Consider the following 65,264-nt stretch of genomic DNA (forward strand, 5'->3'; position numbering starts at 1 on the left):
AGGCGGCGGATTTCCCGTGCTGTGATGCTGCTCTGCATCCTGCCAGGCACAGCAGGACGCCCAGCCTCAAAATCTGAGGCATCAGGAGAGGAAAAAACCCCGGGTGCAGTTCCAGGTGAAGCCCGGTGTGTGGGGACGCACCAGGGGCTCAGGGGTGACTCGCCGCCCCCAACGGATGGATTTAGTCCCTGCAGTTTGTCCTGGCTATTTATTTTCCATCGGCTGCGTTGCTTAAACTCCGACTGAGTGTCTGGTCACCTTGAGGAGCTCTGCTCAGCGTCTGCCTTCCTCAGTGAGAGCGAGGGGAAAGCCGAGTTATCGGTTCTCTTACTCACTTCCCACAGTTTCCTCCAGGCTGGCACGTCCCCCAATGCCAAGACAAAGCCCTGCTTACCCATTTTCCCACCACCCCAGAGCTGCAGGTGCCCTCCATCCCTGCACTGGATTTGGGGCAAGTGGGAGGGCTTTTGGTGAGGAGCTGTCGTGGGTGAAAACCCAGGGTCGCAAGGAGGTGTCACAGCCTTACAGCCACACTTGCCAGCCCACTGGCACCAAACGGATCGGAGAGATGTGACTGGAGAGGCCCCGTTTTTGGCTGTCCCTTGTGAGATGCGCAGCTTCCCAAAGGGGGTCGGAGGGACCCCTCCGTCCGTCAGGGGTCTCTTGGGCAGCGCTCCCCGGCACCGCCGCAGTCCCGCATCGCCACCGACCGGCCCTGCGCGAGCACATTCCCGAGCGGGGACCATTCCCGCGATCCTCGTGCCATCTAGTGGGACCTGCACCAACGACACGGCCGAGCGTGGCCGCCGGTCCGCGGCTCTGCCGGCCCAGGGGGGTCGGGGTGGCAGCGGGGGGCGGCGGGACCCCGGCCAGAGCCACCCGGCTCCCCCAGCAGTGGAGGAGACCCTCATCGGCAATTAAATTGCTCTTCTAATGAGAAGCAGCGGTCAGTGCTGGTCACCGACAGAGGGACCGTGGGCGGGGGGTGGGGGCAGCCGCAGTCCCCAGAGGACCCAGGAGGTGGAAGGAAGCTGCTTCAGGGGAATTTTAGTTTGGGCATTAGGAAAAGGCTCTTCACGGAGAAGGCGGTCAGGCACAGGAACAGGCTCCCAGGCTCCCCAGGGAAGTGGCATCAAACCTGCCAGAGTTAAGGATCACCTGGACGATGCTCTTAGTCACATGGTTTGGTTTCAGATTGTCCTGCAAGGAGCAGGGAGTTGGACCCGATGATCCTTATGGACCCCTTCCAACTCAAAATAGCCTGTGATTCTGTGATACCACATTTGATGCTACTGCAGAGCCAGAGTCCTCCATGCCACCACCAGACACCACAGCACAGCTCCCCAGTGATGCCAGCTGGCCCAGCTGAAGGAATAAAGGTCTTTTTTTTTTCCCCTAAAATGGTTAGGTTTGTCCCAAAAGGCTTCTTCTTGTGCTCATGGGGATGCTGGGTCCAACTGTAGGGATATGCAGAAGTGCAGGGAGTAGAGACAACTCCGCCACACCAGTGCCCATCATGGGGCAGCACTACCACCCTGTGCTTGCCCAGCGCCTGCAGCCACTCATGCAACAAGTCTCTAGGTCTCAGTTCATGATGGGGGCAACTATGTGACCCATCCCAAAGATGGGAGCCCTCTGGGGACAGATTAAAGGGAGGTTGCTGGGCACGGCCAAGCACCCTGGGTCAGGCTGGAAACCCAGAGCTGGAGGAGAAGGGTGTCAGGAGAATGGTCCACGGGCCACAGAGGTGGGCCACTGGCCACATCCTTAAGTGACACGGCCCATGCCAAGGAGGTTGGATTTTTGCAAGGGTAAACTCCAGAAATCCCAGGATGCTGCAATGCATCCCTGAGCCTGCTGGTGTCACCAAGACACGAACGTCCGAGCAAACAGCAAAGACAGTTGGAAAAAACTTCGCCGGTTTTAGTGCTGGGAGCGGATTAAAGCCCCAGCCACGCACCCGCAGCTCTGGCCAAACCGCCTGCAAAATCGCTTCACCGTCTGCAAGTGAAGGCGCCGGTTTCCCCTGGCACAAAACGCTGGGATAGGGGCGTGGGAGAGCAAAGCATCCCCCGCCTCCAGCTTTTTGGGATTGTTTCCAGCAGAAAAATTCCAGGCTTGGAAAGAACACGCACAGGCATTTAAATTTTTCCTTTCATTTGATTTGGTTTCCCCTGCTCTACTTGATCCTTGGGTAGAAAAAGGTGTTGGCGCCCCACGGCATCAATTCCACGTCCCGTGGGACACAAATCCTCTTGGCCGCTAGTATTTCCCAATTTGCGGAAAACCATCTAGCAAAGAGAGGAATGCGGGGGGGAAATGGTGTTTTGGGGCTTTCTGCTTGTGGAGCAGGAGGGAGCCAGCACCGCTGCGTGTGAGGGTGGGTGGGCAGTCATGAGTGGCCACCGGGGACCCGCTCACCCGTGGGGACACTCGAGTGGCTATGTCTTGTCCCCCGCCGCGTCCACACCCAGGCACCCACCGTCTGGTGCAGCCCAGAAACACACACGGGCAAGGCCCCCGCGGGCAAACAACCAGCTGCACGCGTGTGCGAGCGCCCACCGCAGACACGCGTGCGGCCCCCCGAGCGCAGCCCCCCCGCCAGTGCCACGGGGCAGGACACGCAGCGCGGCCCGGGACCGGCCCCCGGGCGCGGGCGGGGGGCGGGAGCGGCGCCGGGAGGAGGAGGAGGAGGGGGAGGAGGAGGAGGAGACTCAGCCGCAGCGCCCCGGCCCGCGCGGGCCGCCCGCACCGCCCGCACCGCCCGCACCGCCGCGGGGCCGACACCGGTGGGTGAGGGACCGGACCGGACCGGGCCAGGCCGGGCGGCACCGGGCGGGCGGGCGGGCGGCAGCACCGGCGGCACCGGGAAACTTGCGGGAAACTTTGGCGGGGAGGGGCCGGGCCGGGCAGCGCCGGGGCCGGGCGGGGCCGCACCGAGCCGGGCGGGGCCGGGCCGAGCGATGCCGGGCGGTCCCGGCCGTCCCGAGCCGGACCGGGAGGAATTCCCGAGTACCGGAGGAATGCGGCGGCTCCCGCCGCCCGGGCCGCGGCGGATGAGTGACACAGCCCGCGGCCAGTGGGGAGGTGCGGGGGGCGGGCGGTCCCGCCCCCGCCGGGACCCCGCGGGGAGGATGCGGGGGTGGGGGAGGTGTCTGCGATCCGCGCGTGCCGGTGATCCACGCGTGGTTACCGTGGCTGTTCCAGGAACCACGAATCTGGATCCGTGCACACTCCCCGCGGGTGCTCCAGGGGTTTCCGTGATCCACGCGTGCTCCCCGTGGGTGTTTCATGAGTGTCTGTGATTCACGCGTGCTCCCAGTGGGTGTTTTAGGGGTGCCCGGGGTCCATGCGTGCTCCTCGTGGGTGTTGCAGGGTTGCCCGGGATCCACGCGTGCTCCCCCGTGGGCGCTGCATGGTTGCCGGTGCTCCACATGTACTCCCGTGGGTGTTGCGTGGGTTCCTGTGCTCCGTCTGTGCTCCCGTGGGCGCTGCTGGTGCCGGGTCCTGCCAGTGCCCAGGATTCCTCTGGGAGCAGCCCAGAGAGCACAGGCCTGGGCTTGCCTCTGACTTTTAGCAAAACTTCACCATTTCAGCAAATATCATTAGAGAAATTAATTTTTTTCTTCGGTGCAAAGCCCAGAACTGTCATCAGCTTCTGCTCCCGCTGCTCCTGCACCGGCTCTCCCAGCCCGACCGGATTTGGTGGCAGGTCTGGGCTGCACCGTCCCAAAAACCTGCCGGAGCTGCGGGCAGCCGCGGCTGGACCCTGTACTTATCCCATTACGGCGCGCGGCAGCCTCCCATTGAGGTTTCCTGGGGCGGTTTGCCTGCCTGGCCGCGCCGGGATGTGAGGTCCTTGCCGGGATGTGAGGTCTGTGCCGGGATGGAGACGCTCCGGCCCTTTGTTGAGGCATCACTGGCGAGCACATTCAGTGGCCTCGGCACACACGTCCTGCTGTCACGCCAGCTCAGGCTGTCCTTCCGGAGTTGTTCCTGCCTCGCTGGCCCTGGATCCAGGCTGTAAGCCCTGCTGGAGCTGTTGGGGTGCAGCTGAGTCCCCCCGCCCCAGCACCAGGGACGGTCTTGGAGGCTTGCAGATGATGTCATCTGATGACCTCATGCAGATGACATCACCCAAATAACACGTAGATGTCTCCCCTCCGGTGTGCTGGCAGAGGTGCCATGTGCCTGGCTGTGCCGGCTGTGGTGCCAAGTTGGCACTAGGTGCCAGTGGCTGCAGTGGGCTGCAGTGCTCACTGGGGACCTCACTGGGGACCTGGCTGGGGCCATCACTTGGCTGCTTGCTGGGGACATCACCGGGGACCTGGGTGGGGTCATTACCAGGGACCCAGCTGGGGACATTGATCTCACCAAGGTCCACGCCGGGGATCTCGTCACTCAGAGCGCCATCCCCCAAACCCAGGGACTGTGCCCTGCCCCCACTTCCCTCCAGCTACCTACTGCAGCCCCTCAGTCCCCCTGATCCCCCCTGTCTCCCACAGGTCCCTGGGCGCAGACGCTGCTGATGGTGATGGCCATGCCCTAGGAAAGCCCCACCATGAGCCAAAGCGGGGCCTCACGCCTGGCCGGCTCCCCGCCGCTGCCGGGGGGCTCACTGCTGGCCCTGCTGGCCCCCGAGCCCTCCCCGTCCCCCCCCAGCGGGACTCCCTCCCCAGGGCCCCCACCGGCACTGCTGGAAGGGGACTGGGAAGGGCGGGAAGAGCTGCGGCTGCGGGAGCTGGAGGAGGCGCGGGCGCGGGCGGCCCAGATGGAGAAGACGATGCGCTGGTGGTCGGACTGCACGGCCAACTGGCGCGAGAAGTGGAGCAAGGTGAGAGCCGAGCGCAACCGGGCGCGCGAGGAGGTGCGGCAGCTGCGGCATCGCCTGGAGGCCCTCACCAAGGAGCTGGCCAGCCTGCGCCGAGACCGGGACCGGGACCGCGACCGGCCGGACGAGCGCCCGCCACGACCACAGCCCAGTGCCAGCAACCCACCCTCCACCGACGGGGCCGAGGGGGACACCGGCCCTGAGCACGAGCCTGTGCGGGATGTGGGGGCTGAGGTGCCCCAAAAAGGCAAGGTGAGGGTGGCAGGCTGCCCTGGCCGGACAGGGGAGCTCCTCCTCATCCCCATCACCTACCCATGTGCACCCCCAAATCACCTCTGCCTGCCCTGCAAAAGGTGGGCAGTATGGGGGGGACCCTTCTTGGATTAGCATGGGGTGTGTCAGACATCTCAGAGCAGCACAGAGAGGGGAATGGAGGGAGGGATGCTCCTGGTTATGGGGTGAGAGCTGAGTGCTGTAGGTGCTGGGAAGCCAGGGCTGCCCCCTCACCCTGTTCCCTGTGTTGGGCCACCCACGGCGCCACAGGAGCTGGAGCTGATGGAAAACATCTTGACGAGTAAGCAGGATGAGAGCTGGGAGCAGCGGGGCCCCCGGGCCTCCTTCAGCCGCCAGGAGCGGAGCCGCCTGCTCTGGGAGGATGTCAGCGTCATGGAGGAGGATGCCACCAAAGTCACCGCCCTGAAGCTGAGGCTGGATGAGTCCCAAAAAGTGCTGCTCAAGGAGCGGGAGTGAGTGCTTGGGGCATCATCCTTGCATGCTGCCAGCCAATCCCAGCCCGGTCCCCACTGGGATGGGATGTCCCATGGGGTCCTGCTGGCTGTCACCAGCATTGCCTCTCCTCAGGGACAAGCTGGCACTCAGCAAGAACATCGAGAAGCTGGAGGGCGAGCTCAGCCAGTGGAAGATCAAGTACGAGGAGCTCAACAAGAACAAGCAGGAGGTGATGAAGCAGGTAAGCAAGGTGCCTGGGGAGCAAGGGTGCCTGGGGGGTGACCTGTCCCCAGGGGGGTGGCACATCCTCATGGTTGCACATGGTGGCCCACAGCCACCTTCCCAACTGCAGGGTGCTCATTAAAGCTCTTCATTAGTGCTATTGAGCCAGGGGATCCATCCGCAGAGATTGGGTTGGGTGGGTGCAGGCAGGGCTCAGGTGGTGGAAGGGGGTGCTCACTGCCCACCTGGGATGCTGTGTCCCCCCCACAGCTCAACATCCTGAAGGAGATCCACCAGGATGAGCTGGGGCGCATCTCCGAGGACCTGGAGGATGAGCTGGGCGCTCGCTCCAGCATGGACAAGAAACTGGCCGAGCTGCGTGCGGAGGTGAGGCCAAACCCCGACACGGGGGGCAGAGGAGTGGCGAGGGGTGTCCCTGCCACCCCCCGGCCACCCCATGTCCCTGTCCCAGATGGAGCGGCTGCAGGCAGAGAACGCTGCCGAGTGGGGCCGTCGGGAGCGGCTGGAGACGGAGAAGCTCAACCTGGAGCGGGAGAACAAGAAGCTGCGGGCACAGATCGAGGACCTGGAGGAGGTGCTGGCTCGCAAGCGGCGCCAGACGGCCAGTGCCCTGGACACCGACCTCAAAACCATCCAGGCCGAGCTCTTCGAGAAGAATAAGGTGCCATGGGCGTGGTCCTGACCCCCACTACTGTGTCCCTGGGTGACCCTGTCACAGGGCTCAGCATCCCCAAGAACTCCCTCAAGCCCAGATTCTGCCACCACCACCCTTCACCTAAGGAATGGTGGTGACCCCATCCCTGCTCCATCAGCTCCTGGGTCATGGGGTGGGGCAACGGGAGAGGTCCCTGGGGAGGGAGAAGGGGGCACTCAGTGGTGGGGGTGGCTCTCCCCTGCTCAGCCCCATGCCCACCACAGGAGCTGGCTGACCTGAAGCACGTCCACACCAAGCTGAAGAAGCAGTACCAGGAGAAGATGGCAGAGCTGGCCCACGCCAACCGCCGCGTGGAGCAGCACGAGGCAGAGGTGAAGAAGCTGCGCCTGAGGGTGGAGGAGCTGAAGAAGGAGCTGGCCCAAGCTGAGGATGAGGTGGGGAAGCTCGTGCTGGTGGAGGGGATTGAGATGGGCAGTTCTGCTCCCTTCATGCCTTCGTGGCTGCTGACAGCACCCTCCCATCCCATCCCATCCCATCCCACAGCTGGATGAGGCCCACAACCAGACGCGGAAGCTGCAGCGGTCGCTGGATGAGCAGACGGAGCAGAGCGAGAGCTTCCAAGTGCAGCTGGAGCATCTGCAGTCCCGGTGAGCAGCGGCTGGGTGGGTTGCTGAGGGCACCAGCAAGGACTCGTGGGTGGGGTGATGTTCTCCTTACCACCATCCCTCAACCAGCATCCGCCTGGTTGAACCCCGGGCTAAGCATGGCCAAAGTGACATCCTCGGAAGGGACACAGCCATCCTCAGAGCAGCCTTCCCCCCACTGCAAGCTGGGTGGCACTCACCTCCCAGTTAAACCAGCACAAGGCTGCCCAGAGACCAGTACAGCCCGGTTTCATGCTGCTTAGGGTTGCACCCACCAGTATCCAGGGTCAGGGCAGGCTCCAAGCATCCCACACCAGTTTCGGGAGGTGGGAGCTGATGTTTATTGCCCTTAAAAACTTTCCCTGGCCCTGCTTTGCCTCTCCAGCAGTAATGAGCTGAAATGGCCATGGGATCGATGCCGTGGTTCCGGGAGGCACCGAGGAGGGGTGTTTATAATCATCCTTTATTTTATTGGGACATCTGCATTAAATCATGGAGGAATAATGGAGGCTTCATCACCCCCCCCTGCAGCCTTGCCATGTACTCGTCCCTAAATAATTCATGCTTTCCAGTAAAGTGCAGCGGACGGTTTGGATCTCACTGGATCCTGGGCCTTTGGATTTCAAATTTGCTTCATAAATTTTCCTTTGATGAATTTTCATGCGAGGGCGAGCGAGGAGCTAAAACCACCGCGGGCTCCCGGGAATGGGGACTTCCTGGGGTATTTGGGGGATCCTCGTTTTAGGGGGATGGCTCCTCCCAGCTCAGCACTCCTGTGTGGGTCTGAGCAGCACAGTGGTGTGCAGCCCTGGAGGGGTTTAGGCTGTGCCGTGCTTGTGCCGAGCACCATCCGCTGACTCCTGGAGGGTCAGCCCCAGGCGGGGGGAGCTGATCCTGCACCCAGAGTTTGGTGGGAGGCCCCCCGGGGTGCAGCCATGCTGTAGGGGTGCAGTGGGATGGGCTCAGCTCGGCTGTCCCTCGGCAGGCTGCGGCGGCAGCAGAGCACTCCGCTCTTCGGCAAGATGCGCAGCGCCCGCTTCGGCCCTGACGACGCCGGGGACGGCACCAGTGACCCCGACGAGGACGAGGACCTGCAGATCCAGGTGCCCTAGAGCCCAGGGCCGGTGCCACCACCGCGGGGACGTCCCACATCCGTCCTCTGCGCTCAAGTGAATGCGTCACCACGGGGCCCAGCCATGAGGCGACCCTCGTATAGATGGGAAAGCTGAGGCATGGAGCAGTGGGGAGGAACTTGCTTAGGGATGCTCCAAACCCGCTGCCTCTTGGACAGTATTGGATGCCCCTTCGGCCACCAGCAGCTCCTGGAACACAGATGTGGCCACCAAAGCCAGCGTCACTGAGCAGCCCAGGAGGAGGAGGCTCAGGCAGAGAGAGGCACCGAGCCCAGCAGCCATAATGTCCTCCTGCCCACTTTTTTTTATATATATTATATATATGTATGTATTTGTATATGATTTTTTATTATAAATACGGAGCCCAGAGGGGCCCAGGCTCTGGTGGTGGAGTGAGGTGCTGTGTCTGTCCCCACATGGGAGCAAGGTTTGGGAGGGGACACATCAAGAAGGATGGGTGTTTCTCCACCAGCCACAGCCCACCACTGCCATCCCTGTCCCCATGCCTGGGAACCAGCCCAGAGCGTGGGTAAAGCCCGTCCCTGGGCCTGTGCAGCAAAGGGTGCTCACCCATGGGTGCAGGGGAGCTCACCTGTGGGCTCAGGGGTGTTCACCTGTGGATGCAGAGGTGCTGACCCGTGGGTGCAGGGGTGCTTACTCTGGGGAGGTGCAGAGGAGCTGACCCAGGGGTGCAGGGATGTTCCCATGTGGGTGTTGACCACCCCAGCCCAGCCCAGCCCCCACAGCCCACCCCCACAGCTCAGGGCCTTTGGGGGCTTTGGAGGAGCTCAGACACAACCTTATTAAAAATTAATATTTCGGTGAGCTAATCCCCTCGCTCTGCCTTTTAATTGATTGGCTAAAAGCGCGGCTCTTTGCTGCTCACGGGGTTTTTTTAGTGCCCTTTTATTTCTAGCAATCATTCATATTTTTATGGCCCAACAAGTGAGGCCCGGGGGGGGATGGGGAGAAGGGGAGGGGCAGTTTTAGTGGGGAGGCCCCGGAGAAGAGTTTGTGGGGCACAGAGGGCAGGGACAGGGATGAGAAGACGGGGATGATGAGCTCGGCAAGAGGCCGCTGCCGCCGCCGCCCATCAGTCGCCGCAGGGTGTTCACTCTGAAGCCTAATGATGGAAACCTCTTTGCGGGGCGGCCGGTTGTGGCTCTGGTTGGGCAGCCCGGGGGGGTGAAGGAGGGGGTACCGGGCCGGGGGTGGGGCCTGCAGGGGCGTGGCCGTGGCGGGCGTGGCCGCGCGGCTCCGGGGATCGGGGCTCGCAGCGCCGCGGAGGCTCCGGCAGGGCCGCCCGCGAAGGGAGCCCGGTAAGGGTGGGCGACCGGCGGGGCAACGGCGGCGAGCGGAGGGGGTGACACACCACGGGGCTGGGCCGAGGTTCGGGGTGACAGGTGTCGGGGGCGACAGGGGGGGTGACAGCGGCGGGAGGGACGTGCCGGTGGGAGACCTGGGGGTGATTGATGGAGCGGTCGGCCGGGGACCGGGTGTGGGGGTGCAGAGGTGACAGGTCGGGGAGGGGGGCAGGAGGTGCCCTCCAGCATCTCTGAGTTCCATTGGAGTGTTCATGTGCGTGGGGTGGGGGTGATGGGGGTGGGGGTAATGGGGAGGATTTACCCCTCAAAGGGGAGCGCTGCCCCGGCTCTCTCCGGGCAGAGGGGGGTCCCCAAGGTGCCGTCCCAGGTGGATCCTTCTGGGTGCTGGGCTTTGGGCACCAGGCCGTCACTGACACGGAGGAGCATCCCTGGGGACGGCCCCATCCCGTTTCCTGGGTTACTGCCTTCTACACGGGACTTCTCCAGCTGGGAAAGGAACCTGGTCCCCACCTGGTCCCACCGCTCGGGGCTGGGGGGAAGCAGCAGGGACCAGGCTGAGCAAGGCCGAGCTCGTGGCACGGTTGGAGGGAGGCCGGGTTACAGAGAGGGGTGCGGGGTTGGGAGCTGGGGTCCCTTTGGCACTCGGTGCCAGGGCCAAAACACCTCACACCTGAGCTGGCCTGGCCAACAGGAGGTCTTTAACACCGAAATCCGCTGATGCCCGGCGGCCGGGGACATGTTGCTGCCCAAGCGAGCAGCCTGGAAGGAAGGAGGGGCAGTGCGGGAGGTGATGGAGACCTGCGGGCGAGGTGCGGTGTGGGTGTCCCCTGGGACACATGTTGGAGCTGGTGCCAGGCCCGTGTGTCGGCCTGGCTCCACCGTGCTGGCAGGGGTTAACACCGGACTGTTCCACTCGGATGGTTCAGGCAGCGAAGGGAGGAGGAAGAGGAGGAGGAGGAGTAGGACAGGAAGGAGGAGGAGGAGGAGGAGGGGGAGGAGGAAGATGTCACCCGTCGATCTGTCATTTCTCTTTTCCAGCCGGGATGGGGGACACTGCTAGCACCGAGCTGGGCCGGTGGTGAGACAGGTGGGGTACGGAGGAAGAGGATGGAGAGGGGGAGGCAAAGGTGAAGGCAGCCCCGCTCCCCCCTCCCAAAAAAAAATATCCCCCACCCCATCGAGCCATCGCCATGGCGACGAATTTTAACGACATCATCAAGCAGGGCTATGTGAGGATGAAGAGCAAGAAGCTGGGGGTGAGTGGGGGTTTTGGAGAATGGGGGTCGTGGTGGGGGACACCCGTGGATTTGGGGTGCTGGTTTCCACGCGAGGTGATGAGGCCGGGTCCCTCTTGTGGGTCCCTCTTGTGGCATCCTGTGTCCCTGGTTTTGGGTTGAACAAGCAGCATTTTGGGAGCTGTGGTGGCGGGGGAGTAAAGGGGGGCAGGGACAGGCCACTTGTTGGTACCCAGATCATCCAGCAGCCCCAGGGGTCCGGATCCTGCAACCGGCCAGATCCTGCACAGAGTGGCACCCCATTCACCTGCCCCAAGTCACAGAGGATTTGGGGACGTCTGTGAGCCGTCCCCGGCCCCCGTGCCTCAGTTTCCCTCCGCACACAGTTTGGCATCGGGGATGCCCCACCCCGGAAGGCTGGGGGGGGAGGGCTGCTGGGTGCAAATGAGGGTGGTGTTGAATTGCAGCACCCACAGGTGGGGGTCAGGGGGTTCTGTCGCCTGCCTCCATCGCTGGGAGCCGGCAGCAGCGAGCATGCTGGGTAATTTCATGCTAATTAGGGAGAACAAAGAGGGAGCGGGCTCGAGGCGGGGGGGGGACACATGCCTGTGGACGATGGCCCCACCACCCCCTGAGGCAGGGGCTGCGGGAGAGGGACGGGGAGATGCCAGGACAGGGGTCCCCTTGGGAGCTTTGTCTGTGTTCATTAATTTAGCTCTGTAATTAGCACTGGCCGGGGGGTGGGGGCGGATGATGGCAACCCCTGGTTATCCCCATCCCCAGCATCTCCTCCTGTCCCCAGGCCCAGCAGGGTCAGCAGAAGCAGGCATGGGTCCTGGGGATGGGAATATGGGGGGGGGGAGGGCAGATGGGGACCCCCACTCTCTGTGTCCGGCAGATCTACCGGCGCTGCTGGCTGGTCTTCAGGAAATCCTCCAGCAAAGGGCCCCAGCGCCTGGAGAAGTACCCGGATGAGAAGTCTGCATGCCTGCGTGGGTGCCCCAAGGTGAGGGGGTGCACTGCAGGGGTGCTCCCCACTGCTGGGGGAGCCCCGTGACAGAGCATGTCCCTCCTTGCCTCAGCTTGCTGGGTGGCTGGTGCCCCATGTGCTCCAGTGGGATGCAGCTGGGTCTGGGTGCAGGGGTTGACAGGGTCTGGGAGCACAGCAGGGGTGTGGGTGAAGCCCTCAGTGTCCCCCCCCTCCACCTCCCCTGCAGGTCACTGAGATCAGCAATGTCAAGTGCATCACCCGGCTGCCCAAGGAGACCAAGAGACAGGCCGTGGCCATCGTTTTCACCGACGACTCCGCCCGGACCTTCACCTGCGACTCAGGTACAGGGGCAGAGCCCAGGAGAGCCAGGCTGGGTGTGCTGGGTGAGGCACCCTGGCTCGGCCAGGGTCGCCCAGGGGCTGCCGTGGTGCCTTGCAGAGCTGGAGGCGGAGGAGTGGTACAAGACGCTGTCAGTGGAGTGCCTGGGCGCCCGCCTGAACGACATCAGCCTGGGGGAGCCCGACCTGCTGGCGCCCGGCGTGCAGTGCGAGCAGACGGGTGAGCGTGGCGGCGGGGTGCCCGCCCGGGGCTCCACCTAGCCGCGCTGCACCCCCCGCAGATTAGTTTATTTTCTGGTTTTTTTTTTTTTCCAGACCGGTTTAACGTGTTCCTCCTCCCCTGCCCCAACCTGGACGTTTACGGCGAGTGCAAGCTGCAGATCACCCACGAAAACATCTACCTCTGGGACACGCACAACCCCCGGGTGAAGCTGGTCTCCTGGCCCCTCTGCTCCCTGCGCCGCTATGGCCGCGACGCCACCCGCTTCACCTTCGAGGCCGGGCGGTGAGATGTCACCCTTGCCTGGACGGGGATCAATGCTGGGTGCCTTCATCCAGCTGGGTGCTCCAGGAGATGGCACTGCTGCCATCACCACAGAGCAGGCCCGAGGCTGGGGGGATGGCCACGGCCCACATAGGGTGCCCCAAGGCGGGGGGCATTTGGAGCTGGTTCTGGTCCCAGCTCAACAGCGTGAAGGGACACAAGGACAGCTCTAATAGCATGGGAAGCTGAGCCAGCTGCCACCTGGGGTGGGTTTTGTTTGTCACCCCTGGACTTGAGGACCCCAGTGACATCCCATGCCCCGTCCCTGCAGGATGTGCGACGCAGGGGAAGGTCTCTACACCTTCCAGACGCAGGAGGGTGAGCAGATCTACCAGCGCGTGCACAGCGCCACGTTGGCCATCGCTGAGCAGCACAAGAGGGTCCTGCTGGAGATGGAGAAGAACGTCAGGGTGAGCTTCAGCCCACCCCGTGGGGGGAGCGCAGCAGGGGGAGACTCAGGGGGCCCTGTGTCACCCTTCTCCCCCTCTCATCCACTGCAGCTGCTGAACAAAGGCACTGAGCACTTCTCCTACCCGTGCACCCCCACCACCATGCTGCCCCGCAGCGCCTACTGGCACCACATCACTGGCTCCCAGAACATGGCTGAGTCCTCCAGCTATGCCGGTGAGTGTCCCCACTCCCCTGCCAAGGAGCTGCTGCTCCTCCAGCCCCCAGGGCTTTCCCCACTGGGTGAGCCCCACCCTCTGCTTTGTCCCCAGGGGAGGCGTATGCGGGCGCCCAGGCCAGCTCGGACACCGACCTCCTCAACAGGTTCATCTTGCTGAAGCCAAAGTCCTCCAAAAGCGACAAGCCTGAGAGCAGGGAGCCCACATCATCATCCCCGTGAGCTGGAGGGCGGGGGGACTGTGGCAAGGGTCCCCTTTTTCCTCCCCAGGGGGTGGCAAGGAAGGCAGGCAGCCACCCCTCAGAATCCCCAGGAGACCTTGGCACCTCCATGCCACGACCTTGGGGAGCAGGCGCTGGCTCGGGCCCTGGCGTCAGTGGAGGTGACGGCTGGATCAGCCCTGACTGATTTCAAATATATATTGAATATCTGTATTGTAAGAGACACTTCCTTCTCACACGAATGCAAACATGGTGGCTGCCGAAGAGCCCTCGGGCAGATGCTCAGAGGTTTTTGACTCTTGGGGATCCTGCTGGGAGGTGAAGAGAGGTGGGGGGGGAGTGTCAAGAAGTTTGGATTGTTTTCTTTAAGGCAGAAAGGCTGGAGCATCACCCTGCCACGGGCATGGAGCAGCGCTGGAGGATGCAGCTGTGCCAGGCTGATGGTGTGAGGTCCCACCCCCCACCCCCGTGAAGAGTGGGGTGCTCCTGGGGACACCCTGCCACCCCTGAGCTGATTTTTGCACTTCAAGCTATTTAAACTCGCTGTAGAATTGAGATGTCTCAGGAGAAACTGGTTTTCCTTCCAGGGGGGTTGGATGGGTGAGCGGCCGGGCAAGGCCGAGCTCCCTGGCTTCCCCCACCCCAGCACCCTTCATTCCTCCACCCGCAGCCGTGTGCCCCCGCTGTGCCCCTGGTTTATCTGCTGGTGGGTAACCCGGGACTGGTTTTGGCCAGTAGCATCTGTCTCTCAAGGGGCAGCTTTGTGGATATAGGAAGTCCCAGGGCAGAGGAGCCCATGCCAGTGGGGGGAAGAGCTGCATTCCTCTGTGCATTCCCACAGCCCTCACTCCCCTCTCACCCACCGGGTACCAGCCCTTGCCCGGGCGGGGGGCGAACTGGGCTTTATGTGCTAAACTCAAAAGCAATTGATTTTTTTCTAGTTCTATTTATTGACCTCCTTTAGAAGGGCTATCTTTTTATTGCCGTGCAAACCTTGGTGTTTCTTTGGAGTCTTCTTTCCGTCTGGGTCGGATGGTTGGTGGTTTTCTTTCTGCCCTTTAAAGCTCCAGGTCCATGTGTTGGGCACGGGGAGTGTTGTGATGTGGGAACCTGTGGTCTGTAAATACTGTGTCTTGGGTTGGTGTAGCTTGTGGCTGAGGCTGGGGGAATGTTGGGACAGAGAAGGGCCACTCCCTGCAGCGTGGCCGAGCACGGAGGGGTTTATCAGACCCCAGCATCGCCCAGCAGCACGTCCTCGTCCTCCCCTGGGTGAGAGGTGCAACTTGCTCTCTTTTCCCAGCTACACACCTCATCTGGAAAAGATTTAACATTTGTTACCAAAAATGTTTGGGTTTTCTGTTTTTTAAGGAGTTGCTCAATGAATAAACAACCCTTATGCACATCCACCCTTCCTGTTTGTCTGTTCCATCCAAGCGCGCTCGGGAAGCGCGAGTGGGAGTAGCGCCTGCCAGGGAGAAAAATGCTGATGGGGGGAGATTTCCTGAGGCTCCTGGCAGCAAGCTTGGCTCAGAGCTTTGTTCTGCCTCCAGCCATGGCCAGGACACTTCAAGTGAAGCCCTAAAACCGCTGGGATAGGGAGAAGGGTGGAACGAGTTGCCACTCTCCATCGAGCAACCCTGAGTGAAACAGGATGCCAGCACTCCATTGTTATCCCTTGCCTCCAGCCACCCGAAGCTGCCAGGGCAGCGGTGGCTTCAAGTCCCCAGGTGAAGGAGTTTCAAGCCACGTCATCTTCCAGCTCTCCCAGAGTTGTGCCAGGTAAGTTATCCATGCCACGACTGCCTGGCAGCGCTGGCCTCACAGTGAGACAGCCATGCCAGCCACGCAGTGCTCCCTCCAGGAACAGGCAAGGACATGGAGGCAGCAGCCTGACTGCAGCTGCTTGTCCCTGGAGGGGAAGGCAGTGCTGACACAAACTGCACACTGGAAGGTGTCATCCAGGGTCATTCCTGACAGACCCAGCTCCTCACAGAAAGGTTATACCCATACAGGGCGCTGTGTATAACTCCAAAGGAGTCTGTAAGTACAGCTCTGCCCGCCTGACCCAGCTGGGCTCCCCTGCAGTGCTGCCTTCTGCAGCATCTTGCCCACCCCAGCCTCAAACATCTGCTTGGAACGCCGGGCTGCCTGCAGGAGGGGTGCCGCTCTCCTCGGGAGATAATGTCACGAGCAGCAATCAGCATCGGCGAGCAGTGCTCCCTCCAAAGCACAGCTCATTAAGTTAATGCCTATTGGAGAGAAGTAAATGATGTGACATCTCCTCCTGCAGCCCCGGCCGAGCTTTCAGGGATGACAGAAAAATGTGGGGGTAAGGCTTTATTCAGCACGGTGAGGAACAGACACGTAAATAAGGTAGGGTTGTGTAACCAAGGGACATCTTCCCAATCGTAAACACCACACGGCCAGAACCCAAAACCAGAACCAAAACTCTGGGATCAGCTGAAGACAAAGCCTTTCCTAGTGAAGATGCTCACCGATTAATTCCCTTCCCGTTTCACCCTACACAACAAAATGGCTTTCCCTGGAAGGCAAGGTCAGGGAAGCGTCACCAACCAGCAGAGCTGGGCCAGGAAAGGCAGAGGGAGATGGGGAGGTAACAGCCTCTCCCCAGATCAGGGCCAGGCAGAGGCAAGGACCTGCTCCCTCCCTCACACCTCAGCGCTCTCTTGCAAGGGGCCCCCTCAGTTAATGGTGAGGACGTCGCTCTGAATCTCGTGGCTCAGCTGGGTCTGGAGGTCGCTCAGTTTCTTCTTCAGGCCGGACAGTGCGGACAGGACGATGGTCTCCGGGCGCAGAGAACCACAGGACTCCACATTGTAATAGAACCTGAGGTTACAAATCAAGGGGTTAAGTCACCACCTGCCCTGCACGGAGGTGCAAGCCCAGCAGTGCAGGCACAGAGCAGTTCCAGCCCATCCCTACCCGCCGCAGGGAGACCTGCCAGAATTCCAACCATCAGCATCGTTCACCTCCCAACCAGGCAACAGCCAGCACTGTCCCTCTACAACTGTCACACCAACACAACTTCACAGGCCACAAGAGCACCTCTGGGATTGATTTCTGCTCGGCACCATGACCTGGGAGCCAGCACGGAGCCCCATGCCAGGGAGTAAGGCTGGCCAAGCCACTTCTGCAGGGTAAATAACACCAGCAGTCAGAGCACGACACACACACAGGTGAATAAATACCCTAAGCCACTTTCCCCCTGCAGGCCTCACACTTCACCAAGTGTGCACCACCCTAGCTGGCAACACGAACTCAGGAGAGCTGTCTATTATCTTCCAGAGGGAAAAACCCGCCAGATCTGGGCATATCACCAGTTAACTCCAATTCTGCCTTGCTTTTCAGCGAACATCAGCTCCCTGGGCTGGCAACTTCAGCACAAAGTAGACATTTTTGTATTAATAAGAGAGGATGAGATGCACCCAACCAGCCACCCCACCTTGCAGCTGTGGCAGTGCATTCAGCTCCCTACCTCTCTGGCTTCCCGTTGGGATCATAGGGAGCCTGAGCATCCTCATCGTCGATCTCCGAGTACTCACTCTTGGGCCTGGAATCAGAGAGCAGGACAGGTTAGCACAGAGCCCCTGCTCTGGCCTGGCCTCACAGAGCCCAGGCACTCAGTTTGGCCCCAGAGAGCGAGCAGGGAGCTCATGCCCAGCACACAACACGGTGTTCATCACATAACAAGTCCCAGAAAAAAAGCTCAGTCCCACATTGCCCTTCCTGGCTCCTCTTTAATGCCACAGAGTCACCCAGATCAGCCCTGCTCGGCCCAAACTCAGCAAGCCCTGTGCAGGGAGCACTGTGGCTCCATCCACACACACTGGCACAATCTGGTAGGTGCTCACAGTTGAAGGGACGTCAATGCCTGAAGGGACTGTGTTTATGGAGCCTTGATGCTTTTACGGAGTAATGGACCTTGTGTTATCTTCTCTTTCCACTTTCCACTAGGCCAGGAAAGCACCAGAGCACCCCAGAGCTCAAGTCTGTGGAGCACAGCTGAGGTGGGAAAGTACGGTTGGCTTGGACTCAGCAGGAAAGAACCTCCTGTACCTCAAACACCATCTGCATCAGTGACCTCCATCCTCATGTCCTGCATCTCCACTCCTCTACTAAAATCACTGCAATACCCACGCATCAGTTAGGCAAACACATCATTCTACCCACTGCACCCACTTTGGTTTATAGAGCACCATACCAGAGAGACTCTGTGGGAGCACTTAATCTGGGTAAGAAAACCCAAAGCCTTGAGCTGTCTGAAAAGCCAGCACAGAAAATCCTGTGCCCACCAAGGTCTCCTGCTGACCTTCCTCTGCCCCAGCAATGCCCAGAAATGCTGATCCCAGCACCCTGTCATCAGCTGCCTGAAATAAAACTGCATTTCTCAAACCAAACCCTCTGCCTGGACAAACCACTGAGAGAGATAAAAGTGTTAATGGAGCTGGGACTTCTCATGACTTGCAGAAGAACCACTCATGGCTGAAACAGTGTAGAGGTTACCACCACCACGGCAGCTGCTTGGAAAGTCCAGCTGCATGCCAGTGCTCTGCCAACAGCCTCAAAAAGCAATTACCATGAAAAACTAAACCAAAAATCATAGCTAGCCTTGGACAGCAGAAGCCTTTGGCTCTGTATTGTCTTCACAGCAAGGTCAGATGAACTTGGAAAGACAGATGTATCATCAGGGAACTGGCAGCTACAACGCCAATCTTCCTTTCAGATTTTTCCAACTTTTTACATACATTTTGTCAAGAACTTTCTCAGAAACTGTTTCCAGGTGCCCTGGCTGTTGTATACCACACCAGATTCCTAAAGATGCAGCTGACCCTGCCACCAAACAAAAGAATCCCCACTAGCAGCTGCCTTGGGCCACCCCGCCAGGGAAGAGCCACATTGCTGAGGTGCACGTGGTACACGTGCTCAGCTGGGGCTATTCTCTGTGACACCAACATTTCCCAAAGCCCCTGCCCTCCAAAAGTCACACTGTGACATTCCCCATCCAAAAAGGCAGCAAAGCCAGTGATCCCTCAGCCTGCCTGGCACCCCATTGTCCCACTCAAAGCAGCCTTCCAAATCTGTCACTTCATCAGTGTCGCAGACTTACGAGCCAGCACTGCAGAAATTAAACTGAGGAATTTTTACAGCACCAAAACCAAGCTTAAAATGATTTCAAATCCCCATTTGAAATTCCACATCCATTCTTGTTTCTCGAGCATGCTGATCTACCACTCAGACAACCAACTAAATTTGGGGGCAATTTATCTGCCATAAATAATTTGGAAACTTCAAAGCTGACCGGTTCCACCCCCCAAACTGCTGGTGACAAAGCACATCGACTGTTGTGACATGGTCCTGACCACAAGATTGCCCAGCAGCACCCTCAGTCGTGGTCAACCAGCCTCTCATGGACCTTCCCCCTGACAGCCTGGTCTGCAGCTGGCAGTTTTTAAGTGCAGCTTCAGTCTGTGCATGCAGATCATCAACGCTGAGGAAAATGCCCATTTCCAGAATTCCAGCATTACCAGCCAGCCTGGTTCTTACTGCTCCGCCCTGACGAGGTGCTGAAGGAGCCAAACGCCCGGCACGTCCCTTTCCACCCAGACTGACTGAACTGGGCCCACGAATGCGCCCCACAGAGCCCATCAAAGCCAAGCAGGGCTTTCTCCTTCCACCCATAAAACAGCGGCTGGGATGGCTGGTATGGATTCACCTGCAACTCCACCCGTGGTGACAAAAGGCTTCTCAAGCCTCCCAAGTGCAAACTGAGCAGCAGAGGATCTCCCTGACAGCTCCAGAGCAGGAAGCTGCTGGCAGTCAGCTGAGGTGTGAAATCAGGGCTGAACTGCACCTCTGGGAAGCTTGTTCAGGGACAGCTACTTTAGCAAGGGACAGTGTAAGGTCATGCCCTGTGATGGGTTCGAACAGCAGGCTCAAGGCAGAGAGTGAGGAGGTACAACAGCCCCACTATCTGCCTGCTACTGCTTGCAGGGTCAAATGTGGCAGCACAGGGTCTGGCAGTCAGAGGAGGAAAACCCACAGAGCCCCTTCTGCTGCTCAGCCTCCCCTCGAGCTGCAGCTCTGCTCAGGGTTTATTCCCCCTTGCTCAACCCCGGCTTCTGCTGTCCCTGCACCAAATCCTGCTGCTGTACCGAGGTCTTCCTGACCTTGGGCTGCTGCCCTGCTCTTGTGGCAGCATATCCACCACCCCCTCTAGTCCCTGCTCTCAGCCCAAAGCACCAGGTTCCTCACTACACTGTTGGCTCCAGCATGCTCAACAAGAGGTGGTCACTGGGATGCAGAGCCAGGAGCAGCTCAGGTACCTACTCATGGAAAAGGGATGCTAGATGAAGTGCTCCCCCAGGGCAAAGCAGGGCAGCAGCTTTCCAAAAGCAAAATAGTGTCACTTTTAGATGAGAAGCAGCATGCTACTGATGCAGAATGGTATGTCAGAGGAGAAGAAAGGGCAAAACCCTGCTTCCAGGTCCCAGGCTCCAGGAGTGAGATGTATGGGTAGAATCAGAGTCGTATTGGGCTTCCTCATACAAACAGGGCTGCAGAATCTGTATTGCAACCCAACCTTGCCACTCTTTGCTCTCACAGCAACCTCTGCCACTTCACATGGATCTGTTCCTCCCTCAGCCCTTACCCTCCTGACCTGCACACCACTTGCACAGGGGAGAAAAAAAATCATCAAGAAGGGTTGGAAAAGAGCACTAAAGCAAGGCAAATCAGCAGTGATGGCACACGAGGGAGGGTAAGAGGTGACCACAAACCAGTCCACCTTGTATGCAGCTGAGAACAGGCGGCTGGCCAGTGCAGGAGCAGAGTCAGTGCGAGGGGGAATGATACGCTCACCACCGCTTACTGACCCCAATCATCCCCAGGGCCGAAATGGAAGTCGCTGCCTGCCGGAAAACCTTTCCCAGTGCCTCCAGACAGACAGGGGGACGTACCACTCCTCCGGTTTGGGGTACACCGTGTGCCTCAGCGCGTTGTCTGGGTCGTACTCGAAGGCCACGCCCGCCGTGGGGTTCCACTTGGCGTGCTCCTTCCCGAAGCCCTTCTTGGCGTAGGCTCGCAGCCGGAGCTCCTGGCCCTTCCGCAGCTTCACGATGAGGATGTCTGCAAAGCCACACACTCCCGTCAGCCTGCAGGAGGAGGCTGCAGGGGGGAAATCAGCCTGCAGGATTTGAAGGCTCTGAAGTGTCAGGTTTACAGCTGCCCTATGGTTACACAGCTAGTAAAGGAAAAACGAGTTCAAAGAACCACCCCCCCAAAAAAAGTTAATTTCCTCCTCCAGCTCTCATTCCCAGTGACCTGCCACTCACCATCCTGCTCCACATAGTCATTGGGGTCGTTGTCTCTGCTCCGAGATGTCACCTGCAGCAGCAGAGCGAAATCAAGAAAATTAATGACAAAATCAGCTTTTCTCTCCACATCAGATACCAGCTGTCTACAAAAGTTAGAGAAGGTGGAGAACTCCTCTAGAGTGACTTACAGCAACAAACCCAGCCCACCCTATTTAATGGAATTTGGGGCAATTCAGGCAGCTGCAGCCAGGTATGTGATGTGCCCCCAGTGACCTGCTCATCTCCTGAGCTGCTCTCCCCAGGATGGAGTGTATTCCAGCAGAGCCCAGCGCATCTGCTCGGTTCCCAAAGTCACTCCCAGTGGCACAGCAGCAGGAGACAGGCACACCACACACACTTGGGGCGTTCAAGGTGAGATGAAGGGGCATCACTAAAGCCTCCCAAGAGTTTGGGATGAGGCCAAACTGCTTTGGATGCCATGAGACAGCAAGGACAACACTGCAAAGACGAGGAGGGTGCTGGCACTGCTACTGCAGGTGTTCCTGCTTTGCTCTCCCGCTGCGGTTCAGGTGGAGCTTCAGGCGACGTGAAACGTTCTCCAAGGGCCTTGCTGTGTCCACGTTCCACGTGTGTGCCACCCTGGCCCCAGCAGGGATGTAGAGAGGGACGAGCAGAGGGGTGGCACTGACCGGAATGACCCGGGGGTTGTTGGAGATGAGGTCGCGGGACGTGACGTGGCGCGTCTGGTCCTCGTTGCAGCGAACGTCCAGGGTGAACTCCACGGAGCACTCGGGGCAGAACTCGTCACACGTGCAGTCCTGGGACACACACACACAGATTGAGACCTTTATGCAAGACACGGTCAGCGCTTCCCAATGGGATCAGACACAACCACCACCAACCAAGACAAGCCCCCCACGACATTTCGCTTGACTCACTCTGGAATATTGCATCTTATCCACAATGTCGTCGCTGGTGAGAGGGATGAGGCCTGTGGGAAGAAGGAAATCAGGGGAATCTCTGAGTGAGACCACAAGAGCCCCTGACTTTCCTGCCAAGACAGGCAGAGGAAGAGCAGCCTCCTGGTAAAGGTGTTTCAGCATCTTTGGGCTGATTTCACCCCCAATCCACTCTCATCTGTCCCCCGTGCCCAGCACTCACCCAGCCTGTGTGCAATGAACTCATCGTGGAGCACGGAGGAGTTGGCGTCTATCTGGACCCAGTCGATGGCTGCAGGGAGGAGAAAGCCACGAACTGAGAAACACTGACGTGGGGAAAAGTCACAGAGTTTGTGAGGGCACAAGAAACATCGCAGAGACACACTGAGACAGCACACGCAGCACACAGGACTGGCTGAGCACGGGTGAGGAGAACTGAAAGCAGCCGGGGGTTGCGGGAGAACACGGGGAAGCGCTGGGAGCCACCGGGAGAGCAGCCCGGGGCACCACGGGCCGTACCGATGGTGGGGACTTCCGCGATGAACACCCTCCGAATGGAATTTGCCACCCTGAGGGAGGGAAACACGCGTGCTTAGGCACGAGGGGCCCGTGGAGCAGTCGGCGGGGGCCGCTGCGGGGCTTGGCCTCGGGTACGCCGCCCGGCCGTGCCCCGCGGCCGGGACTCGACCCCACGGGGGCACGCCGGGCCCGTGGAGCCTCCCCCGGGGGCTCCCGCGGCCGCTGCACCGCCGGGCCCGCCCGCCCGGCCCGCTGCTCACGCCAGGTCCGTGTTCTCGATGATGAACTTGACGTTCTCGTCCGTCAGCTCGGTGATGCGCACGGTGGGCTGGTTGGCGTACGGCATGGCCGCCCGCTCCGGGCCCCGGCCCCGATCCCAATCCCGATCCCGATCCCGATCCCGATCCCGATCCCGATCCTGATCCCAACCCCGCTCCCGCCCGGTCCGTCCCCGCCCCGCTCCCCCCCGGCCCCGGTGCTCCCGCAAAAAGAGTCCGTGCCAGACAGAGTAGGAGTTTATTGGTGCCGGGGAAAGGGCCGCCCGCCGCCGCTCCCGCCTCACCGGCGCTGGTTCAGCCCCGCCAGGTTCTTGATCTGCGGACACAGCGAGAGCGGGTTTAGTGCCGGTGTCTCGGAGCAGCCGCCGTGTGCTGGGAGCTGAGATGTGGGGGGCGAGGAGCATCACCGCGGCCAGGGGCCGGGAGGGGGTGAAGGATGTCCCTGGACATACAGGATCAACCTACAGCCACCCCTCTGACGGGCACCTGCTCTCCAAGTTTCAGCTTGGTTTTGTTCCTGTGGCCACACAGACCCTGACGGTGAATTTAAGCTTTTGGGGCCTTCAGCTCTCCCATCCGTTTTGCAGAGACCCGAAGAGCTCAGGACACCTGTACAGGGACACACTGGGGACACCTGTACAGCACCCCTGGACGTGGGAGGGTCAGGCTGTTTTCCCCCTAACAGTTATGTGTAGGGATGATTCTGTTCCCAAACACCTGGCTACAACCCACCCCCTTCAGAATCCATCCAGTTCCTCCTGTTTATCTGCACAGTGGATCTGCTGAAGGGACAGACCATAGAGTGAAAAGAGGAGAGAGGCTGAGAGACACTAAATTCCACCATAAGTGCAGGGGAAAGGAGGTGGCAGAGAAATCTTGAGAACTGCTTCATCAGTAAAACTTATTTCTAATTTATGTTCCAGCCTGTGTGTCTTGTCCTGACACAAGGAAAATGTATTTTTGATAGCAAGGAAACCACTTTGTTGCTAAATGGAATGGGAGTTGTCCAAAAATAGAATCACAGCAAGGCCCTGAAGCCCTTGAAAAGTCACTCCTGGGTACACAAAGGGCTGTTTTGTACCCCAGAGGAAGCGAAGCTCCCTCTGCATGGACACAAAGCAGTCCAGGACAATACCAAGAAGTGAATGAATTCTTGGAAGGGCACTGAGGTCAACTGAAACAGCTTGAGGAAGTCACCCTGCTCTGGCTCAGGGACAGGTGCCACCTCCCAAGTGTCCATGGGAGCACGAACCTCTAGCACAGGGCCTGGCAGAGGGAGAGATCTTGTGACAAACAGTGGACAACAGTTGTATTCTGATCACCTGTCTCTCATCCCTAAAGCTCACCCTGCAACTTCAGACTTAACTTCTTTCTGCTCTATTGCAGAAGTTCTTTCCCTGTGAAACAGTGATCTAACTCCCAAACTACCCTGGAAAGCATCCTTAAACATATCTAAGTTATGAGAGACAATTCTTTTTCATGTTCCCTAGATTTGGGAGGAAAAAAACCATGCTGGCATTCAGCATGGGAGGGGACAGAAGCAATTCTGGTCTCAGAGTTTCAACATTACTTACAGTAACTGCAGCTCCCATCAGGCCCTGGACAACAGCTTCTCCAGTGGATTGTACCTGGGAGACACAGGGAGAACAGGACCTTTTGCTTTCTTCTGCAGTTGCACTTGTGGCCCCCAAACACAGAGATGCAGTGCACAACAAGCAGCTATTTGCTACAGAAGGGTGCTGACTGCACTGCAGACAAATGACAGACAAGAGGTAAGACACAGGGAAGAGGTTTCCTGGGCTGTCTCCCAACCACTGGGCCAGTCCTGACACACAGGGCACCTACATGTCCTTCTACTAGAAAACACATCAGTGTTTATTGATGTTGAACCAACAGCAACCACCTGCCAGCAGCTGCAGGATCTGCCTGATGGAAAAGCCAGGTCTGCCTGCACTCATCCCTGGGGAGAAGGGGGATGCTGCCCGAGGGCCTTGCCCCTCACGTTACCTGGCTGGCTGTGTTGCTCATGTTCATGGCGTCAGCCACCCTGTTCTCCAGGAAGCGCCAGGTGTCCTCGAAGTCGGGGGACGAGTCCTGCAGCATCACCAGCTCAGTGGTGTTGTAGATGCCGGTGAGCACGGCCCGGCGGGTGTACCAGTTGAACTGCAAGGGCAGGATGGGAGAGGCACAAAGGTGTGACCTGAATGCAGGTCAAGAGAATGGCAAAGGAAAATCATGCACCGACAGCACGTTCCTTCCCCCCTTAAAATGTATCCCTTGTTGTCTGGGATGCAGTGGGGCACCAACCAACACCGACTCCTGACAGAACAGCTGCTCCCGTGGCACAGACACAACCCCTCCAAGTCCTGTCCCTGAAATACCAGTGCTGCCTGCTGAGTCACAAAATGCATCAGCACAGTGCTGGCAGCAGTGCTGTAGGTGCGTTACACCAACGGGTTACACAATGCAAAGGTGCACAAAGTAACTCAGACTCCTCAGATTTGCCACTGGCACTTGAGCCACTGGCAGATGAAATACATAAACATTTTTAAAAACGAGCCTTCAATTCCTTTTGCTGCTGTTGCCTAGGAAAAAATACTGGATTGTTCCGTTCATGGTAACAAAGCAACAGAAAAATGAAAACACAGGCCTTGATTTTAAAAACAACAGTTGGGTGGAAAGCTCCACTGCTGGCACCACAACCTGCAAGCTTTGACAAGGGGAGAAAGATGGGGGATGTTGCCACTTGCAGCTGGATCAGGTGCCTGAGACCAAACTCTTTCCTCCTGCCCCCAAAAAACCTACCTGAGGGGGTCTCTGAGGCATGGGCATACTCTGCCTAGCTCCTGGCACTGGGAAGAGGGATCCACTGCGACTTTAAACCCCCTTTACTGGGAAAGAGGGAGCAGGCTCAGCATCACAGCTGCCCCAGAAAACTCATGTAAGCAGTCAGAAGGTGCAAACAAAACAAACTTTAGAACCTCTCCTAATCCTTGCGTCGGTGAGGAGACTTTAGGAACAGCTCAGTGCAGACACTGGCTCCGACACGTCGATTTGACTTTCATAACCCAAAAGGGACTTTGAGTTCCTGAAGCAATCATGTTCTTTCAGTTCTCTTCAGGTTCATTCCTTTAATTTTTCTGTCATCTTATTTATTTTTCACTGCAGTAGCTTCTCTTTTATATCCAGATAAAAGAAGCTTATTAAAGTAGTTTGTTAAAATGGCTCATTTAGCTTTTTCCATCTCTCCATACATCTCTAAGAATTAAAGTAATTTATTAATTGCTTTAATTAAGGTTATAATTTTCTTTTATTTCCTGCCAGAAAGATGAAAGCTTTAATGAGCTACTGGTATTTTTAGGTAGGTTCTTTAAAGGTTTTCAAGTCAAGTCTGTAAATGCTACTGCTGGTGGAAGAGAGCTGTTTGACAGAGACACACTGCTCGCTCACTGAATACTGGATCAAGTTCTAAGTCTCAGAATCTCAACAATCTGTGCCTTCAAAAATTAAAAAGAAGAGCACTTAAGAGCCTAGGCGAGTAGGTCCTTTTAATTTGCACTAATCCCATCGGCACTAATTTGCATTTAGTCTCTTTAGAAAATTAGACTGTAGTTTACAAGGAAACCTTGGGTGCTTCTGATACGTCTCCCCCATTCAACAAACAGAGCATTTCCAGAGGGATGTTGCCCCAGGCCTACTCGAACCCGTCATTTGTGCTGAAGTGCTGAGGGGCAGAACCAGCCTGTCTGCAAAGCACAAACACTTACATCTGTGGACTGGTCCCCAGCATAGTGCCAGATATCATCGATCATGCTGGTGAGGAGGCTGAGGCTGGAGGGGATGTTACGTGGGAGCAACAGGACGCTCAGGGCCTGCAAAGGAAACGCACAAATGGGAGAGTCCAAGAGAGAGGGAGGTAATATTAAAGCAGACCAACAGTGCTCTGCTCTGTTATCTTTTCCCTGTTGCTGCTGCTTTGCCTCCAGGTCCCAGTGACAAGTCCTCCCAGGAATCTGCAGCCAGCACCAGGCTTTCCTAGTGCCAGGATGTGCAGATGAGCTCAGGCCTCAGCCTGTGCTGGAGCCCTGAGCTCCCTGCTCAGCTCAAACACCACCGTGTTGTCTCTCCTGAGCTGCCTCTCCGGCATGGAAACAGCAGAGGCTGAGCTGACTCACCCTGTGCCCCTGTGGGCAGGGAGTCACCTCTCTCATTTCTCCGAATTTGACTTTGAACTCAGAGCAGCAACCCAGGGCAGAGCAGCGCCAGCCATAATGGCCCTGCTGGGATCCTGCAGCCTTTGAACGTAATCACACAACGCCAGGAGAGTCACAAACCACCTCCACCCTTCACAAGGCAAGTTATGCTAATCTGGAACAAGAGCACGAATTTTGTGCCCTCTCTCTTCACGTGGAGAGCTGGAATCAGCTGCCCAGAGGCCAGCAGTGGTTCTGGACAGAGGTTGATCTTGCAGCAATCTTTGCGGCCCAGGGTTGGGTACTCTCAGTTCACAGCTCTCCCCTCAGGCTGCCCAAGGTTTGCCAGTCACACACCAGAAGGGCAGTTTCTGCAGCAAAGCAGTTCTGCATTTCCAGGTGTCAGGTGGTGCTGGTGCAGCCAGAACAACCCTGCACGGAGCCTGACTTGCAGTGACACTGCAAGCAGGACTGAGCAGAGACACAGGTTATCCCCTGGGGATACCAGATGGGTGGAGAGCTTTGCCCTTCCAGAACTGCGAGAAACAGTTGTTCTAAGGTCACCTTTAACTGCCTCCTTACAAGGTTGATCTCCTCTTGAAGGCTACAAATAACTTGAAACCAGCAAGGGTTTCATTTACAACCTTGAACTAATCTGGTGGAGAGACTACGTTGAAAGTCACAGGGTGTTTAAAATACACACACAAAAAAGAGACAATCTTGATGTTACATTTATACCTGGGGCCATTTCTCAATATATGGAATCAGCATCCTCAGTCTGGCTTCCACAGCATCTCTCAGGAATTCATCTGTAGGCTTCTTCCTAGAAAAGGAAAATAAAATTAAGAACAGCCAAGTTAAACTCAATTCTGATCTTGAAAGATCAATTTCCATGTGCCTCAGCAATAAATAAGCAAAGTACTATATATATCCTTCATACCTTTGGTCCTGCTCTGAATCTGGGAATGTGGTAAATTATACTTTTACCTTAAAGTATCTATGTCCCAGGTGGCCTGTCTGTCTAGCCAGTTCCCAAAATCTGCCAAGGAAGATGTTTGCTCATACCCAATACTCACTCTGCTTCACCCAGCTGCACTAGTTTTTGCTCCTTCTCCAGCAGCTCAGACAGCTTGGCGTTGCACTCAGACACAAAGTGGAGGATCAGTTCACTGCCATCACTGTGAAACATCCCTGCAGCAGCAACAGAGAGGCCCAGGGTCTGAAGGGAAGAAGGGAGAGGCACAGAGCAGGTCACACACTGCTAAGCAGGATCCAGCTAGGAAAAATGTCATATTTATTTTGTGAAAGATTTTATATGAATTTAAACAAAGCAATGCTGCATTCAGAACTTCCTGTGCATGTTTTCCTCTCTTTAGAATCACTACATAATGCCTTAGTCTAACTCTGAAGGGGTTATCCTGTAGCAGCTGGGACACATTCCTGCCCGGCAGCACTTGCTGACCAGGGTGCATCGCCCAAGTGTATGTGGGGGAAGCATGCAGGCCTGGCTGTCTTTGCACTTCAGCCCCATCCAGTATTCAACTGGGTTGTTGCTTCTCTCCCCACATACCTTGGCTCCCTCTGCAATGGCCTCTGCAGTCCAGCCATGCTCAGGCACAAACTCCAGCGCCGCTGTGAGGATTCGACGCTGCAGCTGCTCCTCGCTCTCATAGTCCTCAGACTCCTGGCCGCCCTGGCCAGTGCAACTATGAGAAGGTATTGTTACAGTGAGGGGAACGCCACCACCACACACCAGCACCCTGGGCTCTGCCACTCGCTCGCTGCCACCGCTGCCTGCAAGCACATTTTGGGACCCGCTCATTATAAATCGGGCCTCCTCCTGTAAAATCCTTCCCCTTTCCAGAAAAATTATTCTTAAACTGTGAGAGAGAACTAAGGGAGGGCTCAGTGTAAGTGCCTCCCTAGAGACCAATCAGCTCCAGAATCCCCCTCCTTTACAGAAAAGTTAAACTTTTCCAACGTGGGCTTTATAGTTATAGGCACATGGACAACACGTTGTCCATATTTTGTTCAGATTTACACAAAAATCAGATGCAAAGACTCGTGCTTTGCAGACGAGAGAAGTTCCCTCTTGGAAGCAAGTCCCATTGTGGACAGTAGAATTTGCACTGTCACAGCAACCCAGCTCTCCAGCTGCTACAGCGTGAGGCTCCTTAACTCCGGATCTCCAGAGTTGTCTTCAAGTTTCGGATGCGATTTTCAGGAAAGCAAAGCCCTGCGATCCCACTGCTGGCAGGGCTGTGCTGGGAAGAGCTGCTGAGTTACCTGGGGTGAGGGCCCTGAGGTTCCTGCTCGGGCTGGTGACCTGCTGGATGTGGATCGAACTGGTGCTGAGAGGAAGATGTGAAAGGCTCCTTCTTGTGCTCATCGGAGACTCTCCTCAGCGCGGCCGAGGCCTGGAGAGCTCGGAGTGGTGGGTAGTGCTGGCACCTGACCACTGAAAGGGAAACCAGGAGAGTCAGTGCCTCCTTCCAGGCACAGAAAATTAAAGGTGGAGAAGAGAGTTATGGTGAACGCGGCTGAAAAGAACCACAATTCGGGGTGTGTTTTTTTACGCTTCCGAGAAGCGCCGCTCTCAGCCGAGCTCGCGTTTACTTGAAGAAAATAAAGCAAAAATGTCTTGTGTGTGTGTGTGTGGGGGGAAGAACAGTGAGAATGGCAAGCATTGCGAAGAGCTTCCGAATCTCAGACTGGAAACCGGGTACCCAAAAGTGCCCTCTCCCCTTCTGGGTCCATGTTTGAAGGAAGGGACAGGGAATTCACCCTCAGGATCGTGAGCAGCCCTATAATACACAACCGCTGGCACCATGCGGGGTTCTCATGTGACTCAAAGGCACGCTGGGGGAGCTTGTAATTTCACTGCTGTGGCGTTTTTTGTTGTTTGTTTTGTTTTTTTTTTTTTTTAATAAACTCGTTCGGCGGCCCACACTCCTAAAGAAAACCACCACCACGCGCCCCCCTACACACACACCACTCCAAACCCACCCCCCTCAGCCCTCGCGCCCTTCACCTCACCTTGCCCCGCCCCGCCCCGCCCCGCCCCGCGGCACGGGCACGAGCGCACGGGGGCGCGCACGGGAGCGCGCACGGGAGCGCGCGCACACCCCCCCTTCCCCCCATCCTGCTCCCGGCCCGGGCGCGCCCCTCCGCCCCTCACCCGCGCGGCCCCGCCACAGCCGCCAGCCCGCGCGCCGCGCCGCGCCCGCCGCCGCCATCTTGGGAGCGCGCGGGGCGCGGTGACGTCACGCTGACGGCGTCAGGCCGGGACGGGCGAGCGGCGCTGAGGGGGCCGAGCGGGGCCGGGTGAGCCTGAGGGGAGCGGGGAGAGGGGAGCGGGGAGAGGGGGCTCTTGGCACCCGGAGAGGCTCCTGAGGGGTATGGGGGTGTGTATGGGGGTGTGTATGCGTGTGTGTATATATATATATATATATGTATATATGTATATATAATTCCTTCGCGCAATTCCCTCCCTGTTCCTGCTCCCTCTAATCCGTCCCCGCTCGGTGACCGAGAGGTTCATTCCGCCCCGTTCTACGCGTGTTTAAAATGCGCACATGCTGCAGGGGCCCGCAGCCTTGGGCCGCGTTCCGGCCTTTGGGAGCGGGAGCGTTCCCGGCCGCTGGAAGCTGGATCCTTTCCGGCCGCTGGAAGCTCGATCCTTCCTGGCCGCTGGAAGCTCGAACATTCCCGGCCGCTGGAAGCTCGATCCTTCCCGGCCGCTGGAAGCTCGATCCTTCCCGGCCGCTGGAAGCTCGATCCTTCCCGGCCGCTGGAAGCTCGATCCTTCCCGGCCGCTGGAAGCTCGAACATTCCCGGCCGCTGGAAGCTGGCTGTGGTGCGTCGGGAGGCTCGAATTTAGGCCCTGATGTGCTATAGAACCCTGGGATGGTTTGGGTTGGGTTGGAAGGGATCTTGGCGCTCGTCCCCTTCCAGCACTGCAGCCCTTTAAGTTGTTGAACCCCCCGTGTTGTTTAACCCCTTCCCCTGCCCTGTTCCTCAGGAACTGTGAAATGCGTGTGACATTGAGATAAGGGCCCCTCTTCATCCCCCGCCCACGGATCCAGCCCTTGTGGCCTCCTCCTGCATCTCGGGGAGCTCTTGGCTGAAGCTGGGGGTGCTGTTGATGCCGTTTGGGCTCTGACTGATCTTGAAAGGTCACAACCTGCTGTTCAGAGAGGAAGGGTTTTATCTTAGCCTAACAGATAAAACTTTGGGTTTATCTTAACCTAACAGCTTACGTATCTTTTGGGATTTTCAGCCTTCTTGGGAAAGGTGGCCTTTTTATGCATATCCCTGAGCTGTGCTTTCATGACAGCGTGGTGGCAATAAGGCACTACCCAGGATTTGTCACGTAGTGATTCCTGGTAAAGACCTTGCTTACAGCTGGCTCTCCCAAAATAATTGTGTGGCTTGGAAGATACACCAGGCAACTGTGCTGGTCACTAGTGCTCTCTGTTCTCGGTGGTCATGTAAAATTAGGAAGAAAATAGGTTTGTGTTGGATAGAGGAAAGAGGGGAGGTCACTGGGCTCAGCAGCTGGTGCTGCTGTGAGAACAGGTGATGATGGGATACTATTGCTCCATCAGGAATACAACCTTGTATAAAATATTAGTGGAGACGGATTTCTCGAAACTGTCACTTCACTGCACGTTCTGTTCCCCTCCTGCCTCCCTGTGATTTGCTCACCCAGTGCCACCAATCACAGCAGTGGGAAGAGCCTCAATTTGGAATGCTGGGAATGGTGAAAGTTAATTTTTTTTCCTTCACATGCACTGTGAAAGCAAACTCTGCTCAGAGCAGGAGAGACAAGGCAGTGTTTAATGTCAGGTAGCTGTCACTAGTCTAGAAATCCAGAAATCCTGTGTTTGGCTTATTCAGATTTCTAAGGAAAGCAGGTAAGCTTTTGTTGTTTTGTTGGTTTTTTTAAGCATGGCTTGCAGTCTCCCAGCAAAACTAATCCCTGAACGGGAGAGAAACTGAATTATACCATTAAGTGTGGCTCTTCCTTCGTGTCCTGTTGAAGCTCAGCTTGTGGGAACTTCGTGCTGCCCATCTCGAGAAAATTATCACTGTTTATTAAAACAAGTTGACACTGTGTGATGAAGTCACAGTCCACAGAGGTTCCTGCTGTGCTTGGCACTTACCCTTCCTCTCTCTATCTCTGTCCCCTGACCTGTTCCTCCCTCAGCCACTGCCAGTTTTGCTGCTGCTGCCGAAATGGGGGAGTACGGGGTCACTCCGGGCCAGCGCGTGGCCATCGTCTGGGACAAATCCTCGCCCGTGGAAGCCCTGAAGGATTTGGTGGATAAAATTCAGGCACTGGTGGGAGCTGACAGTCGTGTCTCTGTGGAAAACGTTAACCAGCTGTCTCAGTGTAAGAACGAGCTTAATTTTTCTCTGCTTTGTTTAAAGGGAGAGCGTGCTGCCAACGTGTGAGCTGACACCTTCCCTCTTTGGGAGTCAGCACTCAGAACAGTGACAGCACCTGCTGCTGACCCTTACCCTGGGCAGTACAGCCAGAGAGGTCATACCCCCTGGCCGTGCTTCTGTGACCGGTGTTTTTAATCAGTTAGTGCCATTGTATGCAAGCATGGGAGATGAGGGAGGTGGAACTGGTGTATTAAGCTGTGTGTGTGCACGTGTGTAAAATTGTACCATCTTCCTGTTCCTTCCCAGCGGCTCACAGGGAGTCCAGCTTTGATGTAATCCTCTCTGGCGTGGTCCCAGGCAGTGCAGCGCAGCACAGCGTGGAGCTGCTGGCAGAAGTGGCTCGGATACTTAAGCCTGGGGGCCGTGTCCTCCTGAAAGAACCAGTGGTTACGGAGTCAGGTGAGAGAATCTTGCTAGCATGGCAGTTCTTGAGAGGATTAGGCTGGAATGGAAAGGACAGGAACCCCGACCGACATTCAGAGATTTTCATTCTCCTGGCACACTAACCCCAATAGCAAGAGGTTTACCCTGTGCTTAAGCAGGTATCCATCAGAGATGTTTGCAGTCACTGCTTCTATCAAAAATGCTGGATAGGCTTGTTCCTAAACTACATTGAGAAGCTCAATGGACACTGGTCTTCTCAGAGTGCCATGTTAAGTAGTTGCAGATGTTGCGTTTCTGAGGAGCTTCTGAAGTGGTTCTAAAAACGGGTGACAAATGCTGAGAGAGGTTGCCCCAGAAGCCAGTTGAGAAAAAGTTACCCAGAAAAGATTAGAAGCCAGGAAGGACAGAGTTTTAAAGCAGAGGTTTGGCTTGAGTACTTCCCTCTAAAGCTCTCACTCTTCCAAGTTTCTTGGTGACCTTTATTGTGGTTCTTCCCTCCTCCTACTCTCTGTTTTTTTGTCTTCCAGGAAACAATGGCAAAATCAAGACAGCAGCCAAGCTCCTCACAGCTCTGACTCTCTCTGGCTTGGTGGAAGTGAAGGAGGTACGTATTTACTGACCACTTCCAGCGCTGCCCTCGGGCAGTTACCTGGGGTGAGGTGTTTAGCTACCCTGCTTTGCTGTAAGTGTGCGTGGACACTGCCTGGCACAAACTTTGGTTGCTGCAAGGGTAGTGTTTTTCCTCAGGATTGAAAATATCGATTGTCTGTTCACTGGAATGCTGGACTGGATGCTAAAATACAGGGTTCTTTGTGAGGTTAACCTAAAATCTTACATTGCAGCTGCAGAAGGAAGCGCTGACCCCAGAGGAGGCCCAGTCGGTCCAAGAGCATCTGGGTTACCAGGGCAATGACCTTCTCATTATTCAGATAGAAGGCAGGAAGCCCAATTTCGAAGTGGGATCCTCAAGTCAGCTCAAACTTTCCTTTGCCAAGAACTCTGGTCCTTCAGGTAAGGAGTGGTGCATGCCAGATGTCTGGATTGCCTTGCTCTCAGTGACAGGCATCCCTTGTGTGGAAACAGTTCCCAGCTAGGGAGTGCTAGTGGGGCTTTCAAAAGTTGCTTGAACTCTGCTTGTTGGGAGTAGATGGAGCAAAGGCTGGAATAACTGCTATTTCTTCCTTTGTTTTGGCTCCAGGAAAACCCTCTGTGGACCCAGCCGCTGCCAAGCTGTGGACACTCTCTGCCAATGATATGAATGATGAAGAGATGGTATCTGGTTTTGTTTGTGAGGCTTTGCTGTTGTTCCTTCTCTCTTCTTTCCTATTCTAAATAGTTTCAGTCATGCCTCTTGGGAAGCTTTACAACTTCAGAGGTAGAAGAGCCTCCCTAAGGCAAATTATCTCATCTACTCTGTGGGGTCTGCAGAGCCCAGTGAGGGTGGAGGGAAGACAGGGATAGGAGGGCACAGCTGCAGCACGTTAATGCCAGTGTACAGATAGCACTGTTTCTTTGAACCTAACTCAGCAGTGTCGTTCCCTACTGACAAATCCGTTTCCTGCATGTTGTCTCTCATGGTGTGTTTTCAGGATCTTTTGGACTCTGATGAGCTCTTGGATTCAGAGGATTTGAAAAAGCCAGACCCATCGTCCCTCAGAGCTCCATCCTGCAAAGAAATGGGCAAAAAGAAAGCCTGCAAGAACTGGTCAGTGCTGGAATTAGCATATCAGTGAACCTTTCAAATGCAGCATTAAACCTTTAGAGTTGGAGGGGTTTTAAAAAGATTGTAGGCAATTTGCTGTTCTTCAAAGCCTAATTTGTTCACATCCTTTCTTATCTTAATTATTGGAATGTAAATCCAAATACAACGAGGATTGACCAGTGACTGCTACAAATTACCACGATGATCAAAAGCCACCTTGAAGGTGGCTACAAGTTTGTGCAGCTTGACTAAAACCCTAGTTTCTTACATTTCAAGCAGAAATAGCACACATGGCAAGTGCTGCAGTGTCATTTCCCACTCAGTTCAAACTTGGGAGTGTTTCAGCACTTGCTGTACAAACTGTGGTGTCGAAGAACAAAGTGAGGAGTGTGAGTGCCAGAGTCAGCTGTCGTGTGACAGAGCGAGGGCTGTTGCATGTGAGCAGGGCTGGAACAAGTGTTGATGACTCGTGACCTTTAAGCAGAAAGATACAGGTGACTTCTCTATTTTTCCACAGCACGTGCGGCTTGGCTGAAGAACTGGAACAGGAGAAGAAGAGCTCACAGCCCAAATCTGCCTGTGGAAACGTAAGTAGTGATTTTTGTCCCTGTACTGTGGTTTGCAGTACAGGATCTCTGTGACTGCTGCCTGAGCTGGCTCACTGCTTCCACACGCTGCCTGTGCAGCTCCTGCACAGCTTGAGGATCTCCATATGGGAGCCCACAGGGCTGGTCAGGGCTGCCCCAGCCTGGGCACACCAGGTGGGGTGGAGAACTCACTTCTTCCATGTGAGCCCAGTGCCCTGCACGGCTCTGCCAGCCAGTCCTGTTGAGAAGGGGGCAGAAGAGAAGTGGTCTCTGTGCTGATTGATGCTGAGAGGAACATGTCATCTCTTGAGCTGGAGGAATCACAGGGGAAGACACCTGAAAGTACCCCTGATTACAGACAGTGCTTTTCTTTCCCTTTCCAGTGCTACCTGGGGGATGCATTCCGCTGTGCCAGCTGCCCTTACCTGGGGATGCCTGCCTTCAAGCCTGGGGAGAAGATTGTCCTGAAAGAGAACCAGCTGCATGATGCCTAACAAAGACATCTCTGAATGTCCTGCAAAGGACTCTGCTGTTTTTCCATCACTCTGAGGTTCTTCCTGCAGTCCTCATCCTCTCAAACTCATGCTCTCCGGCCAATACTCCGTGTGGGGAGGGGCACTGCGTGCACTGACACTGCTGTGAGCTCATCACTCGTAATCAGCCTTGGGCTACCTGACAAGTCACGTCCCAGACTTCATGTTACTCCTTGTTTTAGCTGCTGTGATCCTGGATCCTTGACGCTGGATCACAGCGTGTCCCGCCAGCAGAGGGAAGCACAGTCAAGTGTCAGGTTGTCCTTGTGTGCCTGTGGCAGGACCCGGATTTCCCAATGCACGTGTTGTACAGCTCTGATTTGCCCTGATTCTCCCCGGTGATGCAGCAGCTCTGGCTCAGCTCCCCGGGGTTTCACTGGGCTCGTGCTCTCTTTGAAATTTGAACCTGCAGCCCCTTACCTTGGGAAAGTGGCTTGGCAGCTCCAGTTACAAATCAGGAGCAGTGAGTATACTTAGCAGTATGTGCTCTTAGAAGTGTGTGTGATCTTCTTGGTAAAGTCTGGCAGGCATGATGATTTTCCAAGTGTTTTGGGAGTCCCTGCCCCCACCTGTTTACAGCAAAATGACAAAGATTCAGTCCCACCTAGAAAACTCCTGCTCTACAGGATCTATCTTGACCTCTCACAGCTTTCAGTCCAATGCAAACTGATAACACAAGGTCAATCTGAGACTGTCACCTCTCTTGGTGGTTACCAAGTGAGTTACCTGCAGTGTCCAATACATAAGAACATAGCAATAACTTAATTTCTAGATGATCTGTGGTCGCCATCTGCTCCCTCTCCATGAGATACTATTTATTTGCGTAAGACCTGCGAGTGAAGCGTCCCACAGGTGTGGGATGAGGGAGCTGTTGACGTTTTGTGCGGGGCTTGCTTCTCACCCAGGGTGGGAGTGGAGGAAAACCCACATCCAGTGTCGCAGTGAGGATTGCTTTGTTTGGAGCTCTTGCTCTTCAGGATGTGAGTGCTTGCTGTGTTCTACCTGAGTTACTCACTAAACTCACGGAGGGGGCTGGGATGAAAGGCTGTTCTGTTCTTGAAATAAAAGTGACCAATAGTAAAGCCTTTGTTTTAAGGCTGGGATTAGTGGCATTCTAAGCGTGTCTCTCCTTCTAGTCAGCCTCTCAGTGATTTCTGGAGCTGTTGAAATGTTGAGTTTCATCTTGGAGTTCTCCATAAATTGTTCCTCTGAAAACTTGAATACATGATACACATTGGCAAGAACAGATGTTAAGGGAAACTGTTAAAACTTTCCGTTCTGACCATTCAGATGTTGCTCTAGGACTCACACTTGCACCACCCCAGACTGTCACTGCTGGGACTGAAGCCCCTTCATGCCAGAGCACAGCTTTTCCACACCCTTTTCCTCACTCTTCTCCCCAGTCCCTCTCTCTGTCATCAGCAAGAACAGCTCCCAAAGAGTCTTGTGATAAACCACCTGTCCAAACAACTTATTGTTCCTATCTTGTGATGTAAGGAAATGGGCAAAAGCCTCTGCTTTCTTATGGCTTTTGGGGATTTTACTGCCTTTTCTCAGTCTCACTGGAAGAGGAAGATCAGATCTCTGTTTTCACATGAAAGGTCCCTGATAAAGGCAGCCCTTAACCTGAACTAGGCTTTCCTTTCAGAAGTGAATAAGATAAGAGAGGCGTGGGGCAGCAGCAGAAGCTTTTGTTTTACTCTGATTGACTCAACTGGAATTCCAACAGCTTTCCAAGCACTTCCAGCTACTGCTGAGTTCAGGCAGTGATGGTTAAGGCTGTATAATCTTGTTCTCTTTAAATAGCTTTACTTGCTCTTGCTGTGCCAGCGGCCCTCCAAGGGTGACAGTGAGGCCGTGGAGCGTGTGCTGGGTGGGAATTTGATCCTGTCACGCTGGTTTCAAGGAGTATTTACCCTTCTGGCCCCCTTCCCTAGGGGGTCTCAGCAGATACTGTAAACACTGCTGGAGGCATTGGGTTTATTACTGCTTTATCTTCACACACTTGCTTAGCCGCTTGTGATAGCAACTTTTTGAGAAGTGAAATTTGGCCGGAGCTGCTTCACCTTTTTAAAAATAGCCAATGGCCAAAGATGCTGCCCCCACCCTTCCTGCCTCCACTTGAGAGGTTACCTCAACTAGTTCCTCAAGAGCCCTGGCTGCATATCCCCACCTCTTGTTCACTCATGTAACTGCTCCAAGGCTATTTCATGGCTTCTTGCCTGGTTCCTTGTTAAAAACACTATCCCAGATCTGATCCCCCACTAACCTTGGTCATGAAGAATCCAAATGCAGCACTATGACTGTCCCAGCTTTCTCCACTTCATCAGTTCATAACTCCTTCCTGATGAAGCAATGGACCACACTTTTCCTTTTCCTTCCTCTTCTTTTTAAGGTAGTTAAGCAAATGCAGAACCCAGTGACCACGGCTGCTCGTGACGGGTCACTCTCTGGATATTCTGGTTAAGCAACCCCAGCTCCTCCAGTTGTTCCTCATCAGACTTGTGCTCCAGACCCTTCCCCAGCTCTGTTGCCCCTCTCTCACGCTCCAGCACTTTTCTTGTCATGAGGGGCCAAAACTGAACACAGGATTTGAGGTGCCTCGCTGGGCACAGTCACTGCCCTGGTCCTGCTGGCCCTGCTGTTGCTGGTACAAGTCAGGATGCTGTTGGCCTTCTTGCCCACCTGGGCACATTGCTGGCTCATGTTCAGCCAGCTGTCAAACACAAGGTGGCCCACAGACCCCTCTCTGATCCTTGCTGGAATTCTGCCCCAGCACCCCACCAGGAGAGTGCAGGACGGCTGCCTGCACATCCCACCCGAGAGCAAGCAAGGAGTCTCCTTTCCATGAGGATAGGGTGGGAGCTGAATGGTGTCTGCTCTAAACCAAATCCCCTGGCCCTCCAGGGATAGCTTGGAAACAACCCCCAAGGAATGATGGACGGTGTTCTCTGGAGATCCTCCATCTTGCTTCCTTTCTGCAGGCAAGAGGAGAACTTTCAATTTTTAATTTTCCAAAGTACAGGAAAGCTCTACATGCATGAGGACACCCAGCCACTCCCAGTGCAAAGCAGATCCATGTGGATCACAGCAGCAGCACCCACAATGCACCTCTGTGAAGCAAGTGATGCTTTTCCATCTTTGTCACTTGTGTTTCAAGTGAGTGAACTGAAGCAAGGTCAGCCCATGTCACAGCAGGTACCTGCTCCAGAGAAAAATCCAGAAAACTGCTCCAGGACATGGCTACCCCACCCAGCATGTCCAGCACCAAGGGGACACCAAGTTCTTCCTGGACCATGGTGGCCACACAGTGCACGGGGACCTTCCTGAAACATGGAGCAAGTTGTTAGAGGAGCCTGTCAATGACTGGAGACAGTGAAAAGAGTTGCTGAGACTTGGCCGTGCTTGGAGCTGCAGAAGGCAAGGGGAAAACCAGCTCAAGAGTCCTGTCATGCTGAGCCACGTCAGGAGACATGGCTTCTTCCAGGGGAACACACAGCACAGTGGTGGAGCCACTTGGGGGTAGAGAGGTGGCTTTGGTCACCAAGATTGCACTTCTGTATGAGCTAACACCTAGTTTTTTGGGGAGAACAACACCAACAGATGTACAAGCTGCTCCCCCTCCCTTCTCCCTCATTTGCCCTCTCTGCTGGGGGAGACATCCACAGCTGTGCTGGCTGCACTGGCATCCCCACCACTCTGCTTCTGCTGCGGTGGCTTGATCTCGGTGTAAATGATGTTGGAGGAGGCAGGGTTTGTCTCCTTCTTTTCAAAATTCAGGTTGGCATAGGTCAGGTCCTCAGTCTCTGTCACCGGGCCTTCCTGCAGGGAGAGAGCAATGAGTAGAGCCTTGGCTTTCCCCCTGTGTATCCCCTGATAATGGTTTTCCACTGGCACAACCATTTGCGCTCCCAAGCATTATCCAGCTTGCTCTGAAGTGCCACCTACTCAGACGCTCATAAGCCCCTATTTAATGGGAATTAATAAGTGTTTAGAACCGTGTTTTCAGAAAGCAAAGCTGATTTTACTCTGAAATTCTTTAAGTGGGTATTCAGCAGCCAGTGCTTTTATTGACAGGGAGGAAGAAGTGATATGTGCAAAGTCCCCGTGGCTTACCGTGCTAGGCTGATCCACCTCTGCCACTTCCCCACTCGTGAGCTTTCCTGGAAAACAAAACATAGTTTAAATAGCAGTTAAAATAATGACAAGGATAATTATTTCAAATGAAGAAAATAAGGAAAAAACAAAGCAAACATTTGCACTGATTCTACTTTTGTTGTAGTAGAGGATGAGGCTGTCTGAGCTGTCTGGCTCAGAAGATGACCAAAGGGCGGGAGAGGTTGGAAAGGGCTTAAAAGCCCATGGAGGGCTTCGAGGCCAACAGCCTTACCTGTTGTGTTCCTTCTGTACTGCCACAGCAGGAAGCCAAAGAAGGGTGTGTAGATGAGCGTCCCCACCGCTAAGCCAAAGAGGATGCACAGGAGGTTGAATCCTGCACACACAACAGCACAGAGGCACTCGTGAGCCACCGTCCCACCGTGCAGGGACACACATGCTGCCATCGCCTCCTTCGTGGGGGGTGGTTTTTTCCAAACCTGGGCTTCCCAAACCCTGAATCACCCACAGCCCCGGGGTACTGACAAAATCCTGCAGGGAACAGTCTACAGATCTCATCTGGACTCAGACAGGGGTTGATCAGAGCATCAGAGCCCCTTCCCAGAGTCGCAACCTCTGATCCACTGGTGCCTACCCAGCTTTGGCAGTGGCTCCCACCCACTCATGGGAAAACCTCAGGATGTTTTCCCCCTTACTGCTCCTCCTTTTTTTCCCTGAAAAATCCTCCTGCCCCCGACTCTTGCAGCCCTGGGGCTGTGAGGACACACCTGTCCAGATCTTCTCCTCTGTGACATTGGTCTGAAGTCCTGCAGGGCAACACCCTGAAAAACAGAGAAGCCTGAGTGAGAGACTGTCCAGAGGCAGAGAACACCCTGCACCATGCCCTGCTCTGGGGCAGGAACCTGGACCTCATATCCCTGGCTGTCCCGCTCCTGCCACCACAGCTCCAGCCACCTCAGCACTCAGCTGACTGTGCTGCAGCTGCAGGATGTGGCAGGTCCTATCTCAAGGAACCCATGGCCCAGCAGCTCCATGGTGAGATGCACCTGCCAAAAGGGCTTCCCAGGATGCTTTCAGGGGAAATGGTGCACGGGGGAACCAGGGGAGCGTTGGCCATAGCCTCCTTCTCTGCCCACTCATCACGCCCATGAAAACAGACCCACTGCCACTTACTGGGAACTGTCCCCTGTGTGCCTTCCCCAGCGTATGTTGAGTTTATTCTTGTGATGATGACCCCAAACTGACAGATTCCCATATGGGCTGAGCTCATGCAGGGGCTGATGAGATCTGTACAGTTTTCTTCCAGAGCCATGGTGTTGGTTTGACTCCTCGTCTTCGGACCTTCAGTTTGGTTCCACTTCACATGTACTGTGAGATTCTTTGACCAAATTTCGAGCTTACACTCCTTACTGGAGACTGACATTGCTGGCTGGCTGACTGTCCCTGGAAGAAACAAAACCAAAAGTGATAATTGAAATACAAGTCATATATACGAACTTGCAGGGTCATATCCCACTGGCATGTGTTGCTCATGGAAAGACACGGTGAAATGACTGTCCTTTCCTCCAGCAGCTGATGCTGTCTTCCCCATCTGCCTGCTAACCATTCCTCACTGAACACTGCAGTGTAGCAGTTTGATTAGTGCCACTGGACACTGTGCAGTGCACAAGCGTTTCTGTCTCAGGAAGGACTGAAAAGGGGAGGATTGGGGGAAAGACACCTCCTCCTCCTCCTCTGACCTAGGCAGAAGGGTCTTCTGGCACCCAAGCAGGAAGTGCTACAGGCTTGGGCTCCACTATTTCATGGAGTGTGAGGTGGGACTGGGTGGGTTGGCTGAGGGGAATCGTCAGTCCTAGAGAAGCAAAGAAAATATAGTAGGCAGATCCCTGCAGCCTCTCTGGCTTCATGCCATCCCCTAATGCTCACTCTGGAGTACTTCAGAATCACTCCTGAAACTCTGAGCTGAAGTCACTTCATACCTTGAGTTGTTCCTATCTCACCTCTCTTCTCTCTCTTCTTCAGCCCTTTCTCTCTGCTTCTGTGGGTCTTGGTGGATTTCTGTCCCTTACGACCCTGCTCTGTTCAGAACATCTGTTCTTGGACATGTCCTTTGTGTTCTCCATCCTGTCCTACTGACACATTGACTGTGGCTGAAATCTGTTGAGTGAGTCCTGCCAGAGGACAGCAGAGAGTTGGGTTTTTGCTAAGGAGGATGTTGTTCCACATTCTCCATGTGAAGCTGACCCCCTCCACAGTCATTAGGCTTTTAAGTATTTGTTTCCTTTCCCTCTGTTTTCTCTCCTTGCTCCTGAAGGCAATTCTGGTTCAAAGCCTGAAGCCTGATGTTGGGTCCCTGTGGGCAGAGCTCACAGCCTGTGCACACACAATTGCAGGGGGGACCCCTCTGCAAGACACATGACAAGGTGCTGGTGCAGAAGAGGGGGATGAATGCTTGGAGAGGAGAGGAAAAAGCAGCAGCAGCCACTTCCCAAACCTCCCTGCGGGAATATGCAAAGAGGGAAGAGTTCAGAGCAGAGAGAAGAGCACAGGAGGACTCACCAGTTGTCAGCCAGACAAGGAACAGCAGGGGCAGAAAGCCACTGGCCAGCTGGATCTCCATGATTCCCAACAGCCTCGTGGTGATGATGCTGGGTGACTGGTGGGATAGGCTGGGAGGTTCCTGCCTCTCCTGCAGCTCAAGGGTCACTGCTCAGCTGAGATGAGCTGAAGCCCTGCCGGGAGCTCCCCTCCTCACCACTCAGCCAGGCAGTTCCCTCTGTGCTCACAGGCTTCTCCTCTCTTCCCCTTCTCTTGCTTCAGCCCCATTCTTATCTCCACTCCGCTTGATTCCTCCTCCGGTTTCATCCTGACCACACACCCTTGGCCCTGAGCCCCAAGTAATGCATCCACTGCTGATGGCCCTTCCACACTGCTCCAGGGCCCAGCCCAGCAGCTCTCTGCTGCTGGCACGGGCAGGGGAGGGGAAAAAGGGCTTCCCCAGTTTCCTACAGCCCCACCGAGTCTGTTTTGTTTGACACCAGGAAATGCAGCCCTTGGAGGAGGCAGTGCTGCCTTCTTAAGGTACAAGATCCACAAGAATGACAAGCAAGAGGCTCTGTGTCTTTCTTGCTCTCCCCTCTTGACCCCTTCACCTGTTCCCACACTCCTTCTGTTGATCACTTCCTCTCTATACTCGAGGCTTCCTCTCCTCTCACCTCACACCTGCACGACGACACGTACTTGTTGCTTCCTTCCCTTTCATCCCTATTCTAGTTCTCAGGTTTGCTGGCACTGATGAAGGTGATTGAACATGACGTGAACCCTTTCCCATATCTCAGAGATCCTGGAGCAGGCAATCCCTGCGGTCACCTCCCAAAGTCTCTGGCGCAGAGGATGGACAGGAGCCATCCCGATCCAGGTGTACTGCACATAAGTACAAGCCCTGCCTAGACTGCCCTTAGCAAGTGGGATTCTTTGCTCAATGAGGAGAACTCTCTACATTCCCATTAGGACACTGGGGAAACGGGCAGGTCATTAACAGAGCTCAGTAAGACCAAGCCAGTGACAGCAAAAACCATGAGCCCTTTCCATGCACAGCCTCCTCCCCTCTGATGGACCTGCAGCATCTCCCCAGGAGTGGGGCTCAGCAAGGCCTTCTCCAGGGGGCAGTGCCTTCCTAGTCTTCCCAACTGCAGTGCTGGCAGAACTGAAGGTTAATGTCTCGCCTTCTGCTGACTCCACAGAGCTCCTCTCCTACCAGGGTCCTCTTCCAGCTCCACAGCAACGCTCCATGATGCTGCCAGGGAGATAGGGGAGCAGGAAAAGACAATGCTGTCAATAACACATGAGACGCCTGTGTCAGTCAGCTGCTACACCAGGCACTGCACAACGCCTGGAGCAGGAGGGAGGCTGCAGAGCCCCTCAGCAGCTCCTCAGTGCCTCGAAGCGAACCAGGGAAACACAGAAGGTGCTCGGGAGCGCCTGCCTGATGTCCTGTCACCGAAACGCCACATTGAGCTCCCATTGGCTGCCAGCGCTGTCCGTCACTTGAAATCCCGCCCTCCCGCCGCTCTCCGGCCACGGGATTGGCCGTTCCCTCACGCGGCGGGTGAAGCCGCCCCGGGTGCCGCCATGTTTGGAGCCGTTGCCCGGCGGACGGGTGGGGATGGTGCTGGGCTGTCGCGCATGCGCGGGCCGGGCCGGGGGGCGCCGCCCCGGGAGCGCGCGGCCGCCTCGGGAGCGCGCCCGGTCCGAGGATGCGCCCGGCGGGACAGCCCGGGCGGCCCCGGCCCGGCTCAGGTAAGGGCGGCGGAACACCCCCGGGCCCCGCGGGGGACACGGCCCTGCCCGCGGGCGCGGGGCTGGGAGGGGCCCGGAGTCTCCGTGGGACAATCTGCGGGTGGGCCGGTGGGGTGAGATGGGGCCTGATTCGTCCAGCCCCGTGAGGGCGGAGGGAGGGGAGGTGAGGTGAGGTGCTGCCCTGCCCTGCCCTGTCCCACAGGTGAGGCGAGGTCAGGTGAGCCCTGCCCGGTCCAGCCCCGCTCCCCCGGTCATGCAGAGCCCCGTGGGCAGTGCCAGGGGCATCCCCGGGGTTCCAGCGCCAGGAGCCTGGTCCGAGGCCCGGCTTGGTGTCCGGGGTTTTCCAGCTGCTGCGGTCTCCGGCGTGGTCCCCGCTGCCACCTTTGAGCTGGGGCGGTCCCTGTGGGAAGTGGTGTGCCAGGAACGGGGCCTTTCCTGCCGCACATCCACACCAGGAAGGACGGGCTTGTCTCGAGGTGTGGCGGGAGCTGCTGAGGCTGTGGGCTCGTGGGGCATCACACAGCCCACTGGCACTGCGTTAGAAGCACGTTTAGTGACAAAATACGTCGGTCTCTGACATCAACACATGAACCGTTTCATGCAGAGCCTCGGGTATGTTTGTGCCAGAAGGCTGGAGGAACAGTTTGACAGGAAAAAATGACTCCACACCGTGGAGGTGACCTCCACCTTCTCAGAGTGGTCCAGTGACGTTCTCCCAGCTCTGTTCCTGCAGAGACCTCACTGACTTACAGAGTGATGCCCTCAGTTTCTACCGGCATTTCTGTCACCTTTGCTGGTCCCTGTGCAGAACTGACGGCTCTGAGGCAGCACCTCTGTTCACAGGAGGTGAACACAGAGCCCTGCTTCAGACTGAAAACCTGTGTAGTTCCCATGTAGATTCTGTCAGAGATCCTCCTGCATCCTTAAGATCTCTGAGGATGTCACAACCAGCAACAACTTTATTACTCTTACAGCTGTTGTTGCAGCCTTTGCTGTCTTTGCAAACCCAGCAGCAACGATCAGTTGGATGGAAGCGATGCCCCTGTTGAATGGCCAGGGCTTTTCACAGCTTACCAGAGTCTGCTGCAAGGAACCACCTCCTTCGGGTTGCTCTGTTCCTGCCTTCTCTGAGCATTATTTGGTGTGCTCTTGTGTGGTGACAGGCAGTGAAAATGCAGGTTTTCTCCATCCTAAGCCACGGGTGACTTTATTACCTGCGGCATCTCTTCCAAACTGAGGAATCTTTTCTCGCTTAGGTCTTCCTTATGAGAAGACGTTGATGCTTTTGATCTCCTCTGAATTACTCCCAGTTCTGCTTCCCCCCCACCTCGGAGGGGAAGTACCAGATGTGCATGTCGAGCTCCAGAGGACGGTGCTCTGGGAACTTGTGTGCTGGCACAGTGCTGTTCTTGTAGCATCAGGAGTTGGTCCATCAGTAAATCAGCAGCTGTTGTGTGTTTGTGCCAATGGCTCTTAGTGGTACCAGTGCAGAAGCACGTCATGTTTGCGAGAATAACTGAGTTTGAGATGAATTCCACCTGAGATTTTTTTTAAAGGGGCTGTTGGATAGAACACAGGGAAAAATAACACTTAAAATGAGCGAGTGTTACAGAAATCAGCTTACCTGAGTGGCAGGAGCCTCCTGCTGCACATGCTGTGCTGTGCTCTAGGAGCATTTTCAAAGAAATGAATATTTTCTGAAGTGTTGTCATGTTGTGTAAGTGTGATGTTGCTGAGCACATCCGTGCCATGTGGTGCAAGCAGGCACACACTCTCCTGCTCTCTCTTCCACCTTGCTTTGTGTCTCTTCAAAAAGAAGAGGATGCTCTTTCTACTGTAAGCATTTTTAGTTCTTCCAGCCCATAAACTTCCAAATATAGGTGTGTGGGAACCTCAGCAGTTACAGTTGCTGCCCATCCAGTTGCAAGGTTTCATTTTTATTTGTGTCACTTATATAAAACAAGCCTGGGTACAAGCCATCCTCCTTGCCAGTGTCCCAGGATCTCACCCTTTTATGTGGAATAATAAATATTTTCGAGAGCTTTTTGATCTTGGTTGGTACCTAATTTGAGTATTCTAAATGCTGTATAAAAAGGAGTTTATTCCAGTGAACTCCGTTCACCTTTATACAGACTGACAGTGACAGGATCACTGCAAACACTGCATCACACAGCACAAGGAAAGACATGCTGAATTAATTAAGTAAATATTTTATAAGCCATTTTGTAGCATCTGTACACATTTGTGCATTCTGCAGAATAAATACTCTCAAGTGCTGCTGTTTCTGTTTCCCGGTTTGGTGTCTACACTACAACAATACCCAGAAATTCAGTTGGGGTCGCAGTTGCACGTCCATAACAGACGCTGGGCAGCGTGGGCACCCCCAGACTAACAAGATGCTGGTTGCAAACAAAGCACTTTCCCTGGGAGCAGTTTGATTTGTGTGCTGGTTCTGCCCAGGGCTGTGTCAGGCTTTCCTTTCACGTGCTGTAACTTAATGAGTATCTTAGAATAGGGAGGTGAGTAACCCTCTCTTTCTGAAACAGCTCGTGATTCTTGTTGCTTGTGGGGAGAGATCTTTTCCAAAGGTGCTGATCTGGTGCTGGTGCCGGTTCTCTTTTTAAACGTGGTGTTTGCTTTTTCATCGTGAGCTTCTAATGAAAACTGAATTCATCGTGTTTTTCTTTCTAAAAAAAAATATTTCTAAAAAGGTCAGGAGTGGGTGTAGTAAATGAGAATTCAAAAGGCACGGAACAAAAGCTGGATTGTAGGTTTCTTTGGCGTCACAGATTGAGGAGACTCCTGACATCCCTCCTTGAAGTTGGTGCTGTAGAGGCAGTTTGGGCAGTTGTGGCCAGCAGCTGTGCTAAGACAGACCAGCAAGTAGGGATCGAAGGAATTAGTTCACCAAGAAATACTTAAAAGAGCAAAAGGAGTGTGACTTAACCAAATGTGTAGGGAATATCATAGTTCTGTTTAAACCCTGCTTTCCTGGAGATGAAATAGCATGGGCAGGAGGAGATATTTTTAATGGTTCCCAAGTTAAGTAAAGCTTTTAACTACCCACAGTGGACACAGAGGAGCGCCCTTTTCCTTTCTGGAAAGCAGTTTGCCTTGTATTTAAAACACTGACAGTGTCTCTCCTTATAGCATTTACCCCTCAGGCAAGACAAGCTCAGTGAATCCAGGCGTTCTCCACAGGAAATATTTCCTAGATGTTCTCTGGAGCGACTTAAGAATTTGCCATAAAATTGTTAAGGTCCAAGTAGTTGTTTTCAGCTTGCGTATTTCATTTGGAAGAAAGATTTATGTGCCCCAAAGCAAGCCTATTATTTCCAGCTATCTCAATCGGTCTAATAAAAGATATTACCTCATCTGACAAACCTTTATCTCATTTAGGGACTGACATCACCACAACTACAGCAGCTCTGCTTTCACTGCCGGTGTGAGCGATAGACCCTGTGTCCTGTTCCCCCGGTGCTTCCTGTTGCTCCCTGTTTGTGCCTCGCTGCCTCTGGTTTGTCCTGTGTGCTACTGTCTGAGTTTTGAAGCTGAGGAGATGCTCAGACTCTGTCAAGCTGCTTTCTTACAGTTTTTCTACAATAGGGTTGTTAGACTTGTCCCTTAGTACTGTTTATCTCTGCAGATTGCAGGTTTTGGGGGTTTGGGTTTTTATTGGGGTGTTAGAATGCTGTGCAAAGGACAGGAGGTGGTATTTGGGCTAGGTGTGCTTGATACCAATGTGTGCCTTTTGCTGATAGTCACTTGAAACTTTTCACATTTTAGGAGCTGTGGATGGACAGCAAGCCGAGGAGCCAAGCATTCTACCGAAGGCCTATGTGTAGACCCTGATGGTTGAATGAATGAAGGATGAAAATGCTCCCTGGAGTGGGTGTGTTTGGAACTGGCAGCGCTGCCCGGGTCCTGGTACCCTTGCTGAGGGCAGAAGGCTTCTCCATCGAAGCGCTGTGGGGGAAGACTGAAGAGGAAGCCAAGCAGCTGGCAGAGGAAATGAACATCTCCTTCTACACGAGCCGCACCGACGATGTGTTGCTGCACCAGGACGTAGATTTGGTTTGCATCAATATCCCCCCACCTCTAACTCGGCAGATTGCTGTGAAGGCTCTAGGTACCTTTTTTATCTTTGGAGTTGGGCCAAAAATCCGTGGCTCGTTGGCCAGATTGAAATTTGAAGCTGTTACCCCAGCACGGTTCTGGTCGCACCAACGGGCAAATGCAGGGCTGAAGGTTTTGTGTGGAACTGGTAGGGCTGTCTGTGAGAAAGGTTACCTGGGTTTTTTGTAAAAATCTTGTTTATAATTGTTTATAGCTCTGCTTGAACCAGTTGGGCTGAAGTATCTCATGTCTTCAAAGATTTTCTGTATCAGAGATAGTAATGAGAGGGAAAAACGTTTTTATGCTTGTAAAAAGAAACAACAAAGCGGTCAAAAAAACCCCCAAAACAATTTAAGTTGTTAGATTTATTTCAAATTTTCCCCTGTTTTGCGCTAGAAAACCAAGAATTGCCTGGGATGGGAGGGTTGTTCAGTTCTCCTTTTTACTTTCCCCACAAATAAAACCAAACTTGGAAGCTGAAAGCCTTTGAAAAAAAATGTTTGCATGCATAGAATCTTGTGAGTTAGGATCTGAGAGACTTGCTGTTTCCAGCTGTGACCCTGGCCACCACCTGGAGCTCAGCTGGGACATCCATGTCCACAGCAGACTGGTGTGGTCCCGGGTGGAGGAATCCTTCCCCCTGACGCAGGAGGGCAGATGTTGGGGACAGCGGGAGGAATCCAGGAAGATGGGCTGGGTGAAGGCGTCTGGGAGAGAAGGGATGACATCCCAGACTGGTTGGGCAGGGAGATGGGAGCCAAGTGCCCAGGCACCCTGACATTTCTTAATTCTCCAGTGCGACTTTGTAGTGTTAATGTCCTCTCCTGTAGCACAGCGTGGGTGTCGGTTTGCGTGTAATTCTGAAAATAACAAGGGTGATATTTTTACTGTGTTTACAAGAGATCCACATGGGTTAATTTTAGGGTGGGTGATCTCTCAGACCATGTGAGCCAGGCTGGTTTGTTGTTCTTAGCCTCTTTGCTCTACAGTAATTTCTTTTGGAAGTAAACAACTCCCTGCACAAACATTTGCAATGCCACTTAGATATGCAGAGAGAGATTTCAGGCTTTTTTTTCCCCCCTTCTTTTCTTTTCTATATTGTTAAGATTTGTTTGTTTACCTCGTTAAAGTACTGACCTTTGAATTTAAGGTATTCTGATTTTTGAATATTTGAACTGCAAGTTAGAATTTATCTCTTTAAATATGCTAGAAGTTCTTTTAAGCATTTGTTAGGTAATAGCATTTCACTAGGTCTTGTGGCTCTTGATGATCAAGTGGGCTAAAAGGAGAGGATTGAATCTTCCCTGGTGAATTATTAACTAAAATGGATTGAGATTCCTTCTTTGAAGGCTGGCAGCCTGTAAGATGGCATTAACCAGAAGAGGAAAGGGAGGTAGAGCTGGTGCAGAAGTGCAGGGGTGGTATGTGTGCTTGACTGCAATTTTAGGAAGTGGAAAGCTGAAAAAGCTGGAGAAGTGGATGGTGGTAGAAGTAAAGGGTAAGTTACTCTTCACTTCATCTGTCCTGAGGTGTTCTGATCTGCAAACTGAGGCAGGCAGCTCAGACCCAGTGTGGTGCTGACCTTGTCTTTCAGCTTTCCAGGTTCCTCGTGGTGGTATTTGTATTTGCTGCCAAGTATGTTGTGACTTATTTCAAGCCAGTGCTGGGTGCTTTGATGTCATTGTGTGTTCTGAGGGAACACAGAACTAGAGCAGGGCCAAAAATGGCAAGTCCATTTTCTCTGGAAGCTGAGATTGCTACAGTGGTGGTTATAATCAGAGAATTATTGGCTGTGAATTGTGTATTATAAATCAGTGTTTACTAGCCAAGAGACTGGGCTTTAGGAAAGACTAAATGTGGTACAGTGATAATGGTCTTGTGATTTGTTTTGTTTTGTTGAGGTTTGTTTTAAAGTGCTGATATTTTTATTACTTATTTGTGTACATTTTTATACATTTTTTTCTTTTTTTAATTTAAAATGTGCTTGCATTTTTGTGCCTGGCAGGGAGGAGAAAGAGACCCAGTTTTTCCAGGCTGTGCAGTTGGCTTGCACAAGTTTCTTACTGTCAGACATCCACGAGCAAGCCTAGGTACAACTTTGGCATGATGGGGACAAAGCAGTGACACTGGTTTGAGTTCATGAACCAGACAGAACAGATCAAAGCCCAGAGGACAGTAGTTCACATTAAAATCAGTGTAATCTTATGGTTTATCTCCACAACAGGCAGAGCAAGAAGCTCTCCTAAAATTTGTGCTTCTTTTGATCTCAGAGGAACTAAATTAATTTCACAAGACGTCTGTGTTGTGGTTCAGGTCCCACAGTTAAATGTACCTACCTTTGCATGAGGTGAGCACAGAGTGGAATTACTGGCTGGAGTGGAGTGTAAAATATGGGGTATTTGTCCTGTGAGACGAAGTTCAGGCAGAACACGACAAGTCCTCAGAGTAAAATTTCTTCAGGATGCTTAAGATACTTAGACCCACCTGTGAGCTGATTTAACCTTCCTGCTTGGAAAGAGGAAGCTTCCTTTACCAAACTGGGCACAGCCGGGAGGTGGAGCAGCGAGAGCACTGCGGGCTCTGCCTTCCCCTCGCGTGTGAGAGACCGATTTAAGCGCCTGTGCCGGTATCTCCTCATTGGGAGTCTATTAAAAGCCGTTCTGAGCAGGGAGCACAGGCTGCTCCTGGGTAAGGAGGAGCTTTCACAGCACTGTGTGCGGTGATTCCTGCAATTCCCGGGCCCAAACTGTGGTGTGGTGTGATTGACCTTCAGGTCTGACATCACCCATAAATGTCTGGAGACCTCTAGGTATAACCTTGGTTGTTACACTGAAAAATGTCTAGATAAGTATTTTATCAGAACAGATATAGAACAGGAAAAAAACAGGAAAAGTAAAGCCCTGTCATGAGAAAGGGAATACCAGCAGAGCTCCAAATGTAGGAATTGGTTGAAGCCTGTACTGTGATGCTCTTTTGTATTACTTTGTTTCTGCTTTAAAGTTAAAAAAATTGAATTATTGACTGCCCTCATCGATTCAGGCTGAGCACAATGTAAAGTGCATCCCTAGCAGTAAAGCCACAGTGGGTCAGCCTGGGAAGGCAGCTCTTGTCTGTGTAACTCAGTTACTTTTTATCTGATTGTATGAGTATGCTGCATGTGCAGACCAAAATGTTTTGCTTTCTAACTGGAAATGCTTTTAAAGCAGTCCACTTACCTAAACATTATTTCTAATTCTTGTGTTTTTTCCACAGAATATGTATATAAAAATGTCTTTGATATATATCATATGTATACACTTTAATACAAATTATATATATAAAAATCTATTTAAAATAATGTATTCATAGTGATGGTGAAATACAAAATGAAAATCAAATCTCTCCTTCCTTCATCCCTTCCCTGCAGGGTACATGACTTTTTTTTCCCCTCTGGCTCTCCAGGCATTCAAATAATTTTATAACTACACCAAACAAATTGTGTCTTGTTTTGATGCCATGTGGTGCCATTTGGACATTTATCTTTAATGATGTAAAAATCCTCTGTTGATTTGGAGCCTCCCTCTGTGTGAGTTCGTCAGCTCTGCAGTGCACCTGGGAAGCATCACTGAGTCTTGCTGCACTTGGCATTCCCATTTTAGTTTCCAGATCTCTGCCTTTGAAAGCCTGACTCTTAAAAACTTCTTGACAACCTTTGGCCATCCGAGCGTGTTTCGCTCACGTGTGCTAAATATATATATATTTTTTTTTTTTTTCCATTTGTGCTGCAGGAATAGGGAAGAACGTGCTCTGTGAGAAAGCTGCTACCTCGGTGGATGCCTTCAGGATGGTGACGGCTGCCAGGTATTACCCCAAGCTGATGAGCATCGTTGGCAACGTCCTGCGTTTCTTGCCCGCCTTCGTGAAGATGAAGCAGCTGATAGAGGAGCACTACGTGGGCAACGTGATCATCTGCGACGTCCGGGTGTACGGGGGCAGCCTGCTCAGCCACAAGTACAACTGGATCTGTGATGAGCTGATGGGAGGCGGGGGGCTGCACACCATGGGCACCTACATTATCGACCTGCTGACTCACCTCATCAGCAGGAGGGCAGAGAAGGTGCACGGGCTGCTCAAGACCTTCGTGAAGCAGAACACGGCCATCAGCGGGATCCGCCACGTCACCAGCGACGACTTCTGCGTTTTCCAGATGCTGATGGGCGAGGGGGTCTGCTGCACCGTGACCCTCAACTTCAACATGCCCGGGTCGTTCATCCACGAGGTCATGATCGTGGGGTCCGCCGGGCGCCTCATAGCCCGCGGGACGGACTTGTACGGGCAGAAAAACACCGTGCTCCAGGAAGAACTGCTGTTTACAGACTCGCTGAGCGTCAACAAGGGCCTTTTGGACAAGGGCTTTAAAGACATCCCGCTGCTTTACCTAAAGGGAATGGTGTACATGGTGCAAGCCCTGCGGCAGTCCTTCCAGGACCAGGATGACCGTCGGACGTGGGACCATAAACCTGTGTCTATGGCAGCCTCTTTCGAGGATGGCCTGTACATGCAAAGTGTGGTGGAGGCCATCAAGAAATCGAGTAGGTCGGGCGAGTGGGAGGCTGTGGAGGTGATGACCGAGGAACCAGATGCCAACCAAAACCTCTGTGAGGCTCTTCAAAGAAATAACTTATGAATATTCCTGCCTTGGAAAATAGGACGATTAACACTTCTGGCTGTAATGTAAAAAAAACCCCTCTGTTTTTAAGATATGTATATTCTTATTTAATAGCCTGCATTTCTTGGTTTTTTTAAAACGTGTAAAATAATGTTCTGATAGGAACTGTTCTGGTTTAAATTGTTTAAAAGAGTTTTAAATGTTTCTGTTTTTAGCAAACATTTAATTTTTTGTCTTGGAGACTGGTAGGAAAACTTGAATTGCCCTTTGCACTTGCAGTAGCTGAAGTGAATCATGGGATCTCTGCCATTGCACGGCTTGGAAATGGGACACAACCCCTGTTGCACAGGTCTGATTTAACCATGAGAGCAATGTAGAGCATGTAGAGCAAGATCAGGGAGTATCTGTTGTTCAGATGCCTTTTTCTTCTCTCGGAGACTGATGTACATTTTAATCCTCGGTTTGTAAAATTTTATAAAACAGTTTAGTGATGTAACAGGTCTCTAAACTCCCATAGGACAAAAAGTAGAAGGAATGGATTAGAGTTTGTAACATAAGGATCAGCCTTTTGGCTTCCTGCACGTGGCAGATGTCTTTCAAATTCATTTAAACTGGTGTTTTATTTAAATTATACTACAATTCTCTGTTGTTGGTGTCTTGGCAGGAAAACCTTCAGGAAGTCTGTGATACATTGTGCTATTCTTTCATATCTGTAGACGTTATTCCTTCTACTCAAGAGGCTGCCTGCATCCAGCAGCTCTTTTTCCATAAGCTGTGTGTCTGTCAGTTGTGTTTACTGCCTGGCAGCCCTGGTGCCGTGCCTGTGGGGCCACGTTCTCATTTCTGTGACTATTAATAAATGCCTCCCAGGGGTCACAGGATTGCCACAGTGTCGTGGGTAATGAAGTTGTTCAGCATTAGCCTTCCTGGGGCCCGAAGGTGGAAGGAAGGGAGGTATTTCCTACCTCTTGCAGCTCTCTTAACGTGCTGGCTGGGTCACTGTCACACTACACACATCCTGATCGTTGAGAGAACAGGGACTGAACTGCCATGGGTAAATCTGCTCCCGATCTCAAACACTGGCTGTTAACCCTCTGGTCCTGCCCATCTTCATGTCCTCCTGCAGCTTGTGTCCAGTGGAGAGATTTGTTGGCAGGTGGAAGTTCATTCCTTCTGGGAAACGTTTCTCTCTGAGGCAGGTATGTGGAAAGGATAGTCCAATTTTAACTATGTTTATTTTGTGTACTTGAAAGCTTTTTTAAACAAAATGTTTTTCCCACTAAATTGTAACCCCGTGTATTTATGGATATTAACATGCACGCTGCTGTTTGATAAGCTGGACCTTCCTGAAAAGTATCATGTTTTCTACAGAAATAAAAAATTGTGTTTGTTGAGGGCATTCTTTATGCACCTGTGTGCTCGTGTTTGATTTGGTCAAGCTACAGCCATCCTAATAAAAGTGAACAGGAGACTTAGAGTTGGGACTCAGTACCTGGTGAGTCCTTCCCTATTTCTGTGCTCCTTTGCTGCCAGTTGGGTTTGCTTGGGTGTGGAAGAAGCTGTGTGATACCTGGCAATACAGCACTGTGCTGTCCTAGCAAGTGCTGTCCATTTGTCACCAAGGGCAAGTAAGTCTCATCAGGAAATTTATTTCCCCCCTCCTTGCTGTTTCCCTCAAACCACAGCTGTTGAGTAGCTGGTTTTGGAGATCCTCTTGCCCATCTTGGACTAAACACATCAATTTCTGTTAAAAAACCAGGATCTTTATTCTGCCTGACTGATTGTAGAAGTTGCTGGAAGACCCCAAGTAAGAAGCAAAATCCTTGCAGTGTTGATGGGACCACTTTCTTTGCTCAGTGTGTAAATCAGGTATTTACCTTTGGGTATTTACACAGTAAAACTGACAGAAACAGGTCTAGTGATGTGCTGTTTTAAAGTGTAGGAGCGTGGTTGCTGGATATTAGGAAAAGGTTTTTCAGCCAGAGGATGGTTGAGCAGTGGAACACACTGCACAGGGAAATGGTCACGGCACCAAGACTGACAGAGTTCAAGAAGCACTGGGACAATGCTCAGAGAGGCACATGGAATTCTTGCGGTGCCCTGTGCACGGCCTGGAGTTGTACTTGATGATCCTTGTGGGTCCCTCCCCACGCAGGATGTTCTGTGATGGTACATTTCCATGATTCTATTCACTCTTCCCAGCTGTAGCAGGAGGGGCAGCGAAAGCTGCATCTCTGCCAGCCTTCCTTTAGGGGTACAGGTCTGATGTTCCTGCCATAGCTCTGAGCATCTAATGCCTATGGTGTCTGTGTACTATGTAAAATGGGTGAGATGATGTCTCCCGAGCTCACCTGGAAGTCACCACCTTCATTTAGATAGCACAGCTCTGGCTGATTTCATGCCAGTTTTGGCTCTGTTACGAAGTTGCCCTCCTTGAACTGAGAACCTTTGTCAGTACGTTTGTATTGGGAAAAAAAAATTCTAAAGTAGAGTTCCTATAGGAGAAGAAGGAAGCACAAAACATCCCCGGATGATCCCAGCGAAGGAAGCAGGATGCCAAGACTCCTTGGGCGAGCGAGAGACGCGACCGCGGAACCGCGCGGAGAGCTGAACGGGGCGCGCAGGAGCGGCGCTTCGGACGAGGCGGATCCCAGCGCCGCGAATCCCGCGTTTCCCCGTGCCGTCCCCGTTTGTCCAACGCGGCTGTCGCGCACCGGAGCCCGGGGCCGGCCCGGGGGGTCAGCGCCCTGCGGGGCCCAGCGGCGGGGCCGGGCCCGCCCATGCCGGCGGAAGCGGCGGTTGCCGGGGCAGCGGCGGGGCCGGGCCGGGCCCTCGGTGCCGGCGGGCGGGCCCAGCCCAGCCCGGCCCGGCGGGGAGCGCTTCTCCGCCGCCTCCCTCGGTGAGTCCTCTCGGGGGAGGGGGTGAGCTCTCTCAGGGTGCTCCCGGGGCCGCCCGCCGGGTCTCGGGATCAGCGGAGGCCGGGGAGGGCTGGAGCCGGGCGGGAAGGGCCGGGGCAGGGGCAGCGCCCGCGGGGAAAGGCGGGGAACCCCCGGCCGCCCTCGGCACCCCGGGACAGCGACCCCCGGCCCCTCTCCCCGGGGGAACGGGGGATGGAAGGAGCCAGGAAGGGTCCCCAGGGGTGTCCCGTGTTGCTCAGCGGGTCCTGGCTCCCCGCAGGTGCCCCCGGGGCAGGGTTGGTGCCGGTGCCGGTGCCGAGCCGGCCCGGCCGGAGGGGCTCTGGGCTGCGGCACCGGCTCCAGGCTCCATCGCCTGCTGCACGTCGGGTCCTGTAATCGCAGCACGGGGCCCGTCCCCGCGTCCAGGAGGAATCCCACGCGTCGAGGTGACGCCGGGCTGTCGTCATCTGCCCTTGCTCCTCTGGGAGAGGACTGGGCTGCAGCTCTGCTGAATACCCACATCAATCTCTGCCCGCCTTCCACCGCCGAGCACGGCCCTCGTTCACCTCCGGCTCCAGCTGCTGCAGGTCACACGTCTGACTCCCTGGGCAGGCTGGCTTTGTTCCTGAAGTGCTGTTGGTGGATACCTGGCCAGCTCCCAGGAAACATGTTCAGCATGCAAACGCCAGCGTCGCGCTTGGCTGTACCTGCCCCTCTGTTTTCAGAGGGACAAAAGAGAACCTGGGTCTCTGAGACTGGCAGGTGGGGAAGAGCTGGTGAGACCTGGGAAACAGCATGGGGAATAGTATTGAAAGGAGAATATTGACCTCTCTCATTGCAGTCAGCAAGCTTAGGCAGGGACTGGCACCGCTTGGGTAGGTCCACAGCACGTGGACCTCATTTCCTGACCCCTGATTCTGCAGGAGGAATGGCTGCAGATCCAAGTGCTCCCCTGTTTTGGCGCAGCCCTCAGGCGTGGAAGTTATCCTGATGTGACTTTTCATTTCAGCTAAAACTGTTGATGAAGGAATCAAGCATGCAAGACCAGCTGCACGGAGATTAGCCCTTTGATTTGCTGCAGATGACTTGTTCTGCTTATCACAGCTTATCGCAGCCGTGGGATGATTTTTCCCATGCTTTTTGCAGAGATTGGCTCACGAAGGCAAGGAGCTGGGCTGATGTCAGCTCTGTGTGTGGTAGCAGCTTCCTGGCCAGGGACCCAGGAACAGCGAAAATGTCGTCTGTGAAGAAGAGGGAATGCTTCCAAGTCAGATGCAGTGGGTTCAAGGTTGTGAAATACATCTGCCCCAGCCTTGGCTGTTCCCGTGTTTTGTAGTTTACTTTGATGCCAAAAACAAGCAAGAAAAGGAAGCCGTGGTTCTTAACTGGCTCTGAAAGGTCTCAGTTGGCCAAGGAGATAAGCAGCATTTTTACCACTTGGTCAGCTGCAGCAAAGGGCACAAAGAGTCGAGTTAATGGTTACTAAACTTGCAGGGGTGCTCTGAGAGAGAGAGGGCTGGAGCCTGCATTGCTTGACTCCTAGGCCAGCATTAAACTGTGGTCCTGGGGGGGGAAGTGAGCAGCCTGCCAGGCTCAGCCAGGCTGAGTGAGCAATGCTAAAGTTGCTGGGTTACCCTGTGCCTCCTGTGCAGGGCAGGGAATGGGGCTGGGGCAGCCTTGGGGCTGCTTTTCTAGTGAGTGTACAGGCTGGCACGGGGTAAGAACAGAGAGGAGTTGCACACATGTATCTGTGTACCTGGACTTAACCAGCCTGTTCTGCAGAGTCTGCCTGCATCTCACAGCCTGTGAACGCACTAAGTGGTGCCTTTCTGGTGGGAGCAGGTCAGGTATTGCATTGTTGATGTTTAGGTTTCTAACGTGGTGATAAGAGGAGATGCTGTCCTGGATGCAGACAGTGATCAAGTCAGCCCACAAGGGCTGACCCTGTTCCCTCTTCCCTCTCCTCTGTGCTCACAAGCACATGCTCCTGCTGTGTTTCCCTGGTGCTTGATCCAGTGCTTCTATGACCCCCATGTGCAGGGAAAAGCCAAATTACTTCTGGATAGGAGGTTACACAGGTAGAGAACGAACCCAGCAAAGGAAATGACTTGTTTGATGGAGGGTTAGTGAGTGGAACTGGCTCAGCACAGGACAGTTGGTGCTGCAGAGCTGCCCCAAGAGACCAAGCAGGCAGGAATGGCAGCAGAGGAGCTCCACACATCCCCACTTGGCAGAAGTGAGCCACGAGGTTCTCTCACTCGTGTCCCCCAAGCAGGCCCGTGGTCAGCAGGAGCAGAACAGCAGCTTGGGAATTCTGTGCCAGTGGTTGGTAACTGAGGTTTGGCAGCTGCTTCCCAGGGCTGGGAGACTGGCACTGGGGGCCTGTGTCCCACGTAGGGGCGTTTGCTGTAGGTACCCAGATGGGCAAGATGCTTACTGTTGTAATGAGGTTGTCTGGTCCTGCCTGATCCCAATCCAGAGGTGATGTGACTTGCAAATCAGGGAGTGGGTGTCATTTGCAAATTCCCTGCAGCAGGGCAGGGTGCAGTTGGGATGTGAAGGCATAAAACGAGCCTTCCATCCCCCGCCTCCCATCAACCTGCCTTTCCTCCTTCAATCCCCAGCAATAATTGTCTGCTCTGTTACAGGTCTTGATTTCAGCCTGTCATTTTGCGTGTAAATTACTGGGTTGGAACGCGAGTTCAGATCAAGATCAGATGTGCATTTCAAGGCCAGTAGCTGTTCTGGAGTGATCTCATGGTGAATGTTTTTTTTTTTTTTTCCCCTTTTTTTTTTTCTAGAATAAGAGAGCCTGTTCTGGCTTAGTTGGATCCATTATCAAGGAGATTAAATAATACCAAGCCAGCATCCTTTTATCTCCGGCTGAGAGTCTGTGCCTGCTTTTCAGAAATAGCTTTCCCAGAGCAGCTGGGTACAGGCTGCACATGCAATGCTGGTGTGCAGCACTCAGCATTGCTTACATTGCTGCTGTGTCCAGGAGATGAATAACAGCGTTTTGCTAATGGGTCTCATGTCAACAGGGGTGATTTACCAAGGAAGACTGCAGTGCATTAGTTGCCATGACTCAGACTCACTCAGCCTTGTACCGATCGTTTATTGGTTTATAAATTAAACTGCAGATGCTGCGTCCCGTCAGTGCCGGCACGCCGAGGATCCTGAAAGGGGTTCTTCCTGGAGAGTTGGCTCAGAAACCTTTAAATGACCGCCTCAGGAGTCAGGGCATGCAGGTTGTAGCCCCAGCTCTCACAGCAGTGACTCCAGCCACTGCTACGGCTGTGGCCTGGCGCCTGTCAGGATCATGGTGTGACTGCTGAGAGCTCACCAGCAGTCTGTGCCTGCTGGGGTGGCATCCTCCATCCTCGTGTTCCTGAGCAGGGAGCAAGTCCCTCGGGTTCCTTGTAGGCACAAAAATGCTGTCCAGGGGATTTTGGTGAGCGGCACAGCTCCTGTCTTCCTTCCTGCTGGAAGGGTCTTTTCCCCTCCTGTCATGGTGAGGGGAAAAACAGCAGGGATCAGTGTGGGCCAGGACAGGGACTTGCAGATCTGTGCTGCACTGAAAAGTACTTTAGAAATTAGAGATACTTTTTTCGAAGCAGATGACTCTGTTCTCCCCAAGACCTGAGAAACCAGCTGGGTTCTTCCCCATAAGCACAATATCTGCCCCTGCACGATCCTTCAGTGAAGTGTTTTATCTTGGTTCCTTTTAAGGTTCATCCCCAGCCTGCTCAGGGGTGGTGACAACACAGGTGTGTTCTCAGCGTGGATACAGCCTGGTGGAGCAGGGGCTTCAGCTTCCTCTGGGCAGGTTGTGTTTGAACCACAGGAGCCATTCAGAGGGAGCCCAGGGTGCAAGATAATTCAAATCTCAGGCCAAAACCTGTCAGATGATGGGCAGCTGCCTTGTGTTTCCTGTTTACTGAAGGCACACAGGGAGCTGAGCTGCTTTGTATGTTTGTATTAAATGTTTCTGTATGGGAGAACAAAGCCAGGAAGGATTTTCTGTTTTGAAGGTACTGATTTTTCAGCAACCATGAACATTTCAGGTTCAGTGCTGGTAAAAATGCTGATTAGACCCACAGTAGGGGCAGTGCTGCTGGACCCCTTGTTTCACCTCCATGGGGTCCAGTTCGGGGTGCTTTCTTACTTGCAGGTCATCTCTGTAGCTGGGGGTGAGCTTTCTAACAAAGGTCAGAAGTTCCCCTATACATATTTATATTTATATTTATATTTATATTTATATTTATATTTATATTTATATTTATATTTATATTTATATTTATATTTATATTTAATGTAGCTTTCCAGTGGCTCAGTGAGGCCTGTTCCTTTCTGTTCTCAGTGCTGGTTGGTTTCTGTGGCAGAGGCGGGGCAAGGTGTGGCAGGATGTGTGAAGGGCCATCCAGGATTTCTGGCCCCATTCCTCCAGACCCTACACTTTTTCCAGAGTATTACAAACGCCCCTTCTCAGGTGAGTCCTTGATGCTTGTTACAGATGTGTGGGTTTGGGCTTTGGCATGACAGCTGGCATGTTTGATGTCCTTATCCTTCGGTGTCCTTGACAGTCTCCATTCACGTCGGTGCAGGCGCTTCTGCTGCCTCAAGGATGGTGATCCTAAGGGACATCTGTGCAGCTGGTTGAAAAAAATGGGAAAGTAGAGGTGCAGAAGGGCTTTTCAGGCTGTGAGTGAAGAAAACTATGAGATGATCATTTCCTGATAAGGGTCTCCTTTTTCTTTTCTCTGTAGCTCAAGGGAGGCTGGAAGGAAACACTCACAAGCTGTATTTGACCTCTGGCCCCCTGGACCCAGTGCCCAACCCGTGCTCTGTTTTGGGCAGTGCCCGCCAGGCCCAGCCAAGCCCTCGCATTCGCCCCAGTGGGAAGGACTTCCTGGAGAAGGGACGGAAGGGGACACTCGGCCTCTTGCTGCAGCTCCAGGGGATCTCCCTTGACGGGGGCCTGCCAGGCAAGAGTAAGTACAGCTGAGTCACTGCTGGCCTGAGTTGCCCTTTGGGCCAGGGATGGAATTGGGTGGATTCCTTGGATCTGCTGCCTGAGGAGAGCTTGAGTTTCACAGAGCCAATTGCCTCATCTCCAGCGTTTGGGCTGGCAGTGGAGTCACCTGTGCTGGATAGGTGCTGTTGTGGCCTCCATGGCTTCAGTCTGGACCCTTCAAGAGGGACTTAAGTCAAAGTAATATATATGGATCAAGTGAAACCTTCATGTATAGAGGGTGTTTAACATGGCAAGTTCCTTGTTGGTGAAGCCAGGATTTGGGAACAGTGTCTGTGTAGGTGGATACTGAGAACATCTTTGCAGAAGATGTTCCCCTCTCCAGGGATGTCACCCAGAGTGCATTCAGAGGTCCAGGAAGGAGCTAAGGCTGAGCCCTGGGTGTCATTTGGTTTGTTTCATGTGCTGGCATTGCCCCCAGCCTGGGGCCAGCGTGGTGGATGCCAGCTGGTGGCTGCCACAACTGCTGTGCCCATGCAGGAGGAAAATGGACAAGGGTTTGGTTATGTCAGCTGAGATCTTCCCTGTCTTGGGAAGCCCAAGGAAGGATCATTTTTTATTCAAAACAAACAAAAACAAAACCAAATTCCATAACCTTGATGATATCCACTTGAAGGTGGGACAATGGCTGACCCTGAATCCAGGAACAGTGCAAGTTTACAGGTCTGCAGCTGCCATTAGCCAGCCCTCTCTGCTTCCTCACCATGGCATGCTGATTTCCACAGGATGGGAATTGGCCTTGCTCTTGGGAGGATGCTGGCATGGCTTGCCTGGCATAGTCCAAACTGGGACAAGTGGGCCACTGAGAACAAGGGAGGCTGTGAACACCAGCAGTGTGCACAGACCTGTGCTGATGCTCATCTGAGCACTGTGGGATCCCCTGGCAGAAGAGTCAGTCCAGGAATGTGCAGCTAGCGAGGGAGGGATGCAGAGATGAGATGGTCTGCAGGAGAGGGCAGAGCTTCCTGGTTCTGTGGACTGTTGGATCACCTTTGGAGACAGAGCTGTGTGCTCTGGTGCCAGTGCTCCAAGAGCCTGCACCCCTGGGCAGTGTCTGGGAGGTGAAGGTGTGTCTCCCCTTGCTGTGCAGGGAAAGAGCCCAAGGACTACGAGAAGGAAAATGTGAGGCGGATAAAGGAGATTCAGAAGAGGTGCAAAGAGAAGGAGCGAGCCCAAGAGCACAGCCAGCCCAAGCCTGTGAAAGCTCTGTGGAAATCCCAGAAGTATGACAACGTGGAGTCAAAGGTGAAGGCCAAACTGCAGGTTGGTACCCATGGAGCTCTTGAACTCTCCTGGCTTGGGATGGGGGGATGATGGAGACTGGGGAGTCCCAGAACCGACAGGATCTGGGGGCATCTCGGTGCTGAAGTGGCACAGGCAGATGTGGCAGCAGAGTGAGAGTGTGTGGTCTGGGTCCAGAGAGTGAGTGCTGCAATAATCTGTCTGGTCAAGGAACCCCCCTTGCAGGGGAGGCAGAGAAGAGGGAAATCTCATCACACCTCTGTGGTGGGTTCCAGGTGGTTCCCTCTCCCAGCCATTATTCCCTGCCTAGGGATGCTCCCAGGGACACAGGGAGCTTGTGCAGATGGTGGGTGCAAGCTGAGCATGAGCTCCTGCACAAGCCTTCCCCCAGTACTCCCTTGCTGAGCTGGAGTCTTCAAGTTCCTCCTTATCTCTGCATTGCATCCCTTTCATCTGTGGCCAACTTTTGATGCTCAAATGATTTGTGCTGATAACAACTTCAAAAACTGGCAAGATGATTCCCAAAGCAGTGGTCCCACATGCCCTGTCCCTTCCTCCTGCTGTGCCACCAGCCTCTCTGATGTCAGTGACCCCTCCACACAGGGGAGCAAACCCACGTGTGCTTCAGGAACGCGAGCCTACGCTCCTTTGACAAATCTGAGGGAGATTGAGATCATTTCTCCCTTTGTTTTGGGGGGAGGGGGTGGTCTCTGCGCAGGCAGTTTCTGCGTGGTGCGTTACATGTGCTCTGTGGGTTCCTCCAGAGAGGTGACAGGCGGCCCTGGCGCTGACTCAACGTAGCTTTAACTGTTGCTGTGGCTCCCCTGGAGCTGAGGTGTTCCCTTTGAAGGATCTCCATCCTCTGTGAAGCTGCTGCTGCTCAGAGTTTAAGCTGATTCTGTTAGATCTTGAGGACTAACAAAGAGTTTCTTTTCTCTCATCTGTCCCTGAGGCTGTTGACTGTAGAAGCTGCCTCAGAAAGGGCTCTGGCAGTCCCAGTGCTCTCAGGGAGCAGAGTGCTCACAGGCTGACCTGTGGCAGGTCAGCCCTCCCCTGGATCCATGGAAGTGGGGTGACTTCTGGGAGTTCAAGGTGTCTAATGTTGCCAGCAGGGGAGGTGTGTCTCTCCCTTGTGTCTCCTGCCTTTCAGCACATTTACCCCACGCTGCCGTTTGTTCTTCACAGCAAGGTTGCTGGGTTTTGAGCAGCCATTATCACTGTCAGTGTGGAATGCCCTTGGATTTAGCTTGTCCCTCACTCCAGTAGGTATCCTTTGGGTTATCTGGTGTTGCTCTCCTTTTATGCCTACTGGATTAGTCAGTAAAGAGGGATTCTCCACTCAATGCTGCACATGCATTTGATCCAAATGCGTGTTTCTGCAGATTTTCCTCTCTTTTTTTTTAGCAATTCTTCACAAAGTTCTGTTGCCAGGGCTGGATTTGTTGCTTTGTTGGCCTTTGCTGGCTGACTACTGATTGCCTTCCCCCAAGAACTTGTGCAAAGTCATGGCACACGCTGCCGTGTGCCTGCTGGAAACCTGTGTGGCTCATGGCTGACGACCCAAACTTGGTTGGATGGGTTTCTCTTTGCTCCAGTCTCCCTCCAATAGTGGATCTTTCCTTGCCTTCCCCAGGAGACCTCCCCACCTCCAAATCCTGAGGCTGGGAAATTCCTGAGAGCGTATTCTCGCTGTGGCTCTGGGATCAAGCCCTGCAGACTGCTCTCCCCAAGGCCTGTCAGAGCCAAAAGAGCAGACACAGAGACTCCAGAGGCACAGGGTGCTGAAAGCAAGGTGAGTGGCACACTAACTGCGTCCATCCCAGGGATTTCTGGCACCCATGCATCCCAGTGGTTTCCTGGTTGGGTATGTGTGCCCAGAGGGCCCTTGATCCCTCTCTCTCCCTTCTTCCAGATCCAGGTGGAGGGCAGGAGCATCGACTTCATCAAGCACAACGCCTGCAATGCCAAGCGGGCCCCGCTGCGCCGCTCCCAGTCCCTGCAGGCACTGGCCGAGCTGCTGGCACAGAAGCACCGGGAGCAGGAGGAATACAACACCAAGCAAAAGGGCCATGTCCCCCAGTAGTATGTATGACCCACCCTGTAACAGCCTTCACTGCATCCCCCAGCTTCTGCATAGAGAGACAGGGGCTGGGGACAGAGCTGCGCTCACCGTGCGCAGCAGCGCCATTGACTGTGTCCTGGGGAATAAACACTGTCCCTCCTGCCTTCCTGACTTAACAGGCATCAGATGGCCAGTGCAGCTGGGCTCAGGAGTTTTGTCTCCTCCCCTGCTTGCCACTGTGATGCTGACAGTGGGTGCTCTGTGTGCTCCTGCCCCTTTCTGAGCTTTGCTCTGCGTGACGCAGCTTCAGCACTAAAAGGTCTGGTTTTTGGAGAGGCAGAGAGCTCACTGTGCCTCACAAGTGTTCACCCTGCCTTGGACCTGAAGTCTGAGGAACATTTGAGGGTTCTGTGTGGAAAGCTGTTCCTGGGAAAGCCCCTGTCCTGGGACTGACCACAGTTGTCAGTCCTTTGGCTGTGCCATTCCCTGCCAGCATCCTTGGCCATGAGCTGCTCTGCCCAACTTCATTCTGCCACTGGCCCAGAGATGGTTTTGTGAGGACTCAGTGAGCCAGAAACAAGGAGCAGCATCCCTTATCTCCAAGGAGCACCTGTTGGCCTGAGTGTGTCACCAGCCCTTTGGTGGAGTGTGTTTGCCCACAAGTGGGCTAAACCCAGGCGTGTGCCAGCACGTGGATCCCTTTGGTCCTCAGGCAGTGACATGGAGTGTAGCGGGGTTTGGAGGTCACCATTCCTGGTCTCTGCCTGTGTCCCTGGGCTACCCCTCCTGCCAGATGTGCCAACAGCTGCTCTCCTTTGCCTTGCAGCCTGCTGGAGAGGAAGGAGCTGTGGCGCAAACAGATGGAGGAGCGGCTGCGGAACCTGCCAGATCCCGACACGCCGCCTGGACACACCATGATGCCGGAGGACCAGCGGCTGGAGACCCTCAGCAACCTGAAGCAGAGTAAGAGGGAAAAAAAATGTGCATTCCAGCTCAGAGAAACAGGCAGTCCCAGCCAGGATAAGGGAGAAGAGAGTTGTGGGGCACAGATTCCTGCCACTTGAAAAGTTGCCTGGAATAAGGCATATGCAGGCAGGATGTGAGCTGTGTGAGTGGAAAGAGCAGTCAGTCTCCTGCAGAGACCTGCAGGTTACAGGAGTGGCTCTCTGGAGCAGGCTTGTCCAGTGGACCTGATGTTAGGGTTACTATTATTCCTGAAATGTTAGAAAGATTTTGGCTGGAATGGACCCTCAGAGGTCTCTAGTCCAATCCTTGGTCCTTCAAAGCTGGAGCAGGTCCTTCAGGTCCTCATCCAGCTGAGCTTTGAATAGAAGCATTCTAGGTCCATGTTCCAGTGCTGCAAACATTTTCATGGCTGGGGATGGGGTCATAGCATTAAGAAAAGAATGGATTAATTTG

The 65,264-nt window shown here is 54.2% G+C and overlaps 7 protein-coding genes across 15 annotated transcripts in view; 5 read left to right on the plus strand and 2 right to left on the minus strand.

Moving 5' to 3' along the window:
- Positions 1 to 4,518: 4,518 nt before the first annotated feature.
- CCDC102A (coiled-coil domain containing 102A) lies at positions 4,519 to 8,619 on the plus strand. Its single transcript, XM_050311318.1, has 8 exons — positions 4,519 to 5,083; positions 5,375 to 5,577; positions 5,693 to 5,801; positions 6,053 to 6,169; positions 6,255 to 6,464; positions 6,722 to 6,892; positions 7,002 to 7,105; positions 8,088 to 8,619. The coding sequence occupies exons 1-8, from the start codon at positions 4,562 to 4,564 to the stop codon at positions 8,212 to 8,214; spliced, it is 1,563 nt and encodes a 520-aa protein (XP_050167275.1). The 5' UTR covers positions 4,519 to 4,561; the 3' UTR covers positions 8,215 to 8,619.
- A 1,942-nt stretch (positions 8,620 to 10,561) lies between these two features.
- DOK4 (docking protein 4) lies at positions 10,562 to 14,920 on the plus strand. Its single transcript, XM_050311331.1, has 8 exons — positions 10,562 to 10,816; positions 11,694 to 11,801; positions 12,013 to 12,127; positions 12,225 to 12,344; positions 12,440 to 12,629; positions 12,940 to 13,078; positions 13,169 to 13,292; positions 13,388 to 14,920. Exons 1-8 carry the CDS (start codon positions 10,751 to 10,753, stop codon positions 13,513 to 13,515), a joined length of 990 nt encoding a protein of 329 aa, XP_050167288.1. The 5' UTR covers positions 10,562 to 10,750; the 3' UTR covers positions 13,516 to 14,920.
- Positions 14,692 to 22,765, minus strand: POLR2C (RNA polymerase II subunit C). 2 transcript variants are annotated; one of them, XM_050311335.1, is made up of 10 exons: positions 22,566 to 22,765; positions 22,306 to 22,355; positions 22,010 to 22,078; positions 21,787 to 21,839; positions 21,538 to 21,666; positions 20,867 to 20,918; positions 20,492 to 20,660; positions 17,011 to 17,085; positions 16,190 to 16,361; positions 14,692 to 14,827 (listed from the first exon to the last, which is right to left on the minus strand). In XM_050311335.1, exons 1-9 carry the CDS (start codon positions 22,649 to 22,651, stop codon positions 16,217 to 16,219), a joined length of 828 nt encoding a protein of 275 aa, XP_050167292.1. In that variant the 5' UTR covers positions 22,652 to 22,765; the 3' UTR covers positions 14,692 to 14,827; positions 16,190 to 16,216. The 2 variants fall into 2 exon arrangements, with proteins under 2 accessions (XP_050167292.1, XP_050167291.1); XM_050311334.1 differs by lacking the exon at positions 14,692 to 14,827 and having other exon boundaries at positions 15,837 to 16,361.
- A 42-nt stretch (positions 22,766 to 22,807) lies between these two features.
- COQ9 (coenzyme Q9) lies at positions 22,808 to 30,023 on the minus strand. 4 transcript variants are annotated; one of them, XM_050311320.1, is made up of 9 exons: positions 29,955 to 30,023; positions 29,063 to 29,234; positions 28,347 to 28,570; positions 27,853 to 27,995; positions 27,515 to 27,599; positions 26,351 to 26,455; positions 24,591 to 24,746; positions 24,097 to 24,211; positions 22,808 to 23,849 (listed from the first exon to the last, which is right to left on the minus strand). In XM_050311320.1, the coding sequence occupies exons 2-9, from the start codon at positions 29,163 to 29,165 to the stop codon at positions 23,632 to 23,634; spliced, it is 1,149 nt and encodes a 382-aa protein (XP_050167277.1). In that variant the 5' UTR covers positions 29,166 to 29,234; positions 29,955 to 30,023; the 3' UTR covers positions 22,808 to 23,631. The 4 variants fall into 4 exon arrangements, with proteins under 4 accessions (XP_050167277.1, XP_050167278.1, XP_050167276.1 ...); XM_050311321.1 differs by having other exon boundaries at positions 22,808 to 22,899; positions 24,158 to 24,211; positions 28,347 to 28,482; positions 29,955 to 30,017; XM_050311319.1 differs by having other exon boundaries at positions 28,347 to 28,482; positions 29,955 to 30,017.
- Positions 29,973 to 36,536, plus strand: CIAPIN1 (cytokine induced apoptosis inhibitor 1). 2 transcript variants are annotated; one of them, XM_050311333.1, is made up of 9 exons: positions 29,973 to 30,100; positions 31,986 to 32,171; positions 32,474 to 32,626; positions 33,139 to 33,215; positions 33,454 to 33,622; positions 33,810 to 33,883; positions 34,201 to 34,316; positions 34,831 to 34,900; positions 35,284 to 36,536. In XM_050311333.1, the coding sequence occupies exons 2-9, from the start codon at positions 32,015 to 32,017 to the stop codon at positions 35,392 to 35,394; spliced, it is 927 nt and encodes a 308-aa protein (XP_050167290.1). In that variant the 5' UTR covers positions 29,973 to 30,100; positions 31,986 to 32,014; the 3' UTR covers positions 35,395 to 36,536. The 2 variants fall into 2 exon arrangements, with proteins under 2 accessions (XP_050167290.1, XP_050167289.1); XM_050311332.1 differs by lacking the exon at positions 29,973 to 30,100 and adding an exon at positions 31,557 to 31,692.
- A 7,210-nt stretch (positions 36,537 to 43,746) lies between these two features.
- GFOD2 (glucose-fructose oxidoreductase domain containing 2) lies at positions 43,747 to 54,018 on the plus strand. Its single transcript, XM_050311323.1, has 3 exons — positions 43,747 to 43,848; positions 47,635 to 47,977; positions 51,732 to 54,018. The coding sequence occupies exons 2-3, from the start codon at positions 47,719 to 47,721 to the stop codon at positions 52,628 to 52,630; spliced, it is 1,158 nt and encodes a 385-aa protein (XP_050167280.1). The 5' UTR covers positions 43,747 to 43,848; positions 47,635 to 47,718; the 3' UTR covers positions 52,631 to 54,018.
- A 1,360-nt stretch (positions 54,019 to 55,378) lies between these two features.
- Positions 55,379 to 65,264, plus strand: part of ENKD1 (enkurin domain containing 1) — a 10,685-nt gene continuing 799 nt past the window's right edge. Inside the window, exons 1-8 of one of the 4 annotated variants that reach the window (XM_050311327.1) lie at positions 55,379 to 55,511; positions 58,158 to 58,269; positions 59,828 to 59,998; positions 60,276 to 60,500; positions 61,632 to 61,804; positions 63,417 to 63,575; positions 63,696 to 63,865; positions 64,672 to 64,808. In XM_050311327.1, the coding sequence (XP_050167284.1) occupies positions 59,914 to 59,998; positions 60,276 to 60,500; positions 61,632 to 61,804; positions 63,417 to 63,575; positions 63,696 to 63,865; positions 64,672 to 64,808 (949 nt within the window). In that variant the 5' untranslated portion in view covers positions 55,379 to 55,511; positions 58,158 to 58,269; positions 59,828 to 59,913. Of the gene's footprint in view, positions 55,512 to 55,923; positions 56,097 to 58,157; positions 58,270 to 59,827; positions 59,999 to 60,275; positions 60,501 to 61,631; positions 61,805 to 63,416; positions 63,576 to 63,695; positions 63,866 to 64,671; positions 64,809 to 65,264 lie in introns of those variants that run through there. The other 3 variants (XM_050311324.1, XM_050311328.1, XM_050311325.1) reach the window with 3 other exon arrangements.

The sequence above is a fragment of the Myiozetetes cayanensis genome, unplaced genomic scaffold (assembly GCF_022539395.1).
Source record: "Myiozetetes cayanensis isolate MyiCay16 unplaced genomic scaffold, myiCay2020 scf16, whole genome shotgun sequence".
Taxonomy (NCBI): domain Eukaryota; kingdom Metazoa; phylum Chordata; class Aves; order Passeriformes; family Tyrannidae; genus Myiozetetes; species Myiozetetes cayanensis.

Bases quoted from the DNA above. Each gene is read 5' to 3' on its own strand.
- CCDC102A (XM_050311318.1), top strand. From the start codon at position 4,562: ATGAGCCAAAGCGGGGCCTCACGCCTGGCCGGCTCCCCGCCGCTGCCG. The intron at 6,170-6,254 runs GTGAGGCCAAAC...TCCCTGTCCCAG, and splicing joins TGGCCGAGCTGCGTGCGGAG to ATGGAGCGGCTGCAGGCAGA. The intron at 7,106-8,087 runs GTGAGCAGCGGC...GTCCCTCGGCAG, and splicing joins CTGGAGCATCTGCAGTCCCG to GCTGCGGCGGCAGCAGAGCA.
- DOK4 (XM_050311331.1), top strand. From the start codon at position 10,751: ATGGCGACGAATTTTAACGACATCATCAAGCAGGGCTATGTGAGGATG. The intron at 10,817-11,693 runs GTGAGTGGGGGT...TGTGTCCGGCAG, and splicing joins TGAAGAGCAAGAAGCTGGGG to ATCTACCGGCGCTGCTGGCT. The intron at 12,128-12,224 runs GTACAGGGGCAG...GGTGCCTTGCAG, and splicing joins GACCTTCACCTGCGACTCAG to AGCTGGAGGCGGAGGAGTGG.
- POLR2C (XM_050311335.1), bottom strand. From the start codon at position 22,651: ATGCCGTACGCCAACCAGCCCACCGTGCGCATCACCGAGCTGACGGAC. The intron at 21,840-22,009 runs GTGAGTGCTGGG...TTCTTCCCACAG, and splicing joins GTTCATTGCACACAGGCTGG to GCCTCATCCCTCTCACCAGC. The intron at 16,362-17,010 runs GTAGGGAGCTGA...TTGTAACCTCAG, and splicing joins CCCAACGGGAAGCCAGAGAG to GTTCTATTACAATGTGGAGT.
- COQ9 (XM_050311319.1), bottom strand. From the start codon at position 30,012: ATGGCGGCGGCGGGCGCGGCGCGGCGCGCGGGCTGGCGGCTGTGGCGG. The intron at 26,456-27,514 runs GTATAAATGTAA...TTTCCTTTGCAG, and splicing joins ATATTGAGAAATGGCCCCAG to GCCCTGAGCGTCCTGTTGCT. The intron at 23,850-24,096 runs GCATGGTTTTTT...TCCCTCTGCCAG, and splicing joins CCCTCCCATGCTGAATGCCA to GCCCTGTGCTAGAGGTTCGT.
- CIAPIN1 (XM_050311333.1), top strand. From the start codon at position 32,015: ATGGGGGAGTACGGGGTCACTCCGGGCCAGCGCGTGGCCATCGTCTGG. The intron at 32,172-32,473 runs GTAAGAACGAGC...GTTCCTTCCCAG, and splicing joins CGTTAACCAGCTGTCTCAGT to CGGCTCACAGGGAGTCCAGC. The intron at 34,901-35,283 runs GTAAGTAGTGAT...TTCCCTTTCCAG, and splicing joins CCAAATCTGCCTGTGGAAAC to TGCTACCTGGGGGATGCATT.
- GFOD2 (XM_050311323.1), top strand. From the start codon at position 47,719: ATGAAAATGCTCCCTGGAGTGGGTGTGTTTGGAACTGGCAGCGCTGCC. The intron at 47,978-51,731 runs GTACCTTTTTTA...TTTGTGCTGCAG, and splicing joins GATTGCTGTGAAGGCTCTAG to GAATAGGGAAGAACGTGCTC.